General features: G+C 43.2%; 1 protein-coding gene across 2 annotated transcripts; it reads right to left on the reverse strand.

The window, feature by feature from the left end:
* Positions 1-27,880: 27,880 nt before the first annotated feature.
* On the reverse strand, positions 27,881-56,475 carry serinc3 (serine incorporator 3). 2 transcript variants are annotated; one of them, XM_083938479.1, is made up of 10 exons: positions 56,292-56,475; positions 49,790-49,951; positions 48,256-48,449; positions 45,915-45,994; positions 43,992-44,129; positions 43,560-43,729; positions 41,526-41,616; positions 40,905-41,106; positions 35,140-35,367; positions 27,881-29,295 (listed from the first exon to the last, which is right to left on the reverse strand). In XM_083938479.1, exons 1-10 carry the CDS (start codon positions 56,328-56,330, stop codon positions 29,160-29,162), a joined length of 1,440 nt encoding a protein of 479 aa, XP_083794605.1. In that variant the 5' UTR covers positions 56,331-56,475; the 3' UTR covers positions 27,881-29,159. The 2 variants fall into 2 exon arrangements, with proteins under 2 accessions (XP_083794605.1, XP_083794606.1); XM_083938480.1 differs by lacking the exon at positions 27,881-29,295 and adding an exon at positions 30,477-30,559.
* Positions 56,476-72,089: the final 15,614 nt, after the last annotated feature.

Genomic DNA, 72,089 nt, shown 5'->3' on the forward strand with positions numbered 1-72,089 from the left:
ATAACTAATATTAAAGTCTCATAAAATATATTAAACTACTAATTAAGGGTTAAACACCAATAAATATAATAGTTTAACTAGTTGAAGGATTTAAAAGTTCTTTTCTTAGTACAAGCTGGCTCATTCATCTTTGTGTTATATTAAATAATCAGACATATGGTAAACACAAACATTTATTAACAAATAATAAATGCAACAAACAAGACACAATAAACTAACTAAACCTAACAGCAAACGTATGTTTGTGTGTATGTGTGTGTGTGTGTGTGTGTGTGAGAGAGAGAGACAAAGAGAAGAGGTTGTTTCTAGCCGTTCATACAGTCCTATAACATGTAGTAATGCCCAGTTGGTGATTAGTTACCAGTCCATGAGATGGGAGATGTTGCGCATTGCTTGATGCCAGCAGCTGGGTTGAAGAAAGAAAGCTCCGTGGTAGTTCTTGTCTGATTGTGGCTCTTAGGCAAAAGAGGATTCGGATCGCTCTGTGCTGGGCTCAGTTGAGGATACCCGGTTGGTTAACCTTTGTGGTGATCCCACGCCATAGGCCAGGTCCAGGGCCGAGGGGACAGCTGGAAGCTGGTCTCCTGGAGTTGAGTGATCGCGTAGAGATGGAGAAGAGTAGGAGGATGATCCGGTAGAAAAAAGAGAGAGTGCAAGTTGTGTGCTTCACTTTATATAGGCCCAGGTGATGTCATAGTCCGGGGGTCAATTCAGCCAATGAACAGTTTGGGTGCCTTGGAGAATTCACACCTGGGTGTGACCTGTTGTGGGGGGGAAGGCATAGCAGATAGGCTTTCGGCCTAGCCTTTTGAGGTCTTTGTTCCAGCAGGCTGTGGGTTCTACTTTTAATCAAACTGACAGTTCGAGTTAATCCAGAAAATGAACAATCATCTTTGGGCGCCGGTTGCACCTACAATGCCTTCAGTGTGAATCTACAATGTCAATAGTCATGAAAAGAAAGGAAACTCATTGAATGAGAAGGTGTGTCCAAACTTTTGGTCTGTACTGTATGTCATATTCACATAACTATAGATATTATGATAGTTACTGGAAGTGTGTCTGTCTTTGTCTTTGTGTCTGTCTTTGTCTCTCTCTGTCCATCTGTCCGTCTTTTCTCTCTTTCTCTCTCCTTTTCTTCCTCCCCAACCGGTCAAGACAGATGGCCGTCCTCCACAGAGCTGGGTCTGTCTGACTTTCCTCCCTGTAATAGGGAAGGTTTTTCGTTGCCCCCGTACTCTACAGGGGAATTGTTGGGTCTATGTAAATCATAAATAAGTCATAGAGTGTGGTCTTTACCTAGTTTGTAAAGTGTCCTGAGATAACTTTTGTTATGATTTGGCACTATAAATAAAACTGAATTGCATTTAATTGAATTGAATTTAATTGAATTGACGGGACTGCTCTAGTACTCAGCTGTGGAGCTCACTGCGCTTCCAACTGCTCGAGCCTCCGCCGACTCCACTACACCTCCAACCGGAAATCGCTTTCCTGCCCCGTCAGAGATACATCCACTGGGGGTCCCCCTGGAGCTTCCGAGAAGACTTTTCAAAAACAATCAAGGAGGAGGTCTCACGATAATTTACCGGAATAGGTGGAAAGTCTCGCTGCTGTCTGTCCTCACGTTCAGCTCATTAGAATCCACTGTCTGCCAACTGCCTGGACCTACTCCTACAACTATTACAACTGTGTACCGCCCCCCAAAACCAAAGAGAGTTTTTTAATGAATTAATGACTGCTACTTTTCTCACACGCCTTTCCACTCTCTCACGAACACAATATTGCTGGGAGATTTTAACATACACATGGACAATATAAATCATTTTCTTACTGGGGACTTTACATCCTGCTTTAAGAGCTCCAGATTAACATGCTGCTCTGGTGTCACCCCTATTGACTGTGCAGCAGCTGAACTCCCCATCACCGACCATTTCCTCCTCATTCAAAGCCGATCTCACTCTTTCCATCACTAAGTCCCCTCGTCTCATCTTCTTTCTTAATATTAAGGACTTAAACACGGACTCTCTCTCCTCTAGTATTGACAATTTCATCGACATTGAAGACTTATCAACCGCTGAACAGCTGGTTTCATACTATAACGCAGGACTTCATGATATCCTCAACTCATTTGCTCCAATAAAGACCAGATCTGTCTCTTTCTCCCTCTCTACTCCCTGGTTTACACCTGAACTCCGGCTTATGAAAGCCAAAGGCAGGCAGCTTGAACGGCTTCACCGTAAAAATGGATTGACTGTTCACAAAGAAAAGTACAAAAATCATTCTCGGCCCTACCAGGACTGTATTACTAAATCCAAGTCAAACAATTACTCTAGCATAATCTGTTCAAATGTAGGTAACACCAAGTCACTCTTTTCACTGTTCAACAATATCACATGATCCTCAGTTTCTATACCAACCAACTTGTACTCATCTGCCTTTTGTAACGCTCTTATGTCTTTCTTCAACACCAAAATCCAGACAATCCATCAGGATCTCGATTCAAGCTCCTCCAGTGTCCTTTCTGACCTCTGTGAGAAATAACCAAAGATTGACCTAACTTTTCTTTGTTACTCTTTATTTATCTATGATGTAAATCCCTGTATGTTGATTAACAGTTACGCTGTGAATGACTGCTGGGGGTAATTGTGGATAGGAGTCACAGGGGGTTTGCAAATGGTGACAAAAGGGGGGTCGTAAACACTGATAACATCCACTGGGGTCATAATCATTGGGTAGTGTGTTTTGGTTACTTTGACGTGTCTGTAAGGAGCTTTGATGTAACTGTATAAATGTTGAAGTGACTTGGAGACAGGCAGAGATTGTTGAGACCTGGCTGTTGGTAGACCTCTCTCCTGTTATGCATGCAGTATTTAGTAAAGACATGATTTGAGAAACACTGAGGACTGCAGAGAATTTCTTTCACACCTCCACCCACCCGCCCACCCCTTTTCCTCCTTCGAGCTCCCCACCCTCTTAGAGATCTCTGACCTCATCCATAAGTCTAAGCTCACCGCATGTCAGATGGACCCCCTTCCCACAGTTCTGGTTAAATCCTGCCTCCCCTCTCTGGTCCCCCAAATTTCTGCCATCATCCACTCCTTTCTCACCACTGGAACTGTTCATACATCATTCAAAACCGCTGCAATAACCCCAATCCTGAAAAAACCTGGTGCAGATCCTACCAACTACAATTATTTCCGTCCTATTTCAAATCTGCCCTTCATTTCCAAAATCCTCGAGAAAATAGTCACTACTCAACTCCACTCTCACTTATCACTTAAGAACCTGTATGAACAGTTCCAGTCTGGTTTCCTCTCCCTCCACAGAACCGAAACTGTACTAAAATCACCAGTGACCTCCTAATGGCAGCTGATTCTGGTCCACTCACTACCCTCATCCTCCTCGACCTGAGTGTGGCCTTTGATACCATTAGCCACCCCACCCTCTTCAATAGATTACAGTCCATCGGCATCACCCACACTCCACTAAACTGGTTGCGATCCTACCTGTCAGGCCGCACTCAGTTCATCCAACTCAAATCCTTCACATCCCAGCATTCCCCCGTCACTTCAGGACAGAGCCCTGGGGCCCCTGCTTTTCATCATTTACCGTCTTCCCCTCTGCAATATCTTCCGTAAGTACAACATCAGTTTTCACTGTTATGCGGATGACACCCAGCTCTACCTCTCCAGTCACTTGCTGACTGCCTAACTGCCATAACATCCTGGTTCTCCTCCAATTTTCTCAAACTAAACAGTGACAAAACCGAGATTCTCCTTATTGGTTCCAAATCAACACTATCCAAAACCAACAGTTTCTCAATGGCCATTGACAACTCCACTGTCTCCCCCTAACCACCGCCTCCGCCCCTCCCTCACACCCCATACCACTTCTTTTCTTGTTCATAGCCCCGTCACTTCTTGCCTCGATTACTGCAATTCTCTCCTCTCCGGTGTCACTCACTAATCCCTCTATAAACTACAGTTAGTCCAGAACTCAGCTGCTCGCATCATCGAGCCATCTTTCCTCCGGATTTCCAGCATCCCCCAGATCCCCAAGGTGGAGAGGCTGCAGGTTCTCTGCTGTTGGGTGGAGAACTTCTACCCCCAAGAACTGACCTGGAGTGGTCTAGGAATGACAGGGAGAAGGTTTGCACAGTCACACACTTTTGACCGTTTTCTGACCACAGTCGCCTCTACAGCGTGTGGAGTAAGATTCAGATGGTCATGGCCAGAGAGGACGAGAGGGCCATCTACACCTGCCGCGTTTACCACTCCAGCTTCTCTGCTCCGAGTAACAAAGATGTCCTGTACCACATCAACACTCAAGGTCTTATCTGTGATTTAAGTGTTCTCTTAATTTTTAAGCAGTTTACACTGGGGGTCAAAATTAGAGAACAAATTATATATACTTGATTTATTGTGAAATATTGTAATTACAACCACTGCTGTCCTCGCATGTTTTTTAAATAACCAAGATACTTCAACAAAAACCTTTATTTTGTGTCAAAAACATGATCAAAATTAGAGAACAGTAACCATTGTGTCAGAAGAGAAGATTTCAACAATGCTTTCTTCTATAGGATTCAAAAATGAATAGGAAGTGTAGAGGCCACAGCTTGAATGACTTCAGCACATTTGCGCCCACAGGACATCACTAGTTTCTCACACTGCTCTGGTTTGATCTTGGTCCATTCAATGCTTCAAGCATTTTCAATAATGTTATTCGAATCATTATTATTATTTTAATAAAGATAATATTATACAGTATATCCTACTTTTGTCTTCTTCCGTACGCTTTTTGGTTTCCTACTACTGCTGCATACTTTCACCTACAAAAACGATTCAACTATCAAACTATTCAGCAATTGAGGACATTATGGCTAATCTTTTACTTTTTTTTTGCTATTTATACTTTTTTAAATCAATTTTTTAAACATGTTTTTTAACATGCCAACAACATGAAAATTGCCAAAAATGGCGCCAAATTTCCACATACCATACCGTAACGATACGTTATTTTTTAACGCAGAAAACTGATTAAAAGTATAAATGGGTTAGGAGATTTGCAACTTCTTTGGGCTGAATGGGCATTTTGATAGCAAGTACGATGTTCACAAAATGTCCTTGTCCAAAGCTTTGATTTTTTTAAATTTTCAGGACGTTTAAGATTTTATAATGGTTGTGTATGTGGTGGAATGTTCAGACCTAGAGTTTCATCACATGTGACCCCAAAAACATCAAAACGATATCAACATGTTCAGCAGAGTCTCTTCTCTCTGTTGATTGACATATTTTGGGCATTGGACGTTGGGCATGTTTTTTTGTTTGTTTCTTTTTTTTTTTTTAAAGTATGACATTTTGCAGACAATTGCACAGGAAAAATCCAAACAGTTGTACAGTGTGTCTGCCTTTAAGTGAAAAGGGGACAGAGACAAAAAAAAGTGGGTCCCAGGTTTGGTGGAATGGTGTCAAAGATCCCCTCTGTGAAAACCTTAACTTCTCTAACCTCAGACATTGTAAAATTTCACGTATCCAACTGTTGTGAGTCAGCGGAGAAACATGTTTCCATTTAAGGAGAATGTTAACTTTGGCAAACAGGGTGGTCAAGGCCACGACACGTTGTGTAGTAATGGGCCAAATTTATGATAAGAGCCTTTTTGAAATATATCAGGCCAAAATTCAGCAAGTTTCGGGCATGTCCAGAAAATGTTTGCGTGGTCGGCTGGGGACTGCTTACAAGCGTTACATCACTGTGACTAGGCTATATCTTAGCCAATTTAGCGTTGGTGAAATTCAAGATTCAAGATTCAAGAAGCTTTATTTATCCCGAGGGAAATTATTTTGAAACAGTTTCAATACAAAGGTGGAAAAGGGTCAGAGGAACAATAAGCATAAACATAAATCAAATCAAAACAAAGCTAACATCAGATAAATCAAGCAATGAACTAAGTGTGACAGAGTGCAAAAGACATCGTGGTTAAGCGTAGGTATATACAATATACAACAAAACGCACTGTTCAGTTTAGCAGCAGATTGAAATGAAATAAGTACAAACTAGATAAGTGAGAAGGAGCGATAAGTTATAAGTGTTAAAAATGTTAAAAATGTAGCAGCATTTCCTACAGAACTAAGTGACAGTATGGCACAGTGGAGTGTAGCAGCATTTCGTACTTAAGTAAGCTACAGTAAACCACAGTGAAATGTAGCAGCATGTCCTAAAGCACAGTAAGTGTATCAGCAGATAGTTACAGTACCATTAATAAATAAAGAAGTGATGTAGTGGTGATATAAAGAGACAGTGTAAAGTGTAGCAGCAGTAAGTTACAGTACCACAAATAAGTGATGTAGTGGTGGTATAAAGTGACAGTGTAGTATAGCAGCATTACTTACTGAAGTAAGTGACAGTACAACTGAATAAAGTACAACTGAATAAAGTGGTGCAGTGATGGTATAAAGTGACAAAGTGACATTTTCAGGATACAGTGTCTCCACTGTTCCTTACCTGACCAGGGGGAGATGAATTATAAAGTTTGATGGCCGCCGGAAGAAAAGACTTCCTCCGGCGTTCAGTATTACACCGGGGGAGAATGAGTCTGTGGCTGAATGTGCTTCTGCTGGAGGTCAGCAGCTGGTGGAGAGGGTGAGAGTTGTTGTCCAGGATGCTGTGCAGTTTAGACAGCATCCGCCTCTCAGACACCGCCTCCAAAGAGTCCAGTTTGACCCCCAGGACGGAGCCAGCCTTCCTGATGATCTTACTGATCCTCTTTGCGTCTGCTGCCCTCAGTCTGCTGCCCCAGCACACAACAGCAAAGAAGATGGCACTGGTTACCACTGACTGATAGAACATCCTCAGCATGGTGTTACAAACATTGAATGACCGGAGCCTCCTCAGGAAATAGAGACGACTCTGGCCCTTCTTGTAAACAGCCTCAGTGTTCTTGGAAAAGTCCAGTTTGTTGTCCAGGTATACTCCAAGATATTTGTAATCCTGGACAACATCCACAGTCACGCCGTAGATGGAGATGGGTGTGGGGGCAGATTTACCCCTGCGGAAATCCACCACTAGCTCCTTAGTCTTGGTGGCGTTTAGAATCAGGTGATTAGCTGCACACCAGTCGACAAAGGAGTCCACAACGCCCCTGTACTCCTCCTCCTTCCCCTCACTGACACAGCCAACAATTGCAGAATCGTCAGCAAACTTCTGCAGGTGGCAGGACTCAGAGAGGAACTGAAAGTCTGAGGTGTACAGGGTGAACAGAAATGGGGAAAGAACAGTACCCTGTGGAGCTCCAGTGCTGCTGACCACAGTGTCAGACACTCCGTCCTGCAGTCTGACATACTGTGGTCGACCCGTCAAGTAATCCGTAATCCAGGAAACCAGGGGAGGGTCCACCTGCATCGCCGTCAGCTTCCGTCCCAGCAGAGCAGGCCGGATGGTGTTGAACACACTGGAGAAGTCCATGAACAAGATTCTCACTGTGGTCCCTGCTCTGTCCAGGTGGGCGCAGGCACGGTTGAGCAGGAAGATGATAGCGTCCTCCACACCTAGTCTCGGCTGGTAGGCAAACTGTAGAGGGTCCAGTGATGAGCTGACCAGGGGCCGAAGAAGTGAAAGGACCAGCCTCTCCAGGGACTTCATCAGGTGCGACGTCAGCACCACCGGTCTGTAGTCTTCGGAGGTGCTGGGACGCACCTTCTTTGGTACTGGTACCTGGCAGGATGTCTTCCACAGCACAGGGACCTTCTCGAGACTCAGGCTGAGGTTATAGATGTACTGCAGGACTCCACACAGCTGGATCGCACATGTTTTGAGGACCCTCGGGCTGACACCGTCGGGACCTGCTGCCTTGCCTGGGCGGAGTCTGCACAGCTCCTTCCTCACCTGCTCTGCAGTGAAGGTCTGTCTGCTGTGTGTGTTGGTGGGGGTGGAGAGAGGTGATGGCGGGGGGGAGGGGACAGGTAGGGCAAAATCAGGAAGGAATTGAGGGGGAGGTGTCAGCAGGGTTGGAGGTTTGGAGGTGGGTGGTTGTGGAGGAGCCGTGGGGGGGTGGTCCAGAGCCCTTTCATCAAATCTGTTGAAGAACAGATTTAGCTCATTGGCACGTTCAGTACCACCTCCTACTGTCTGGCTACCAGATGGTTTGTAGCCAGTGATGCTCCTCATGCCGCTCCACACGTCCTTTAAGTTGTTCTGCTGGAGTTTGTGCTCCAGCTTCCTCCTGTAGCTTTCTTTGCCCTGTTGGATCCTCTCCTTCAGCTCCCTCTGGACCATCTGCTCTCTGTCCCCTTCTCTGAAGGCCCTCTTCTTCTCATTCAGCAGGACCTTGATGTCTCTGGTGACCCACGGCTTGTTATTTGGGAAACAGCGTACAGTCACTGTAGGAACAACGCTGTCCACACATAAATTGATGTATCCTGTTATGCAGTCCGTGAGATCATCAAGGTCCTCCCCATGTGAATTACAGAGCAAATCCCAGTCTGTGAGTTCAAAGCAGCCCTGTAGAGCTTCATCAGTCTCCTGTGAACATCTCCTCACAGTCCTGGTGGTCACAGGAAGCCGCTGGACTTGGGGCTTATACAGGGGCTGCAGGTGGATGAGGTTGTGGTCTGATCTTCCAAGAGGAGGAAGGGCAGTGGAGCTGTAAGCCTCCTTAACATTAGCATGGGCTCTATGAAGCACCTTCCACTGAAATAGGCCGTGCCCGGCACACATCGAAGATGGGTGGAACAGTTTCACAATGTCCCTCCACTGGACATCAGTCGTGTCTACCCCAAATCCTTAACCATGCCTTTTTTGACAGTGGGGACTGGGCTCAGAAGAGCAATTTTATTATAAATGACAGATATCAGTCGTTTGTGTTGTTCACTGAGAGACAATAATTGGTCCATCTCAGCTTCGGGGAGGACTTTTTAATTAAAAGATGTTGTTTGAGAGGTGTAATCTCCATCAAATGAACTTTCTGACCTGTCTACATAAATTGCTGTCTACCTGGCACCATGGAAACCAGGGCTGTGAAAGGTGAATTTGATTGATGGAGACAGTGACCCAATGACTTAACAGTTGTTGGGAAAACAGACGACAGGATGAATCTAATTTGACATTTCCAATAGATCTCTGATTGGCCCTTCGCTTGGACTTTATATTGTATCAGGCTGATGTAAACATTAAAGTCAGTGTAGCACTTTCTTTAGCACACTATAGAATATATATGTACAAGTGCTTAATCAAGGATTCTTTTCAAGGAGGAAGTAGGGGAACAAAATTACTATTACACCTGTTGAAGATTATTTAGAACATTGCCAGCATTTAGTTAACATCAACAATACACATAACAGTTGTAGTTCCCATGTAATCCAACATTTACATTTAAGTCGGGTAAGTTTAGTTTGTTAAGTCAGTTCAACCTTATGTTTTCCCCATATTTGTCCTTTAAGTTAAGAAAGTAAATGTCTTTTCTTTAACCATCAACAATCATCATTCAACAATCAAGCCAAAAAAAGAATCAAAACGTTCAGAGCTCTGAGAAAATAACAAACCACATCAAATAAAACAGTGTTCATCTACCAGGGTAGTGTGTTTTTTCCTTTAAAGAAGTGTGGGGAGATCTCAGTGCTTATCTGTACGATGTGATGAAGAGTTGTATGGAGTACATCGACCCTCTTGGCAAATAGAAGCTCCACACTTGCCACGTGTCTTTTGCTCTTTCGCTGGTCCTCTGCTCTCGTTGTCCCTGGGAGGTCGGTCTGACGAACAATCCTTCCCTCTCACTAATCACGGGGTGCAAAAAAAACAACCTGCATAAGCAGGGCAACATTCAGTTATTCCTGTTTTAACTAAGAGTATTACAAGATCTGAACACTCAAAATGTCTGAATAATGAATTTACAGTACTCCTAATATGGCTAAATATACTCAATATCATTATCTTTAACACGTGTTAAATTAGCACTAGCATATTACAGAAACATGACCAGCATTTTCTCAAGACATAAATATTACCCTTAATTCAATTTCTACTCCGATTGTCTTTTCTCTGTCAAATTCCTATCAAGATATAGCAACATTGTGAAACACAAAACACAAAAAATAGCGAGGCTACGTGAATTAGCTTAGCTGCATTTACAAGCACGGACCGGTGATACTAAACAAAACACTCACCGGAGATATGAAAGGAACCACATTTATCCTTGGCAGAACTTCAACCAGGTATTTCCTGTAGCTTTTTACGCTCACAGGATTCTTTAAACTAACGCTGCTTGTATCTGTCTTTATACTTTCTTTTCTGCGTCATTAGTTTCCCTTCTTTCCCTTCGCTCTGTATAACAGAAGTCTTTCTGCCTTAACAATGGCTATTACTTCACTGATGACTGGATCTTGTCTCTGTTCACGTAGCCAATCTTCAAGCGACATTTGTGGTACATGACCCTAGCACATAATTTTGACAGAATTCCGCAGGTATGGCAGAAACCTCAATGGACAGACACTCAATAGGCACAGGTAACTGAATGACTTCTGGTTCTGCACCTGCTGCTGGAATATGTAGGTGCCTCTAGCATACTGCCTTCACAGCTTCAGTTGGAAAAGCAGGCTCTATGTCATCTTGCAAGAACAGAGCAATGAACCTCTCTATGTGATTATCCTCATATTTAGAACTGAAATCCAGTGCGTCTTGGTCTTGCTGATGTGTACGCCTCGAGAGACCATCTGCATCCTAGTTCTTTTTCCCGGCTCTATATTGGATATTAAAGTCAAAGCTGGACAGAGCCCTGCTGCATCAAGTTTGGCCGACATCAATACATATGTAAGGGGATTGTTATTGTCAGGATTCCTGTTTTTTGTTAGTCTTTTCCTTTCCTTTTGTGCTTGTGTTTGTCTCCCTCTGTCTGTTGTTCCCTGTATGTGTCTCCCCTCTTGGTGTGTGTCTGTCTGGAGCTGGTAGGCGTGGTTCCACCCAGCTGTATCCAGTTCCACTGATGACCCTCTGCTGCTTAAAAGGCCGGATGTGGGACGCATTCTGCGCCAGACCATTTTCCTCATTTACGTGGTAACTTCTAATCTGTTGGCTCCCATACTCTGTTGGTTCATATCTTCGCGCTTGTTTTCCCTGTTTTTGGATTCCCTTGTTTTTGTACAATTAAATATTCGTTTAAGCCGTTATTTGTGTCCTTGTCTGCATTTGGGTCTGATTTATCGTGTTCTTCCCCGTTCATGACAGAACGGTCTTGCCATAACATGGAACCCGCTACCACTGTGAGTACCCTTCTGCCCTATGAGCCTTATGTCCCTGCACCTGAGCATTATAATGGGAAGTTAGGGGAGTGTAAAATTTTCTTATTTCAATGCTCGCTCGTGTTCGGTCAGCAGCCCCTCACCTACACTAGCAATAGCTCCAAAATAGCATATGTGCTAGGGTTGCTCACCGGTAGGGCCCGAGTCTGGGGAGCAACATTTTGGAACAACCATCTCACACAACATGCCCCTTTTCTGCAATTCTCTAATGAAATCCTCTCCTTGTTTGACCACCCGATCTCTAACTGTGATACTAGTAACCGGTTACTCGACCTGTGTCAGGGCTCTGCCTGTGCGGCTGAATATTCTGTTGAGTTCTGAACCTTAGCAGCTGAGTTAAGGTGGGATGATAGGACTCTACAGAGCATATTTTTCAAGGGATTGAACAAGGAGGTAAAGGACGTCTTAGTGGGGAGATCTGAGACCAGTAACATACAGGAGCTCATCGGCCTAGCTATCAAGATTGACAACCCTCTCCGTGAGAGGCGCAGTGTTAGGCGGTCATCACTCTCTGTAACACCAGGTCCACTCACTGTTCCAATCGACCCAGTTACTAGCTTTCCTGCTTACAACCGGGTAAACCAGTCTTCCGTCCCTGTCCAGGAAGAACCCATGCAGTCGGATCACAGCCGCCTGACTCCCACCGAACGACAACGGCGTTTTCGAGAGACTTTGTATTTACTCTGGAGCTCCTAATCACCAGCTGGCTACCTGCCCGCGTCGGTTAAACTCCCAGGCTCACCAGTGAGTCGATTCGTTGTTCCTGCTGCCTTGAGGGGCGGCAGTAGCTCAGTCCATAGGTGACTTGGCTGGGAACCAGAGGGTCGCCGGTTCGGGTCCCTGTGTGGACCATGGACTGGTGGCTGGAGAGGTGCCAGTTCATCTCCTGGGCACTGCCGAGGTGCTGTTGAGCAAGGCACTGAACTCCCAACTACTCGGGGCGCTGGTCACTGGCAGCCCCCTCACTCTAAAATCTCTCCATTAATTGCATGTATATAGGTCCTGTGCATGTGTGTGTATTTCAGCCCTTTGTGTGTGTGTAACATGATTAAAAATAATGGAGTGAAAAAATCTAATTCTTCTTCTTCTGCTATTCCCCGTAAGCGCATACATTTGGACATTGTCTTGAGCTGTGAAGGCAGAGAATTCCCCCTTCAAGCTTTAATCTATTCAGGGGCAGATAGTAACATTATCGATTCCAAATTGGTTCGTACTAGTCAGTTCCCGACTGTTCCTCTTGTTACTCCGTTGGTGGTTAATGGTCTCAGTGGTGAGGAGCTAGTTCAGATCCCTGCCGAGATGATTCCTATTCCTATTCCTAGCGGGTAATCATACTGAGACCATAGCCTTCCACAATATGCCGTCTGCTAATGCTCCCGTTGTTCTTGGTCTCCCAATCACTCACAACCCTGTTATTGACTGGGTAACAGGCAGGGTTGTGAGTTGGAGTGGCAATTGTCACTCTTCCTGCCTTCGCTCCACCCCTTCTAGGTGTCCCAGTGACCGCAGACCTTCGTTGCCTGAACCTTCAGACTTGTCCTCAGTGTCACCAGTATATCGTGACCTCGCCGAGGTGTTTAGAAAGGCCAAGGTGTTATCCCTGCCACGTCAAGTCCTTATGATTGCCCCATTGAGTTGTTACCCGGGTCAATTTCCCCTACCAGTCATCTGTATAACCTGTCAGGACCCGAACGTGAGTCCATGGAGGCATAAATTAACGACTCCTTTAAATCCGGAATCATTCGTCCTTCTTCCTCCCCCCTTGGAGCTGGGTTTTTCTTTGTGGCCAAGAAAGATGAGTAATTACAACCCTGTATTGATTACCGGGCCTTAACAATATTACTGTAAAAAATAAGTACCCTCTACCATTGCTTAATTCCGCATTTGAACCGCTGCATGGTGCCACTGTCTTCTCCAAAATAGATCACCGCAACGCTTACCACCTGGTCAGAATTAAGGAGGGAGACAAGTGGAAGACCGCTTTTAATACCTTTGGCCACTTCGAGTATCTGGTAATGCCCTTTGGCTTAACTAATGCCCCAGCTGTCTTTCAGGCATTAGTGAATGACATTGTCAGAGCACATGGATCATGTCCGCCAGGTTCTCCAGCGCCTAAAGGAGAATCGGTTGTTCGTCAAGGCAGGGAAATGCGGATTCCGCGTTTCATTGGTGACTTTTCAGGGGTACATTGTGGAGAGCAGGCAGGTAAAGGTGGATCCAGCTAAGGATAAAGCTGTGACGGAGTGGCCGACGCCATCTTCCAGGTAGCAACTAAAGCGATTTCTGGGTTTTGCTAACTTCTACGTCAGTTCATCCGCAACTACAGTCAAGTGGTTTCCCCTATGACTAAGCTTACCTCTCCCACTACTCCCTTTATGTGGTCCTCTTCTGCTGAAAGTGCTTTCCAGACCCTGAAGAAGCGTTTCTCATCCGCCCCTGTGTTGGTTCAGCCCGATCATTCCTGCCAGTTCATTGTGGAGGTAGACGCCTTGGATCTGGGAGTGGGTGCAATCCTGTCACAACGTATGGCTACAGACAACAAGACAACTGTGTCTGTGCCCGCAATCCCTCGTCATGGTCGTCCCAGCTGTCCTGGGTTGAATACTCCCACAACTCCCTCTCCTGCTCTGCGACAGGTATGTCTCCCTTCGAGGCTTCATTGGGTTACTTACCTCCTCTCTTTCCGGCCCAGGAGTCCGAGATTGCAGTGCCCTCTGTTCAACATCTCCGGAGGGTTCGTTGGATCTGGAGAGAGGTTCGAGGGGCATTGCCTCGGACTGCTGCGCAGAATCGCAGGATGGCTGATCGCTTTCGCATCCCGGCTCCCGAGTACATACCGGGCTAGAGGGTCTGGTTAAGTTCTCATGCCATCCCCCTGAATGTCGCCTCCAAGAAGCTCGCTCCCCATTTCATTGGTCCCTTCGAGGTCGAGGCTGTCATCAATCCCAGTGCCGTCTGTCTTAAGCTCCCTGCTTCTCTCCGGATCCATCCCACATTCCACGTCATGTTATTCCCTACACCATTCATGACAGTTATCACTCATAACTTTGAACTTTGCCCCGTAAAGATAGTCGAAGAATTTTTCTGTAACAGCCCACTTAAGCGAGAGAAACTCAAGCTTATGTGCAGGGTATCTTTGCTCACAGCAAGAGAGTCCTCTGCTCTCATAGGCAGTTACTCTCAGGTTGCCTTCTTGGTCTTGACACAAGGCTGCACCAAGGCCATGCATGCTCGGGTCTGTGTGCACAACATATGTTTCTTCGAATCCGCAAAGCCAAGAATAGGAGCTGTTGTGAGCTTGTGAATGAGAGTCTTGAATGCATCTTCACAGGCTGATGTCCATTTGTCATTAAATGGCTTTCTGTAATCCGCATTTGAATGATAATTTGAGTTGATGCATGGGGTGGCTGACTTTCTCTTTGGTGGCAAGTACCCAGCTGTTAAATCATTGAAAGGTTTTGCGATTTTGGAGTAGTCCTTTATAAACCTCCTGTAATACCCGGCAAAACAAAGGAAAGACTTTAGCTCTCTGATGTTATTTGGCCTGGGCCAGGTAGTAAGAGCAGCTTTCTTGGCTTGGTCTGTCTCCACCCCATTAGTCTACACGACATGGCCGAGATACCTCACTGTCTTGAAAAATTGACATTTCTCAGGAGAAAGCTTTAAGCCAAACTCCTTCAGCCTGTGGAGTACTCTCAGCAGTCGGTCCTCATGTTCCTCGCGTGTAGCAGAAAAAACAATGAGGTCGTCAAGAAAAAAAAAAACTTCACGCAAATTCATGCTGCCCATACATTTCTCCATTACTCTTTCAAAAGTACTGTGAGCGTTTGTAACTCCCTGTGGCATTCGGTTAAACTCCCAGAATCCCATTGGTGTCACAAAAGCCGTTTTACACTTGTCTTCCTCCTCCACCTCTACCTGATAATAGCCAGACTTAAGATCCATAAACGAGAACCACTTTGATCCTGTCAAGGCTGAGAAAGCTTCCTCTATGTTGGGAGGTTCAGTTTATGGTAATCCACACACAACCTGATGTCACCATTCTTTTTTCTTTACAACAACAATGGGAGAAGCAAATGGGCTTTCTGATTCACGTATGATGTTAGCGTTTTGAAGCTCCTTTAAATGTCTGACAGCCTTGTAGTCAGAAGGATGGATGGGTCTGGGTCTATGTTTAAAGGGAGATGGGTCTAATAGGCAGATTCTGTGTTTGACTTCAGTGGTATGACCATAATCAAGGTCACTGAGTGATTCTATCCTTCCTTCGTCAGCAAAATCGAAAGTAAGTTTGCCAGAATCAGACAGATGCATGGAGCTGCATGCTGCAGAAGCTGATGCAAGGTGAGATGGTTTGCTTGATGTAGTTTTGGCATCCTGTGCTGGCAACGATGAAACAGCTTTAGGAAGAGAAAGCTGGGCAATGATGTGACCCGCAGGTACTTTGATGTCATGTTCAGTTTCATTTTTGACTAGAACAAGCACCTTGAAAGATGGACATGATGGGCCAGTCGTGATGTAACTACAAAACAAGAGGCCACCAGGTAAGTTTGACTGAGGAGGCTCTACTACAACAGTCATATCTGCTGCTACTATATCCTGTTAAAGCCGCACTTTCTCCTGCAGGAATGGTGATGCATTTTTTGCTCTGTAAATTTACAGTCCCAACTCTGCCATTTTGTTGGTGAATTTTAAACCTATGATATCAATTTTTCACAAATGCAGAACAATGGCCGCCTTTGGTCTTTTGCTCTAAGCTCTTCCAGTCCTGGGCAAGTGCATACTTTTAATATAGAGGGTCCAGTGTGTTAGTGCCTATCAACAAGGGGACTTCCATGTTTGTTCTGTGATCAGGCACAACAAGTTCAAGAGTATCCACTTTTTCAGGTTTCCCCGTGATATCCTCAGGGAAATGGATGTCAACTTGGACATAACTCAGGTAAGGAACTTCTTGACCTCCAGCACCTTCTATGTCTAATAGGTCTTTAATGGAGAAGATTGGTTGGGGAGAAAGGTGACTCACATGAAAAGATTTTAAAATTGTGGTCACCTGGGAGCCCGAATCAAGAAGGCTATCACACTGGACTCCTTCAATAAAGACGGAAGCTTTACCCTTTGGCCCTATCAATCCCCATGGGAGAACACTATCAAGCGACTGATCTGGAGACTCACAGGTGACAGTTGGTTTACTTTGTATGGGACATACTTGTTCATTTTTGGGTGCAGTTAGTCCCTCCACTGCGACCCTGTCCAGTTTAAATGGCCATATTTGGTCTGCCATTCATCTTGTCTTGCTTTGAGTTCCTTTTATTTCTGATCCACTAAGGGCTTATTTGGAGGATTTTCACACTGCCTGGCCATCATCGCCACATTGAAACAGAACCAAGCTTTCGGCCTGAGTTTTGGTGCTGTTTGCTGGGCTTGAATTTCTGCTGCAGCCCTAGCCGGGAGGTTTTCCTGAACTGCATTTGCTTTATTAATGTGGTTCTGTCTCATTTTTTCCTTCTTTTTGCTTAGTTCACTTTTTAGTTCAGAAACCTGCTTCCTTAAATCCTCAGTTTTGGTAATGTACGTCTGGAACACATTGGCATTTACATCACAAGAAGAAGGTATTCAGGCACAAGCTGCATATTTACAGAGGATTTGCTCTTTGTGCTCCCAAAATGACGATGCATACGATCAAGCTTAGCAGTTCTCCTGTCTTCCTCTGTCCGCAGCTATCGTAAGAAGTCTGAGAAACAAGGGGGCGTCTCTGATTTAAGCTCTAACTGCAAGGCCAGAATAAGAGACTGATCCCAGCGTCCACGACGAAACTGTCTGAGTAAGTGCTTGTTAGTGTCTCTGTATAGCTGTGGTAAATGTGTCCTATGATCGTCAGAATCTGCTTCACTGTCAGAGCTTGGGCTCTCATTTTGGTCAAAGGGGTCTGCTAGTGGGTGAGTTATTCTTAGGGGTCTCGGCTATTTTGTAAGCCCCATCTACACGCCACACAACATTAGGGGTTCCAACACTTGGAAAATACCATGGGAGGCTAGGTGCTTGCTTTGTGACAGATTCTTCACATTCAAACATAATTTAGTTATCTGCTCATCGGTAACTCTTGCTGTAATGCCCTCAATATACAGAGACTTCTTAATATCTGTACCGTACACAGTTTCCATAGTTGGATAGAGTAAAACACTGTTGTTACACAATTTACATACTAACATAAAGACTAAGAAAGTCTATGAACAGAAAAATTATACTGTGGATTAACCGGCAATATTAAAATTTAGCATTAAATTGTTGTTGTTCCACCTATTCCTCCAGGCTAGTTCGCCAAAAATTATGTAGCACTTTCTTTAGCACACTATGGAATATATATGTACAATTGCTTAATCAGGGTACTTTTCAAGGAGGAAGTAGGGGAACAAAATTACTATGACACATGTTTAAGATTATTTAGAACATTGCCGGCATTTAGTTAACATCAACAATACACATAACAGTCTTAAATCCTATGTAATCTACTATTTACATTTAAATCAGGTAAGTTTAGATTGTTAGTCAGTTCAACCTTACGTTTTCCCCATATTTGTCCTTTAAGTTGAGAAAGTAAATGTCATTTCTTTAACCATCAACCAACTCAGCTTGAGGAGAAGGCAAAAAAAGAAACAAAACTTTCAGAGCTCTGAAAAAAGTCGCATCTCATCTCATCTTCATCCGCTTATCCGGGTCGGGTCGCGGATGCAGCAGCTTTAGCAGGGGACCCCAAACTTCCCTTTCCCGGGCCACATTAACCAGCTCTAACTGAGGGATCCTGAGGCGTTCCCAGGTCAGTGTGGAGATATAATCTCTCCACCTAGTCCTGGGTCTTCCCAGAGGCCTCCTCCCAGCTGGACGTGCCTGGAACACCTCCCTAGGGAGGCGCCCAGGGGGCATCCTTACTAGATGCCCGAACCACCTCAACTGGCTCCTTTCAACGCGAAGGAGCAGCGGCTCTGCTCCGAGTTCTTCACGGATGGCTGAACTTCTCACCCTATCTCTAAGGGAGACTCCAGCACCCTCCTGAGAAAACCTATTTTGGCCGCTTGTACTCGCGACCTCGTTCTTTCGGTCATGACCCATCTTTCATGACCATAGGTGAGGGTAGGAACGAAGATTGACCGGTAGATTGAGAGCTTTGTCTTCCGGCTCAGCTCTCTTTTCGTCACAACGGTGCGGTAGAGCGACTGCAACACCGCCCCCGCTGCTCCAATTCTCCGTCCAAACTCACGCTCCATCGTCCCCTCACTCGTGAACAAGATCCCAAGGTAATTGAACTCCATCACTTGGGGTAAGGACTCATTCCCTAACTGGATTAAGCAATCCACTGGTTTTCTGCTGAGGACCATGGCCTCAGATTTAGAGGTGCTGATCCTCAGCCCAGCTGTTTCATACACGGCTGCAAACCGATCCAGTGAGTGCTGAAGGTCCCTGACCGATGATGCCAGTAGGACCACATCATCTGCGAAAAGCAGAGACGAGATCCTCAGCCCACCGAACTGCAACCCCTCCCCACCACGACTATGCCTTGATTGGTGACAAAGCGCACCCCTGGCGGAGGCCAACCCCCACCGGAAACGAATCCGACTTACTGCCGAGGATCCGGACACAGCTCCCACTTTGGGTGTACAGAGATGGGATGGCCCACAGAAGTGACCCCCTCACCCCATACTCCCGCAGCACCTCCCACAGTATCTCCCGAGGAACCCAGTCATATGCCTTCTCCAGATCCACAAAACACATGTAGACTGGATGAGCATACTCCCAGGCCCCCTCCAGGATCCTTGCGAGAATGAAGAGCTGGTCCGTTGTTCCACGTCCAGGACGGAATCCACATTGTTACTCTTCAATCTGAAGTTCGACTATAGGACGAACCCTCCTTTCCAGCACCTTGGAGTATACTTTACCAGGGAGGCTGAGTAGTGTGATACCCCTGTAATTGGTACACACCCTCTGGTCCCCCTTTTTAAAAAGAGGGACCACCACCCCGGTCTGCCACTCCCTTGGCACTGTCCCAGACTTCCACGCAATGTTGAAGAGGCGTGTCAACCAAGACAGCCTCTCCAAACCCAAAGCTTTCAGCATTTCTGGACGAATCTCATCAACCCCTGGGGCTTTGCCACTGTGGAGTTGTTTGACTACCTCAGTGACTTCCGCCAGGGATATTGACAATGATTCCCCATCAGCCTCCAGCTCTGCCTCTACAAAAGAGGGCGTGTTAGTCGGATTAAGGAGTTCCTCAAAGTGCTCCTTCCACTGCCCGATTACCTCATCGGCTGAGGTCACCAGCGTCCCGTCCTTACTGTAAACAGCTTGGACGGTTCCCAGTTTCCCCCTCCTGAGATAGCAAATGGTTTTCCAGAAGCACCTTGGTGCCGCCTGAAAGTCCTTCTCCATGGCTTCTCCGAACTCCTCCCACACCCACTGCTTTGCCTCTGACACAGCAGAGGCTGCAGCCCCTCTGGCCTGTCGGTACCTTGCAACTGCCTCCGGAGTCTTCTGGGATAGCATATCCCGGAAGGCCTCCTTCTTCAGTCGGACAGCTTCCCTGACCACCGGTGTCCACCACAGTGTTCGAGGGTTACCGCCCCTTGAGGCACCTAAGACCTTGAGGCCACAGTTCACCGCTGAATCTTCAGCAATGGAAGCTATGAACATTGCCCACTCCGGTTCAATGCCCCCAACCTCCACGGGGATGCCAGAAAAGCTCCGCCGGAGGTGTGAGTTGAAGATCTTTCGGACAGGGGCCTCCTCCAGATGTTCCCAGTTCACCCGCACTACTCGTTAGGGTTTACCTGGTCCGTCCAGAATCTTCCCCCATCCTCTGATCCAACTCATCACCAGATGGTGATCAGTTGACAGCTCTGCCCCTCTCTTCACCCGAGTGTCCAAAACATACGGCCTCAGATCAGATGATACGATCACAAAATCGATCATCGACCTTTGGCCTAGGGTGCTCTGGTACCACGTACACTAATGAGCATCCTTATGTTCAAACATGGTGTTAGTTATAGATAATCCGTGACTAGCACAGAAGTCTAATAACTGACGACCACTCGGATTTAGATCAGGGAGGCCGTTCCTCCCAATCACGCCTCTCTAGGTGTCTCCATCATTGCCCACGTGGGCGTTGGAGTCTCCCAGCAGAACTATTGAGTCCCCTGCCGGAGCTCCATGCAGGACTCCATTCAGGGTCTCCAAGAAGGCCGAATCCTCTGAACTGCTGTTTGGTTCATATGCACAAACAACAGTCAGAGTTTTCCCCCCTACCACCCGCAGGCGTAAGGAGGTGATCCTCTCGTCCACCGGGGTGAACTCCAACACCACGGCGCTCAGCCTGGGGTTTGTGAGTATCCCCACACCCGCCCGGCACCGCACACCCTGGGCAACTCCAGAGAAGAATAGTGTCCAACCCCTATCCAGGAGTATGGTTCCAGATCCGAGACTGTGTGTGGAGGTAAGCCCCACCAGATCTAACTGGTAGCGCTCCACCTCCCGCACAAGCTCCGGCTCCTTCCCCGACAGAGAGGTGACATTCCACGTCCCAAGAGCCAGCTTCTGCTGCCCGTGTCTGGTCCGTCGAGGCTCCTCTCCTTCACTGCCACCCGTGCAGCAGCGCACCCGACCCAAGTGGTTCCTCCTGCGAGTGGTGGGCCCACAGGATGGAGAGGAGGGAGGTGCCACGTCACTTTTTTGGGCTGTGCCTGGCCGGGCTCCGTGGCAAACCCGGCCACCAGGCGCTCGCCGGTGAGCCCTCCGTCTGGGCCTGGCTCCAGACGGGGGTCCCAGGCTTCCTCTGGACAGGGTCTCTCTTCCTCTTCGTTGTTTGTCCATTGAGTCTTTGTGAACCATTCTTAGTCCGGCCCCTCGCCTGAGACCACTTTGCCATGGGAGACCCTACCAGGAGCACTAGGCTCCAGACAACACAGCCCTCAGGTTCACAGGGACACACAAACCTCTCCACCACGATAAGGTGATGGTTCCCGGAGAGGTCTGAGAAAATAACAAACCAAATCAAATAAAACAGTGTTCATCTACCCGGGTAGTGTGTTTTTTCCTTTAAAGAGGTGTGGGGAGATCTCAGTGCTTATCTGTACGATGTGATGAAGAGTTGTATGGAGTACATCGACCCTCTTGGCAAATAGAAGCTCCACACTCGCCACGTGTCTTCTGCTCTTTCGCTGGTCCTCTGCTCTCGTTGTCCCTGGGAGGTTGGTCTGACGAACAATCCTTCCCTCTCACTAATCACGGGGTGCAAAAAAAAACAACCTGCATAAGCAGGGCAACATTCAGTTATTCCTCTTTTAACTAAGAGTATTACAAGATCTGGAACACTCAAAATTTCTGAATAATGAATTTACAGTACTTCTAATATGGCTAAATACACTCAATATCATTATCTTTTACACGTGTTAAACTGGCACTAGCATATTACAGAAACATGACCAGCATTTTCTCAAGATAATCGTATTACCATTAATTCAATTTCTACTCCGATTGTCTTTTTTCTGTCAAATTCCTATCAGGATATAGCAACATTGTGAAACACAAAAAACAAAAAATAGCGAGGCTACGTGACATAAATTAGCTTAGCTGCATTTATAAGCACGGACCGGTGATACTAAACAAAACACTCACCGGAGATATGAAAGGAACCACATTTATCCTTTGCAGAACTTCAACCAGGTATTTCCTGTAGCTTTTTACGCTCACAGGGTTCTTTAAACTAATGCTGCTTGTATCTGTATTTATACTTTCTTTTCTGCGTCATTAGTTTCCCTTCTTTAGCTTTCTACCATTCGGCTCTTGCTCTCTTCTGCTCGTTTCTGTCTCTCTATCAACATAGCGCTGTTGTTTATTTGTCTCTGCTGCGCCATTACTGCCCCCTACTGGACTTAAAATGGCTACTGCGGATTTGGATGAAAACTGGGATTAGGTCACCCTGATAAATGTGAATTTTGTAAGGGCTACATCTGCATCTTCAGTAAAGCCTCCTGTTGTTCACAGTAAAATAGGTTTTTTGATACAACTTTTGGATTTTGAGTATTGTTGATGATGCCTAAGTGCCACTAAGTTTTACTGTCATCTCGGGAGGGACGGACCTGGTATCTTTTCCGTTTCTTTACCTGTTTCCACTGGATCCATTGCAGATTGGTTGGATGACCTGACCTTGACCTTTTCAATGACAGATGCAACAGCTGGGTATCGAACTGGCCTGGCTTGCCTCTGCTTCTTGGGAGTGACAAGTGCTTTGCCCAGTTCTTCCAGGAAAATCCGACGTCAGTACATTTTGCCAGCATGCCATTGCTGATTGATTTCAGTGTACAGGACATAGACATTGTAAGCAGACACATCTACAATGTTGTAGAAAATCATCAAGAGCCAACATGAAGTCTTACGCTGGCAGCTTTATGTTGCTGTGACTTTGTCCAGATTGTCAACTCCTCCTTTGGTGTTGTCTGAGTTGTAGTCCAGGATCATTTGTGGCTTCATGTCTTCTCTTGTGCTCAGAGATGCATCTGTGTGCATTGTGCATTGTGCTCATTACAAGAACATTCATTCAAGGAACAATGCAGATTCCGTCCTGGACGTGGAACAACGGACCAGCTCTTCACTCTCGCAAGGATCCTGGAGGGGGCCTGGGAGTATGCCCATCCAGTCTACATGTGCTTTGTGGATCTGGAGAAGGCATATGACTGGGTCCCCCGGGAGATACTGTGGGAGGTGCTGCGGGAGTATGGGGTGAGGGGGTCACTTCTGTGGGCCATCCCATCTCTGTACACTCAAAGTGAGAGCTGTGTCCGGATCCTCGGCAGTAAGTTGGATTTGTTCCTGGTGGGGGTTGGCCTCCGCCAGGGGTGCACTTTGTCACCTATCCTGTTCGGGATTTTCATGGACAGGATATCGAGGCGTAGTCCTGGTGGGGAAGGGTTGCAGTTCGGTGGGCTAAGGATCTCGTCTCTGCTTTTTGCAGATGATGTGGTCCTGATGGCATCGTCGGTCAGTGACCTTCAGCACTCACTGGATCGGTTTGCAGCCGTGTATGAAACGGCTGGGCTGAGGATCAGCACATCTAAATCTGAGGCCATGGCCCTCAGCAGAAAACCAGTGGATTGCTTAATCCAGGTAGGGAATGAGTCCTTACCCCAAGTGATGGAGTTCAATTACCTTGGGATCTTGTTCACGAGTGAGGGGACGATGGATCGGAGTTTGGCCTGAGAATCGGAGCAGCGGGGGCGGTACTGCAGTCGCTATACTGCACCGTAGTGACGAAAAGAGAGCTGAGCCGGAAGGCAAAGCTCTCGACCTACCGATCAATCTTCGTTCATATCCTCACCTATGGTCATGAAAGCTGGGTCATGACCGAAAGAACGAGGTTGCGGGGTACAAGCGGCCGAAATGGGTTTTCTCAGGAGGGTGGCTGCAGTCTCCCTTAGAGATAGGGTGAGAAGTTCAGCCATCCGTGAGGATTCGGAGTAGAGCCGCTGCTCCTTTGCGTTGAAAGGAGCCAGTTGAGGTGGTTCGAGCATCTAGTAAGGATGCCCCCGGGGCGGTGGTGTTCCAGGCACATCCAGCTGGGAGGAGGCCCCAGGGAAGACCCAGGAGTAGGTGGAGAGATTAAATCTCCACACTGGTCTGGGAACGCCTCGGGATCCCCCAGTTAGAGCTGGTTAATGTGGAAAAGGGAAGTTTGAGGTCCCCTGCTAAAGATGCTGCCCCCGCGACCCGACCCCGGATAAGCTGTTGAAGATGAGATGAGATGAGACAAGAACATTCTTGTTTCTCTTTGGGCAGTATGAAACAACTGCTGCTAAGTGAAAACAAATATTGAGGAATGCAGAGGTTTGCCCAGCATCTTCAGAATTTTACTGGGAAGTTCTGGCTTATTTCTTCTGACTGTTCCCAACATAGTCAGCTTTCTCTTCTGAAGTTCATCTCCAAGGCGGTAGGATGTAAAGAAGTTGTCACATGTGATGTTATGACCTTGCAACCCTTCAATCATCTCCAGCACCACACGCATCCCCTGATTCTTCTCAGATGTTCCTCCATATTGCCTCACGGGCTACCCAAATTTTGATGCCATACTTGGCAGGCTTGTTGGGCATGTACTGTCTGAAAGGACAGTGCCCCCCGAATGGTACAAGGCACTCATCTACAGTAACATGGGGACCAGACTTGTACAACAAAGATAGAATTTCAACCCATTTATCCCATACATCTCTAAATGCAGCTAGTTTGTCCCTTTCACATCCACCAGCTCAGGTGTCACGGTTGTCAAATAGAATCACACAAGATATCATGTGAAATGTCTTCAGAGACATTGTTGCTCGAAAGATTGGCCTTCCATACTCTTCATCCCATAGACTTGCAGTTGCTTCTCCCTTTGAACTGTACACTCCAGCTAATACCAGAATTACAATGTAAGCATGTAAGTCAGTCTGATCAAGTGGTTTCCATTTCTCTTGAGATGCACGCTCCCCTCCAACTTGGTCATTTCCAGCATAATTTTCGCTATTGGTGGGGATATGAAGAACTGAAATGCTACTTAAAAATCATCAGTCCTAGATCTTGTAGGACCGGGAGTCATTTTGATGACATTGGAAGATGACATTCTACCCCGGCTTTGGTGTTGTGGTGTTGACCATTTTATATTATCGTCTTTAGATGCCCATGTCACCTCTGTGGCTGATGATTGCTGCATTCCTTGGCTTTGATCCGATGGAGACACAGCGGCAGGGTCGTCCTCTGAATCCTCCTCATCGTCGGAAAATTGACAATCTGGATCATCAATTACATTGTCCTCGGTCTCTAAAATCTCTTCCTCTGCATCACTATTCCAGTTCAAAATCTGTGATAAAGCTTCTTCAGCTGTAAACCTTCTGGAGCTCATTTTTGGTGTGTTTGTCAAAGAGATTGCATGAGAAAAGTGACAAGGGCAAGGGAGAGAAGGTCCCTCCTCGACATACACCTGGGTCTCTGGCAGTGAAAATACAATTAACTGGGCAGTCAAAATAAAGTAGATCAAAGAGACATGTTTATTTTGGATCTGTACAGCTACTTACCCACATAAAAGTATCCGGGTCAAAATGACCCGCAACATCATCTTTGTATACAAACTCTGCACATACATTCCACTACACATCAAAGTGTCCAGATTTTACACACCAGTTCATGGGCATGTATGAATTTTTTTTTACCAATTTTGAGTTTTAAATTATTAGGTCACAAATGTCCGTCTACCACTAAGAATGATAAAGGTGTACTTTGCCCCGTCTTAAAAGGTGAAACAAAGCTAACAGGAGACTCAGGAAGATGTCAATCAATCACAGTAGACACACCCACACAGTCCTGAGAAGAGGTCTAATCAACAGATTAACTGAAAACACCTGTGTGGTTGTTCAGGGGCTTTAAAGCCTCAACCTGCCATGGCAGGTGAATACAGACAACAAGGGATAAGACCAAAACACATACATACGCGGGCAGACAGGATCAGTTCAGTGTTTTAATGAATTTATATCTATCTTACTAGTAGGTACAGGGACCATGAGGCAGGCAAGAATGAAACCGGGGAAAGCAGTTAAAACAGGCAAACAAGTTCTAAAAGGGTCAGGCACAGAATGTCAGTCAGATGCAGGTCCAAGTTAGTAAGTAAGTAGAAACAGAAGGCTTGAAAGCAACAAATATTGGTAAGTGGCAAGGAGTGTTTTGAAAAGGGTCAGTTAACTGCATGGCTGATTAGGAAAGTGGGCATGGGTGGTAAGGGATGTCAGGTGATCTGGACTGGCAAGACAGTCTGAGGGCATCAAGTGAAAGATTAAATGGCAGGTCTGGGGAGTGAGAGTAAAGGACATGGCCTGGGGGAAGTGAGCAAGGGCTGGAGACAGGGACAGAAAGCCAGGCCCGGCAAAATTACCATAAGTCCTCATTATGTGTGTGCGTTATAATATGTATCTGTTGTCTTAACAGGAACTCCTCCTAATGTGATGTTCATTGACTGTGAACCGCTGTCTCCTCTGTTGAATGAAGATTGTACTGTGCATCAAAGACTTCTGTCCTGAGGATGTGTCAGTGACTTGGACTAAAGATAGAGAGATGGTTCCCTCCGGCGTCTTCAACACTCCCCCAAGCCTAAACACCGTCGGCCTCTACTCCATGTTCAGTTTTTTTTGGACCAGGGCTCCAAGTTCAGGTGCCTGGTGGTCCACAGTGCCCTGAGAGGCTCTTCACTCTGCCTGTAACCCACTGACAGAAAGCTGCTGATGTCCCCCCCTCTCTAGTAGTTTGAACTGTGGAAGGTGGGATACAGATCAGTAGAAATAAACTAGGGTTTTGTATAAATCCCCAAAAAGGTTGTTTCATTTTATTTCACGACTCTCTCTCCCACAGAAAGTGAGAATGGAGGACACATTGTTGTCCTTAGGATTACTTCCAGCACAGATTCATAGTGAATGTATCAATAGTTTACATGCAGCAGTTTTAAAAGGCGGATAAAGTCAACTTCTTTGTTTGTCTGAATACATATTTACTGTATAATTTAGCACTGCACTGTTGTTTCCCTTTGACCAAACATATTGCATACAGTAAACCTTCCCACCTTCCCCTCTGTTGTCTCATTCCTATTTCATATCCAGTAGCTGTGGTATCTACGTAAACCACAGTCTCTCATAGTTAAAATCATGACCAATGCGCAAATGGTACTTCCACATTAATGTGAAATATTAACCCAGTAACAGAACTCACAAGGGCCATTTTCCTGCATCATAGAGTATTTTTTACATTTTTCAAATAAGTAAGTTCTTTGACTTAGAACTCCACTGATTTATCAAGTAATACACGTTTTCTACTCATTCATTTCATTATCATAACCTGATGTCTAGATTGCCTGCAATGCAACTCACCCAGTGACCGACCAGTTGGAGACTGTGTGGTATGTTAGTAGCAGCTGATGTATCCTGCTGCAAAGATGAGCAGCAGGCTGCAGAGGTCTGGTAAAGTTATCTACTCAATAAAAGTTATATTAAGCTAACTAAAAATCGCAACACTAAAAACCTAAATAAATAATTACTGACAGAATTAAATGACTTTGAAAAAGAGCACCTACATTTAAGACACATGACACAAGTGCACATCAGCATTCTGTAAGCGCTGCTTTTACTAATGACTGTTTATGTGAACTCTATAATGTGATATGTCAGACACAAGATAGAACTTGGATTACTATCTGGAACATTAAATATGTATTACATATTGCACAAATGTAAGTTTAAGTTCAATCAATTGATTAACTGATTGGAATTAACTACTGAAAAACTATATTTCTGCTTGTGACACAGGATCAGGATATTTTAATAAAAACACAGTTGACTGAATGACAACAAAAGCTCAGTTGTAAATCTGCCTTTATTCTTTGACAGTATTTGCACAATTCATGTAAGACAGAGTTTCAATGTAAAGACCAAACTGCCTTGGTATATTCTAACATTTACAGGCAACTCAGAAAAAGGGTAAAACCAAATATAAAAGAAACATCTCATATTAGCAGTATATGCAAAGACTTTTTCCTTTTTTTTTGTTTATTGTAAAGTGTGTTTCATCAAAAATCCTTTATTGTACTGTTCCTAATGATAAAATTACTTTGTTACTTTTTTGTTTAAGTTTAAAATATGTTGAATCTGAATTTGAGGAAAATACCATCCGTTTTAATGAGAATTAGTTATTGTTTGAAAGGATAGATAAGGATTGTTTTAATGTGAAACAATGATTACATTAATCGTTTTGCAAATTGAATCTGTTGTGAAAGTTGAATCTGGGTAAACATAACTCAGTCTGAAGACAACTCACAGCTCACTCACATGTTAACTACAATAAATCACTTTGGTTTGAAAGGCATTTAGTCAGAGTTTGTGTCATATATCTCTGCTTTGATTCATATTCTTAAACATATCCAACCATTAATTTACCATTCCCTGGAATTTTTGGGATAAAAATACAAACAAACGAAACTTTCTTCACGTAAAGTAAAATCATAATAAAACATTAAAGCTCCTCCATACTATTCTGGGTCATACAATGATGCAAGGAAAATTAAAAAAAACATCATATCAGCTTGAAACAAATCCTTTGATTGTATATATATATACTGTGTTCAGTGCAGTTGTGTCACTGTATTTATTTATTTCACAACATAAAAGTATCTAAATATAAATATTTGGCAAAACTTAACTTCACTTTGAGTCATATTGCAGAAACATGTCATATTTATCAACAATATTTTACTACACTCATGTACTTCATATTACTCTTGATATATTCAATATGTTCACATATCTGAAACATAAGGCATTGGAAGGCATAGCAGTAAACTATGTGTGTGCAGTTCACAGACCAACAATCATTGTTAATACATTCATATTTTTAAGCAGTGTAAAAAAGATTTGTATTTCATTAAATATGATTATGTGTTATACAGTGGAGATGCATTTAAATTTGTTAAGAGCACGTAATATCAACATGTGACAGCGGTTTAATTTTGGACCAAAGCTTACAAACAAATGGAATGTTTTTCTTTGTGTGTTTTTGACTTTCAGTAGAAAATGTGTGATTGTTCTCCCGCATGTCCAATGAATGAGCTGCTGCTACTGACTGCTATGAGATGGCTACAGTAAACACCTGTACCTGGAGCAGCTGTTATGGTACCTCTGAACCAGACCCAGTCGTTAGTCTAATTAAATCATGAAACCAAACTCTAGTTTAAAGTAGAAAATGTGAGTTCATCTAGAAAGTAAGGTGTAGGCAATATGGTCTGAGCATTTGTGGAGGACGGAGCAGAGCTAGAAATGGAGTTGCTGATCAGCTGAAGTCTCGGTTGGTGAGGATCATGGGGGCCACCAGGGTCCACATGTACAGGGCTAAACACACCCAGCTGGAGGTGATCTTCACCCACACAGCAGGCCACTTGCTGGTTATGGTGTAGTCTGCATCAGGGCTGAACAGAACAGAACAGAAGGTCTTTCAGTCATCCACATTCATCTGCTCATAAGGCTTCAATGTCATCCTCTTTAAAGGTAAAATATGTAAACTAAATGTTTTATTCTATAAAAACAACAATGTATAAACTAATAAAAAACTTAATCCCTCTCGATCATCACTTATAATCCACTTGAAGAGTGTGGTGGTGTGTGCATCTGCAGAGACCCTGCCCTCTGCATGGATTTTATTTGCAGTCTGTGGTCTTTAGTGGCTTATTCTAATGTCAAGAGTACACAGAATATAAAAACATGTTGTTGTGGTGGTGTGATTTGGAAATGTACAATTATTAGTGATACATTTCTTATGTGTCACAAATTGCTGTGTTCAACATGATTTTCTCTGTGGAGAATGAGTGTTGGGTTATTAATTGTTGTGTTAAAAGTTATAACTGTGTCCTGACTGTAGCATTTGGGTGACTGGTATGGCCGTATATTGAAAATGTGCATCAGCCAGCTCAACGTCTCCTTCTCATTTTGCGAGAGCAGACTGACTCATTCCACCTCACAAGGTCCTAGTAGTTTTACACTACACCACACTTACTTCTTCATATTCTGTTGATAATGTTCTTTTTAACATTTTATACTAAAAATCCATATATTTCACATTGTACCTTTGACTAAGTGCACCCTAAACTCTGGTTATATGTTAACGCCCCGCATTAGTGTTGCATTCAAGTCACAGAGGTGACAAAAGAATGAAAACAGCGGTTAATAAATCCAGGGGGCTGTTGACTCTTCTAACCCTCTGGTTGAAATACATATTCCATCCATTGCTCAAAATATCTATTTTTTAATGTTTTTCTCAAGTTTTGACGATATTACCTTATCCAGCTGCAAGCAGCATTGAACGGGCCCTCGCAGCCCCGTCGGGTGGGGGCAGGTGGGACGCTGGCAGACCCAACCATACATTCCCGCAACCATGACACACTGCATGCATGACCCAAGACATTATTTTCTGCATTGGCCATTGGGCACTGCAAATTATGGATTTAAATTTTTGTATTTCTTCTGATTTCCACTATGTGGCACTAGAGAACACACACACCATGCAACACCATGTTGCTGTATATCAGATGTAGGCCACATCACATAAATTTCATGTAAATCAGACAATGTCTGTCACATAAGCTTTACTTGCAGTCAGTAGATGGCGCTATGACTCTGACTCAATATGGGTGTGTAGATGTCTTCAGGTCTGGATTCTCATACAGAATGTGAAATCTGGGGTAGAATGGACAATGTAAAGTCATGTTACAACAGAGCAGTGTGTCATGGCAAAACAGTAAAACACAAATGTTTTATAATTTGGCATCGTGAAGATCTCGTGATTCTGCTGACCACATTTGAGATTGATCTGTAGAGTTCTCTAGAAGTTATGACCATACCTTACACCATACCTGCCTAAAATGGTGGGTAATCACATGAATGATGACATCATCGTCCAAGTTATTGATTATTCCTTCACAATTTAGCGTCACATTAGTGGGAGGATTATATTAAATTAATCCGATAATCTCTCTAGGAGGAGTTTGCATAGAATACATGAAAACTGCACAAAACTTAAGATGGCCTACTTCCTGTTGGGTGGAGAAAATATAAGCTGATGGGAAATATGTCTGAAATGATTAAAGTTATGCGGGTACCAACCTTCATGAATATCAGAACAACTTTGTTTCAACTAAGGCCTTCCAGGCGTTAGGGGGCGCTAGGAAGCTAGCTAAACACACATGGTCGCTGTATATTTTCACAATGTTTAAGGGTTCTCATGTGTCTGCCAAGTTTTGTGCACTTCCGAGTATAACAAGTGAGCTAAAAATATGTTGAAGTGCTCAAAGTAATTAGGGGGTGCTATTTACCGGACGTGTCACACCCAAGTCAAATTATAACATCTAATCTAAAACTTTATTGGTTTGAACATGCGTCCACAGTTTTATGCATTTTTGTGCATCCTACACTCCTCAAACGAAAATTATTGCACATAATCCAAGATGGCCAACTTTCTGTTGGGTGAAAGAAAATTCAAAAAAATGTCAATATGTTTATCAAGATGAGAGCAATGATCTCACCCAATTTCGTGATCATCAAAATAACTTTTTCCCAACCATAGCGCGTGTTTGGGGGCGCTATGGTTGGGAAAACTGCAAAACTTTGCCACTTCTGACCTATGTGCCAGTTTTAGTGAGATTTTGAGGATCCCAAACCCCTAGAAATGTGATGAAGTTTGACACATAAAGCTGACTTCCTGTTGTCAGTAGGTGGCGCTACGACTTTGACTCAATTTCAGCATGTAGATCACCGCCACGCCACATCGAGGGCATTCCATGAATCCTCAAAAGCTTCGCGATTTAGCGAAAAAAGGTCTTTAGAGGCAACCAACAGATTTGAAGTCACTTGGGTTAATTCTCCAGGAGGAGTGTCACTATCACCAGCGAGTCCAGTTTCATGCCGACCACAGAGCCGGCCCATCTGATCAGTTTATCCAGTCTGGAGGTGCCTTCTTGGATATGCTGCCCCCCAGCACACCACAGTGTAGAAGAGGACACTGGTAACCACAGACTGGTAAAACATCCACAGCAGTTTGCTGCAGGTGTTGAAGGGCCGCGGTCTCCTCAGGATGTACAACCTGCTTTGTGTCTTCCTGTACAGGTGGCTGGTGTGTGTTGTCCAGTCCAGTTTATTGTCCAGCCACAGCGGGGTATTTGTATGAGTCCAAAGCCTCCACCTCAGCTCCCTCTAGCAGGACTGGAATCTTGATCTGGACCTCCCAAAATCAATGGCTAGCTCCTTTGTCTTGGAGGTGTTGAGGTCCTCCAGTGGTGTCCTTCAGTCTGACATACTGTGGCTTGTCAGTTAGGTAGTCTCAGAAGCAGTCCACCAGATAGGGGTCCACTCCTATCCTGTTCAGTTTGTCCTGAAGTATAGGGGTCTGGATGGTATTAAAGGCACTGGAGAAGTCCAAAAAGAGAATCCTCGCTGTGCCGCTTCCCTTATCCAGATGGGAGTGGTGCAGCATGTAGAGGATGGTATCCTCCACACCAACATCTGGCTGGTACGCAAACTGCAGGCGGCCCAGGGCGTGTTGTACCTGGGGTCTGAGGAGGCTGAGGAAGAGCCGCTCCAGCGTCTTCATCAGGTGTGAAGTGAGTGCCACCGGTCAGAAGTCATTCAGCTCGCCTGGCGTATGGCAGCGCAGGTCTTCAGTAGTCTCGGACACACTTTATCCAGACCTGCTGCTTTCCTGGGCTGGAGCTTCCTCAGCTGTCCTCTGACCTGGTCTGTGGTGATGTGAGGCGGGGATTATGTTGAGGTGGAAGAGGAGGAGGGGGCTGTTGTGGTGTCAGGGGGTAGGTGTGTAGAGGGAAGAAGGGGAGATGGCTGCAGTGAGGGTGGGGGGAACAAGGGCTGGTTAAACCTGTTGAAGAAGTCATTCAGCTCGTTCGCCCTCTCCATTGTCCCCTTTGTAGCTCTGGTCTTTGTGTTGTGACCTGTGATGGTCCTCACACCTTCCCAGACCTCCCTCAGTTTCTGCTCCACCTTTCTCCTGTAGCTGTCCTTAGCTTCCCTCAAACAGTGTTTCACCTCCTGCTGTGCTGCCTTCATGGCCTGCCTGTCCCTACTCCTGAAGGCAGCCTTCTTCTTGTTGAGGACAGCCTTAACTTCCTGCGTTACCCATAGTTATTAGGGTAACAGCAGACAGTCTTGACAGGGGAGACCACGTCTGCACAGAAGTTCAGGTGCTCTGTCAGACAATGTGTCATCCCCTCTATGTCCTCACCGAGCGGGTTGATCAGCACATTTCAGATGGTGTTGTAACAGTCTCTCAGGGCACTTTCCATCTCAGGGGACCACCTCCTGATGGTGCGAGTTGTCACCGGCTGTTTTTGGACCAGGGGGGTATACAGTGGCTGTAGGTGAACCAGGTTGTTATCAGACTTCCCCAGTTGTGGGAGAGGGGTCACCCTGTATGCATCTCTTACATTAGCATACAGGAGATATATTGTCCAGTTGTTTCTGGTGGGACAGTCTACAACCTGGTGAAAAACAGCCAAGGTAGAATCCAAAGTTGAATGATTAAAGTCCCCAGAGATGATCATAAATGCCTCAGGGTGCTGTGTCTGCAGCCTTGCAGTGACTGAGTGGATCTTGTCACAGGCAGCGGTTGCTAAGACGCTATCAAATAAACTTTGATTCAACTTCAAATATTTCATGCCCTGTAAGTAGAACCCAGCAACCAATGTAGAGGGATGCTTTCTGTGTTTACGTTTGGTTGGACTTGAGGACATGGTTTAGAAATGGTTTTATAGAATCCAATTTTATTTGGAACTTTTCATTCATTGCGCTTTGTCACCAATCCTGATGACATCATCAGCCAGTGACCTGCAGCGCTGGCTGAAACGGCTTGGATGAGGATTGGCAGCTCTAGGAAGAGTTCAAGTACCCCAGGATCTTGTTCACGGGTGAGGGGATGATGGAGTGCGAGTTTGGCTAGAGAATTGGAGCAGCGGGAGCCCTATTGCATTCCCTTTACCGCAGCGTTGTGACGTGTGAAGCTCTTGATCTACTGGTCAATCTTTGTTCCTACCCTCACCTATGTTCATGAAAGCAGCCAAAATGGGTTTGTGTGGCTGGAGTCTCCCTTAGAGATAGGATGAGAAGTTCAGCCATCCCAGAGGAACTCGGAGTAGAGCCGCTGCTCCTTCGCGTTGAAAGGAGCCAGTTGAGATGTTCCAGGTCCACGTCCACCTGAGAGAAGGCCTCAGGGAAGACCCAGGGTCAGAGCTGGTCAATGTGGCCTGGTAAAGGGTAGTTTGGAGCACCGTGACCCAACCTCGAATACGTGGTGGCAGATGAAGAAGAGGAAGAGTAACTGCTTTGCTGTTGTTGAGAGGTGAGATACAAATAAACCTGTCTTACCATAAACTGGCGTCAATCCTGCACGAGAGCATCGAATGTGGATTAATCCGCAGCTGAAAATAGTCCTTAACCTTTACTAAAAACTACAGTGTCCAGGTGATTAACGAAATTACCACTATAATCTATTAACTTATATATTTGTCAGTGAGTCTGGGGCTAAGAGCCAGAATGTATGTAGAGATGATCTTGTCACAGTCTGCCCTCTCTTCATCATCATCTCAGAGGCAGGACTTAATTCTAACTGGAAAATGACGGAACAACAGTGCAACGGAGCGGCAACAATTAGATTCACTTTAAAAAGAGGATCACAGGGATTTTTGGCGGTGTATCAGTACACTCACTGCAGTGCGCAAATTGAGACAAAGCTACTGTCCATAGCAAAAATGCGGGCTCATATTTCTCATTTCAAATGTTTTAAATATTTAAAGCCCCTGAACACCTACACAGGTGTTTTCAGTTAACCTGGTTGATTAGACCTCTAATCAGGACTGTGTGGGTATGTCTACCATGATTGATTGGCATCTTCCAGAGTCTCCTGTTAGCTTTGTTTCACCTGTTAAGGTGGGACAAAGTTAACCTTTATCATTCTTATTGTTAGCCGGACATTTATGACAGTCATAAAATTCCCATCAGACTCTCATCAAAGCCCCACCCACTTCCACCCAAGCAGAGGTCTAACCAACTAGAGTAACTGAAAACTCCTGTGTGGGTGTTTAATGGTGTGACAGTTTACAAAAATGGAAGAATTTTAAAAAGGGCATTTTCAGATTGAAAGTCAGTCTGCAGGGTGTTGTGCCTGTTGCAGTTTCATATTTGTATTTTTTTTTTTTTTTTGCAATAGTTTTATCTATCTTATTGGAAATGTAAGCTGTGTTGGGAGGACTCACCTGTACCAGTTGGTGAGGGTCATCATAATGTAGAGTGAGGCCAGGAAGAGCATGAAGTGGAAGAAGGAGTAGCTGTACTGGACCATGTCCCGCTCATTGTCCTCCACCCGCCTCGGTCCTGTCACCTCCTCTGTGAGGTCCGGGTTGCTGGCGCTCTCAGCCAGGATGGCTGAGTCTCTGGAGGCCATGGTCAGCTTGTTCACCTGGCTGGTGCTGGATGAACGGATGCTGAAGGCAGAAAACTGTCAATTTAGAAATACAAAATTTAACCCCTTAACTTTATTTGTGTGGCTGACAGTTTCACCTCAAGTTCCTTCTAGTAGCTGCTTTGGAGCTTTTGGTCAAATCACATAATCTTCCCCAGCACACTGGCTTTTCTCAGTTGACATGAAATATAAAATTTTACTTTAAAGGTTGAATAGGGAGAAAGATCAGAACACCACCATCTAGTGTCTTAAGATCATTGTCACAACAAAAAAATAATAATTCCAGCACTCGAGTTACAAGGTTGGTCAGACTTGGCCCAGTAGCCTACAGGAGACTAGAGTCTGTTTGAGCCTGTTTGAACCCATTCCCTCCAGCCAATCGCATGAAAGTGATCTTACCGATCAAGGAGAAATGTAGCCATTTGGGCGTGTGTTTTAATGCCGTTGAACTCCTTTATCTCAATCCATGGAGTGAAAGCTTGGCCTATATTGACTCTGGTTTTTGCCCGTCTACGCTCACTCAGCTGCTAGGACAAATAACGGCCCCTTCACTGAGGCTCTGAAGCAGCTGCAAGATTGGCAACCTCCATTTCACCCAGTGCCAGCCTACAGTAGCTGCACCCAACAACAGACAACCCTGGCAACCAGCAACTCCAAACGCTATTGGCTGGTACAATGGAAACAGAACGCGACAATAAGTCATTGTCGAACCCATCAAATAAATATATATTTTTATGGAAAAGCAATACTTTCATTCTGTACCCCTAAAAACAGAAAAATATATATTTTAAAAAATAGCTTTGAATAAAGATTCTACATATTCAACTTCTAAATATATTTTTCTCCTTGTACACATTGTTGGCTTAAAGTGGAATTTCAAAAACTCTTTAAACAGCAGCTAGCAGACAAAGATCACGTGGTATGAGTGAAAGCTCCAGAACAAAAACTAAAAGGACATCGAGGTGAGACTAAACTTTGAAACTCAGTTTACTTCTTTAGTTTTGACATAAAGAAGATTAGAAATGCACTTATTCGACCATGGCATTAAATTAGTGTTTTTTTAATTTAATTTAATTTTTTTATACCAGCCGTGACATCGACACTGGCATTGTTTTCACCTTGTGAGTATGTGTGTGTGTGTGTGTGTGTGTGTCTGTGTGCGTGCATCATTACAGCAAAATGTGGTCCCCGAGGACACCTATATAGCAGGTATTTGAGTATTTTTATATGTCTGACTGTGGAAAGATTTTGTCACCACCAAGCGTCCCAATCGTCAAACCATCACAATATGACTTCCGGTTTGGCTGAGACGGAATAGAGGTGTGTTGAGTCTCGCTCCCGCAACTTTTGATGATTTAATGTTACAGGACACTGAAAGTCACAAAAAATGGTAATATTCATCTCGTTTGACGGAGCAGGGGGCGACGGTTAGCCCCGCAGATGAGGCAGGTGACAAATTCAGCATGGGGGCTATCGTTAGCCTTCTGGAAGATCACCGCAAAGCCGTATCTGCTGATTTCAAAGCCTCTATTTAATGCCAGGAGTGGCAAGCTACAGTACAGGGGCTTGTCCATCTCATCTACAAGGACTACGCGCCGGAGGTGGTGGAACAACGCCAGAAATACAGAGAGATGATGTCGGAGCTTGACAACCTGGGCTTCAAACCTGCATTGCTGTTCCCTGCCATGCTTGTCATCATGATGGAGGACTGAGGGAAAAGAGGCTCTCTCTCCATCCGCACGGAAGAGACCAGATAACTGCGGAGGGCTGTTTATCTCACCGCGGACGAGCCACTGTCACGCTTTCTGGATAACCGCGAGTTGATGTAAGGCCAACTGTATAGCTGTGCTTTAAACAGCCCTGGACGGGCCAGAGTTTATTTTCGGACTGCGGCATTAGTAGTTACGGACTGCTGATATTCTGACTGGCAAGAGTTTGGAACAGAAATCGCTAAGCGGATATTTTAACACACTACGGCAATGTTGACTTGAGATCAGGTGTTTTTTGATGTTCTTGAATTCTCGCTTTTTCATCTTTTTGTGCCTGTTTATGCTGTTTAAAACAGGCACAAGTAGATACTGTACTTCTATTTTATTGTTGTTCATATTTTGTATTTTATATTTTATCTTATTTTTAGTACTTCTGATTGCTCTGTACCGCTGCTACGATGACCTAATTTCCCCTCAGGGATAAATAAAGTTATCTTATCTTATCTTTATACTGTGAATTCAGATTATCTTCAATCAGCTCTCATGCCATGTACTGGAAGCTCGTGGATTTCAGTTCATTATTATATAGTTTCTTCACAGCTTTATTTTAATTAAAATTTTTTATCACCCAACGCCACAGAGTAATCTGAAGAACTCTTGTTTTATGTTAGTCATTTAGTCAAAGGGTTCTACTGAAGCTTGACACAAACTGACGTATAGTGGGGATCTACATCAATACAGCCCATACATATGGTTTCATATAGGCAGACATTCTATTAATCTTATTTGATGTAGAGGATTGCTATCATTGCCTGTCTGCCTTAAGACGTCTTGGTGTCCTCTGCTGGCTAATTTACTTTAGATAGTTTTTGCTGGGTTTTTTTGTTGTTTTTTTTCCCATGTACACCACACATTCTCACAAATTGATTTCTTTTTACTCGATAATCTCCTTGACTGTGTGAATGCATGTCGATATCACCCAATAGTCACTTCCGACCATGCTCCTTCCACAGTTGACATCAGTTTTCCACAAGATACAATTCCATGTTCACCATGGAGGTTCAGCACACACTTACTGTCGGATAATATGTTTAAAGATTTTGTTGCGACTCAAATCCGCTCTTACATAGAGTTTAACGACACCCCTGACATGTCAGCAGTGGCATTTTGTCAGAAGCGCTTAAAGCTACTATTCAGGGACAAGTGATAACCTTTATTTCTAAAATGAGAAGGGCTGAATGGGCTAGGCTGGTGGAAATTGCAGAGGAACTGTTAAAAATCGATGGAACTTACTCCACCTCTCCATCCCCCTCCCTCTATCAGAAATGGCTACTACTACATTCAGAACACGGCCTCTTAATGACGCGTAGCGGAGAGACAGCTGCGAGAGTCCAAACAAAGCTTTTTTGAGCAGTGAGATAAGGCAGGGAGAATCTTGGCACAGCAGGCCTCCATCCTCATTGAGAATGTTCAATGACTCCTTTACTGAAGGCAGATTGCGAGTGACCTTCTATGAGGCATCTATTTCATTGCTCCTGAAGAAAGACATGGATCCTACCTCATATGGAAGCTACAGACCGGTCTCAATTTTAAACGTAGATTGTAAGATCCTTGCTAAGGTCCTCACCCTCCGCCTCCAAAGTGTGATGTCATCAATAATTTCACAAGACCAGACTGGCATCACATTAGGGAGACATCCATTCTTCAACACCAGAAGGATGCTCAATATCATATTCTCATCTGGGTCGGACACTCCTGAGGTCGTAATGACACAAGATGCAGAGAAAGCTTTTGACCAGGTGGAGTGGGGCTTTCTATTTTTCATTTTGGAGAAATTTGGCTTTGATTACGATTTTATTTCTTGTGTTAAACTTCTGTATGTAACCCCTTCTGCATCTGTATACTATACACTAACGGTGTCCGTTCAGCATATTTCTCTCTCAAACGTGTGACCCGGCAGGGCTGTCCGCTCTCACCTTGGTTGTTTAACATAGCCATCGAGCCATTAGCCATCTGGCTTAGAAACCAGACTGAATTTTAAGGCATCACTCATTTTGGTCTAGTCCACAAACTCTCCTTATATGCGCTCTTATTTATTTCAAACCCCACATCCTCCCTCCCTCCAGTTTTATCATATCTGGATCAGTTTGGGAATTTATCGGGGTATAAATTACATATTCAGAAAAGTGAGGGTTTTCTTGTCAAACACTTGGTGAGATCACACCCACAATCCATATTTCCCTTTAAAACAGCTGACAAGGGGTTCAAGTATTTGGGGGTGTTTATCACCAGCCCCTTTAGGGACCTTTTTCAAAAGAACTTTTAGCCGCTATTAGATTAAGTGCAAGTTAGACTTGTCTACATGGGCAGCCCTCCCCCGGGTTAATCTTATTAAGATGGTCATTTTACCAGAGTTTCTGTATCATCTTCCCAATTTGTCTTAATAAATCTTTTTTTTTTTGCTAATCGACAACAACTTCACACTTTTATTTGGCAGAATAAAACAGCCCGTGTCAAAAGACATATTCTTCAACTCCCTAAACCTGAAGAGAGACTAGCACTCCCTAATTTCCACCACTACTTCTGGGCCTGCAACATTAATAAACTTTTATATTTGCTCCGCTGTGAAGTTGCAGATGTCATACTCAGATAACAACTTCCTTCTCTTTGCATTCTACAATTTACTCACAGCTCCCCATAATTGCCCATAAAGTCTCACCTCTGGTCATCACCAATACCATTAAAATCTGGATCCAGTTCAGGAAGCAGCACAACTTAAAAGTGTTTCGATCCTTGTCCCAGTTTTGAATAATCATGCATTTCTCCCTTCCTCCAACATTCCGCATATGGTCAGATAGGGCCTATTACAGTGGAAGGTGCTTTATAGAGCCCATTTCACCAACGCTAAATTGGCTAAGATATACCCTAGTCACAGTGTTGCTTGTAACTACTGTAAGCAGTCCCCAGCCGACCGCGCACACATGTTCTGGACGTGCCGGAAGCTTGCTGAATTTTGGTCTGATATATTTCAAACCCCCAAACAGGCTCTCCACACAAATTTGGAACCAAAACCCCTGACTGCTCTTTTTGGGCTCCCTCCATCTGAAAATCTGCCCATTACTACACAACGCGTCTTGGCGTTTACCACCCTGCCCGCCAGACGTAACATTCTCCTTAAATGGAAACATGTTTCTCCACCGACTCACAAGAGGTGTGTTTGAAGTTAGAAAGGGCCTCCTACCCCCCAATACAAAGCACAAGTTATTTCATGCATTTATTTATGACAGTGAAGAGGACTTGCATGTGATGTAATGTGACAATGCAGTGTCTACATCTACAGTGTATTCTTACATTTACCTCATATATATTTGACTAAGAGTTTATTGTTCACTGTTCACACACACACACACACACACACACACACACACACACACACACACACACACACACACACACACACACACACACACACACACACACACACACACACACACACACACACACACACACACACACACACACACACACACACACACACACACACACACACACACACACACACACACACACACACACACACACACACACACACACACACACACACACACACACACACACACACACACACACACACACACACACACACACACTTCACGATTTCCGATTACAAGTGTAAGCATTAACGTTGGTGACGATCTGGGCCGACAGACCAACTGCATGATATCATACCACGCTCACATTGACATCTTAACCAGAACTGACACCACATTATTCTCATGTGAAGGTTTCTATACTTAGCAGGAAGGTAGTATATGAATGAAGACAGTTTGCAAGTAGTGGTCGCAGCTACCTTGAGTAGATAATGCACAGGACAAATATAGTGAGGCCCACAATGCTCTGGGCATCCCACCATTGCAGGTACGGGGATGTCAGGACAGGTTCATCTGGGCCGATGATCACCACAGCTGTCTGGTTCTCCACTTCCAGAGGAGCCAGTGTGGGGGCTGCTATCCGATGGAAGATACTCAGTAGGCGGGGGTTACATTCTTGGTCTGTGAAGAGAAGCAAAAACTGTTTGAATTTACAGCTCAGTGTGTAGAGATTGATTCATTGAGCCCTTTTCTTTAAAGCAAGAGCTCCATCTAGTGGACTCAACAATTACAACTAATGCTTCCTGATGCTTCATTTGGACATCACTACCTTAAATACACATTCTTGTGGAAGGAAATTATCTTTTAGCACAAGACATGAGCTTGAAAATGACCATTCCAAATCAATGCTAGTGTGGATGCTTTTGAACATTATGTTGAGGAACCAATTAACTACAGGATGCTGCACGACCCAAGTACAACATAGATCATGCATTCTAAACAAAAATATCCTGGAGCAAGGGGATGGCTGTTCTTTCTGCTAATTCATAAATGCATCATTGTTAACAGCAATATTTCAGGAAACCAGTAAACATTCTCACCAGGCTCATTGGTCATGGCAGACCAGGTAAGAAACATGGTGTACAGGGTGATCATGGAGGACTGTAGAAGACCTGAACGTGTCTGAGACTCCTGTGGATACACAGAGAAAACTACCTATAAATCCATATTTATGACATGAATGAAGGTAGTGCGCCAGCTAGTTATATGGTAATAACAGAAAGTTCCATGTAATTTATATATGAGGGAGTATGGAGGATGAGTCAAAGAGAAAACAAACTGTTTTTTAGTGTGGAGGTACTGCAGTAGATACTTCTGTATCTCTTGCCAGAAGGGTGAAATATGAAACTGGGAAAAGAGTTTCCTTTATTAGCCCATATCATTGCTGCTCTGTAGATGGTTACCGATGATGTTTTTCCAGTCAAAATGCTTTCTAATAGCCTTGCAAGACCATCCTGATCTTGCAAGCTCCGTTGTATTTTGCTTGCAGAACAGTCTGGTAACGTGCGGCAGACAAACTTTTGAGAAGTTTGCCAAGTGACCGTCCAATCAGCATTGGTTTTGAGGCAGGTCGAAGTGCGTGGGAACGAGAAGAAACTGTTCAGTGTAAACAAAACAGCAGCTTTCGCTGATGAGATAAGAGCAGCTGTGGAGCAAGCCGCTCACTTACTCTTTTTTCTCTGTGATCCATCTATTGAATATGGACCGGGCCCCTGAAATTGTGCCGTTTATATATAAATTCACGTTACACAAACATCAAATATCCGTTACCCACATGTTTACTTTCTGAGCTTTGCCTCAACGCTGTTAGTACATCATGCGCATGGTTGATCTGATTGCTTGATTTGGCACGTATGTTGATGATAGACAGATGGTTTATCCAATCAGCATTTTTTTTTTTATAGTTTCCTTTAAGAAATACATCCTTTTCTAACCAGGGTGGAGATGTGAAAGGAATGTGAAACACCTCTCTATTGACAAACTTTGATAAATACAAGTCACTATAGTTAGTGTCAGACATTTTAGGAGATTTAAACAAAACAAAACTTTTTGAGAGGAGGAGGAATGTGTTGGGTTGTTTTCCACAAAAGCACATCCAGTGTGTGGTGTTTCTCCACTGTGAGTTGGTCCTTGATGACACCTCATCGGAGGTTGGGATTACTTTGAAATTAACATAACATAATAATAGGACTCCTGTAAGCCCAAAACACAGGTAAAGCACAAAATAAAAAATAGTTATGGCAGAAATGCAAATGGTTGGTTAGTGAGATGTGATTGGGGCCACTACAGAGCTCCGGTCAGAGAGTCATTAGTGGATTTAAGTATTTTACTCCCAGAGTAAAATAAATACAAGCATCACAAAGTATAAGTTTGTCAGTGCACGTACTTTTCTGAAATAAAACACAAACAAATGCAAAGGAATATCTGAATTACTAATATCCAGCATAATTTAGAATTTAAGGACAGTAAATTATTATTTGCATCTTCTCTGCATCGGTATTAAACCATAGACTATATAAAAAAATGGATGTAGCCTCTATGTCGAGATCCGTTCTCTCAACTTGATCCAGTCGTCCTCACCCACGGGAGTCACCATCTTGTCAGACTGCCTCATTTCCTCTGACCAAAAAAGGGCATGTATGTGACATTGGGGGGAGGGAGATAGAAGTGATGTGTCACTCAAAAGGCTGCCCCCCTAATTATTCATAAACTTTAACGTCCAATCAAATAAAAACTAGCTTGTTAAAAAAAATTCACCCCCCTCAGTGTTGTCATGGAGATATGACCTAAACGTACAGACTAGAATGTTTTTTGTAAACAAGTCCTAAATAGGTTTAATTATGCTGTGAAAAATGTGGGTCAATGAGAAACTCCTCTATTATGAAACCTGCCCTTAGTAGATACTTGGCAAACTGAAATGTTTTGCACTTCCTTATTGAATCAACCTGGAAATTGCTGGGGCTTGCAATAAATGCAAAAAAGTAACAGTATCCCCTCTTGTAATGTTATAAAATCACTTATTGCAACTAGTTTTGGATCAGTCTGAACCTGAGGTGTGACTTTGTGTCTTCTACCTGTACTTTATGCAGCACAGAGACAACAGAGGCCACGATGCAGAACAAAGTGTTGAAGCTGATGAAGAACTTGTTGATGGAGCATACATCAGGCTTGGTGTAGAAGAGGAAAAACAGGACAACAGCAACAAATGACAGGATGTAGTTGAAGATGGTGACCACCAGCAAAGCTAAAAACAAAAAAGGAGAAAAGGTCAATTTCTAAATAAAATAGGCAAACATTCATAAAGTAGAAATCAGTACATTTCTAATTAAGGTGCTCAGTCCATGTACCCACAGATTTGAAATCTTTTTAGCTGTGAGCAATTTTCCTTTGGTGGTGTTGATGGACACTTTCACAATGCAATACAAAATGTGTTTCATTTCTAAATTCTAAATCTAAAATGTGAACACAGTACACATGCAGCATGTTATAGTGCCACAGTCACTGACCTGCATACCAGCACCTTGAGTTGCCCGTCTCCATCTTGTCCACCCAGGACTCGTTCCAAGAGTGGGCGAAGTCCACCAGCAGCACCAGCTGGATCAGAATGAAAAAGAACGCTCCACCAGAGCCCACGACAAACCACACTGCGACAACAGACGCACAGATCATTCACTGACTCATCTTTAATATAAAGTTGAAACCAGAAGTTTTCATACACTGTACAAATAATGCTTTTTTTCTCACCGGCTGAAGTTAAGCCAGACTAAACCTCTCCGGTTTCAGGTCAGTTAAGATTATCAAAATCATTTCATTTTTCTAAATGCCACAATAATGAGAGATAGTATATTTTAGATCATTTTTTATTACCTTCTTGAAGGTCAAAAGTTTACATAAATTTCCTTAGTATTTAGTAGCATTGCCCTTGAACTGCATAACTTGGGTCAAACGTTTTGGGAAACCTTCCACAAGCTTCTGACAGTACTCCGCTGGAATTCTGGCCCATTCCTCCTGACAGAACTGGTGTAACTGAGCCAGGTTTGTCGGTTTCCTTGCTCGCACACGCCTCTTCAAATCTGCCCACAAATTTTCGATGGTATTCAGATCAGGGCTTAGTGATTGCCACTCCAAGACACTGATTTTGTTGTCCTCAAGCCACTTTTTAACTATTTTGGCAGTGTGCTTAGGGTCATTGTCCATTTGGAAGACCCATTTGCGCCCGAGTTTTAACTTCCTGGCTGATGTTTTAAAATGTTGCCTTAATATTGCCACATAATGTTCTTACTTCATGATGTCTATTTTATGAAGAGCTCCAGTTCCTGCTGCAGCAAAACAGCCCCACAACATGATGCTACCACCTCCATGCTTCACAGTTGGTATGGTGTTCTCAGGTCGACAAGTCTCCCCCTTTTTCCTCCAAATGTAACGGTGGTCCTTATGGCCAAACAGCTACACTTTAGTTTCATCAGACCATAGGACATGTCTCCAGAAGTTGAGATCTTTGCCTTGGTGTCTTTTAGCAATCTGTAATCTGGCTTTTTTGTGTTTCTTCAGGAGTAATGGCTTCTTTCTTGCTGAGTAGCCTTTCAGCCCATGTCGGTGCAGGACTCCTTTCACTGTGGATAATGACACTTTCTTACCAGCTTCAGCCAGCATCTTAACAAGCTCTTTAGCTTTTGTTCTGGGGTTGATCCGCAGCTTTCGGACCAAAACACGTTCATCTCTGGGACACAGAGCCCGTCTCCTTCCTGAGCAGTGTGATGGCTGGACATTCCCATGATGTTTATATTTGCATATATTTGTTTGAACAGATGAACGTGTCACCTCCAAGCATCTGGAAATTGTCTTGTGGAGTTCCACAATTCTCTCCCTGATTTCTTGGCTGATTTCTTTTGATTTGCCCATGATTTCAAACAAGAAAGCAGAGTGATTGAGGTGTGGCCTAAAAATACATCCCCAGGTGTGCCTTCAATTAACTCACATGTTGTCAGTTAACCTATCAGAAGCTTCTAAAGGCATGACATCATCATCTGGGCTTCCCCATATTGCTTAAAGACATAGTACTTTTTGTTTATGTAAACTTTTGACCTCAAAGAAAGTAACATACAAATCTTTGAGAAAATCTCACACTCATTATTGTTGCATTAACCAAAATGAAATAGTTTTGGTAATTCTAAATGAACTGAAACAGGAGAGGTTTAGTCTGATTTAACTTCAGATGGTGAGAAAAAATGTGTTATGTGTTGTTTTGCATAGTGTATGTAAACATACTGTAACTAACTACTGTATATTTAAAAGAACACATTTGGAACCTGATGGGTGGTGTTGAGGGTACTTGAATACATCTGAAAGGGGTGGGGGGGTACATCTTAAAGAAAAGGTTCGGAACCACTGATCTGAGATACCAAACATCTAGAATATAAAGTTCTTACTGTAGGTAAAAGGCCCATCTGTTATGCAAAAGGCACCGACTGTGACCGCCACCAATACAGCAAACTTAGAGAACCAAAACCTGAAAACAACAAATTGTGAATGGCTGATTATACAGTAGAATAGGAATGAACATACATTTTTAGAGTTGAGTCAGAGAATATCTATCCAGTGAGCCTCAAAATCAAACACTAAAAGGGTCCTTTGAACAGTAGAATAACACACTGCATTGTTTAATGTGTGGCAGACACCTCACATTTTAGACTGGTTGACACAAATAACGAGAGAGAGGGACGAGCGAGCAATAAGGAGAGCAGCACAGTAATCCAAAGCAGTGAATCGGGGACATAAAGGGTATTTTCTCTGTTTCATCTCTATAGAAATGCAGCTGTAGCGAGTTTCTCACTGTCTCTGTCCTCATTGATATTTTATAATGCTACAAATTACATCCAGCTACAAAAAAAGGCTTGAAAAGTCAGAGGTCAGAACGGAAGTACAGAGAGCCGTTGCTATAGAGATGATACACCGCTTTGTCGCATTGGTTGGGCAGGTCTCAGAACGTTGCAGACCTGCACGTTGCATGAAGGTGCAAGTTTCAACTTGTTGCGTTGCAAATCTTTGGTCTGAAGTGGACTTTACTGTAACAGTAACGGTTAACGGTAAAATTACTTGTTTTTATGGTGTGACCATAACTTATTCAGTAAAAAATATATACAATCTCAAGTGCATTTTCAGAAAATGTTAATTTTTGGGGTTTTTGGAGAGAAGAGAGAGAGAGATAGAGAGAGGGATACAGTGGAGATCAAAATTAGAGAACAAAGTATTAATTCTTGATTTATTATGAAAAACTGTTCATAATTTGACAGAATATCCACTGTGGCTGAGGGACTTAAATTAATCTGCGTCCTTCAATCTCAATCTTCAATCATTCAATCTTCTTGAAATCCTAGACTGTGAAGGCCCAACCTCTCTCTGAGAGGGTCATCCCTTTGGCCTTCATCTGGACAACCTGCTGTCTCAGGGATTCAGTCTCCTTAGAGCAGCTGACATCTTACAAAGTAACCAGGAGAGCTGCAGATAAGTAGGGTGTGTCCAACAATAGTCACCAGGTGCCAGATTAACTTGGAGGGATCTGAAAGTGTAATTTTGATCAATGTTTTTTTTTCACAAAATAAAGGTTTTTTTCAAAGTGTCTTGGTTATTTAAAAAAATAACATGCTAGTACAGCAATGGTATAGACACAGAGGATATTCTATCAAATTATGAACAAAACATTTCAGAAAAAACATTTTTATACTCAGAAACACACACACACACACACACACACACACACACACACACACACACACACACACACACACACACACACACACACACACACACACACACACACACACACACACACACACACACACACACACACACACACACACACACACACACACACACACACACACACACACACACACACACACACACACACACACACACACACACACACACACACACACACACACACACACACACACACACACACACACACACACACACACACACACACACACACACACACACACACTTTGCTCATGGAGGAATTGTTGGGTGTCTGTAAATCATGACTAAGTCATAGAGTGTGGCCTACTTTATGTAAAGTGTCTTGAGATAACTTACGTTATATTTTTGGCACTTTAAATAAAATTGAATTGATCTCTACTGTACATCTTTACAGCCCAATCTCTGCATTTCCTCATTTTAGGCACTGATGCTGTAAAACCCCAACAGTGGTAAGAGTTAGTTACCCTGTTGGTAGTTGTATGTAGCCTGCTCTAAGGATGAGCAAATGCAGACTCAGGGATTTTAATTTATTGATAAAGTTTTTTGTTTCTGGTCAGACCAAGTGAGAAGCTTTAGGTCTTTGGCTTTTTTGTTGTTATATTTTCCATTAGCTACATGAACTAACTGTCCTGCACACACATTTGAACTCTTGAGATTCTACAGCACATTTGAACAAAGGCCATCTTCTGAAAGACATGTTGTATAACTTAGAAAACCTCTGAACTAGTGTTAGAGTGCTCATTTGGAGAAGACAGATGAAGCCAAAGTTCTTTTTGTCTCGATCAACAGAAAAAAACAAACTGTAAATGCACTTGATGTAGGCCTGCTCTGTTTCTGCTCCTTCCATACATATAACATCTCCAATGTGAAACTTGAAGTCAATAGTTTGCAAAACAGAAGCAGGCTCAAGCTCCCCAGATAACTGCAGGTTAGAAAGACACACATCCACTGCAGTGTGTTGGTAATTAAATCAAGTGCATGGTCTGCTGGTGTTATTGCGGTGCTTACCCATTGTGGATGGCAGCACGCGGGTCTCGGCTGTTCTTGATGTTAATCATCAGAATAGAAAAGCCCAGGAACCACACACTCATGCCAAAGCAGACGCGGTACACTGCTTTGTAGCCCACAAACATTTCACAGTTGACATTAGCCTGCAGGCCAGGGATAGAAGAGCCAGCCCCGTCTACACAGAAACCTGGGATCTACAGCAAATCACAGGAAGCCATATTTTAACTTAACACAGCATTTATAAACGGAGCAGGAGCTGAACTCCATAAGATGTTGAGCAATTAAATAAATATAAAAAAATCAACAAGACAGTGAACCTTTAACTGACTTCATTTAAGTCATGTCTGTAATGTACCTAAAATTATAACTACATCTTCCTAGAAGTAACAACCAAACATCCGTGTGTCTGCATCCTTTGTGTGACCTAGTTCTGGTCTGTATCATTTTTACTGAAGCCAAAGTGTGACCACACCACCAAAGTTGCATATATTTTCCGTACCAGAATCTGCACCTGTGCCTTCAATTGATTCTCTGAATTGAGTCAAGTTTAGATATAGATTTAGCACATATAGTTAATCATATATTTTTTTTTTTATTATTTATAGTTTAAGGTTGAATATGTAGAATCTTTATGAAAAGCTATATTTAAAAAAAATAAAAAATAAAATACACCCACGGAGCGTTTTGAGGGATACACAAAGACAACAGTTTGGCCGTTTTGCATTGTGCGACTGGATTGTTGAGACGACGATCTGGACACACTAGATAGAGCTGTTCTGCTCATTCTCCATATTCAACCTTTAATGTGACTGGACTAAAGCGCAGTACACACCCAGAATGATAACTATAAATATATAGTTTTAAAAATCTTTCTAACTCAAGAGTCCACAATGAAACGACTATTTCACTGGGATAACTTTGAGAGTGATTTGATACAGTAAATGAAACACTGACAGACAATCAAAATTTGTCAGAATTTACAGGGCATCATGTTCAAACTCTGTACAATAAGTGTAATAAAGTGTACAGTACCAGACAAAAGTCTGAACACACTTTCCCATTTAAATGAATAAGAAAATGTGTCCAAACTTTTGAGTGGTACTATAGGTAGTGTAGTGTTAAGTGTCTTTTTTATAATCTTTTCAATAAGAATAATGACAAATAAAAGTTAATCAAATGTTTTACAAATGTTGTTATCTACCCTTTTTGATGTAAGCTAAGTGATGCATTTAGGGAAACAAGATGAGGGCTCTGACACAACTGGAGCGTGCAGTGCATGCTTGACAACACTGTTTACAGAATACAAAATGTAATCATTCATCAGTGTGGATGCTCACATGATTATCGTTATATTATTGGCTGCGGACAGCCCTTTTAACCTGTGTATATAACGTTAGCTGAAAATTAGCTTCTAAAGCATCTGTGTAATGTCAGTGAACTTCATCACACATATGATTACTTCCCATGCTGTGGGCATTATGGTGAACAGAAATGTCTGTTCTTTGTTAACTTTATTCCTGTGGTCCACTCGTACCCTTTTTAGCTGCTGATCCACACCCGGCGACAGCATGATGCAGGCGACGATGGTCCCCAGCAGCAAGATGAAGGCGTAGATGATCCTGGTCACCGTGGAGTTCCTGGTGCTCGGACAGCAACTGCACATCAGACAAGTCGCACTGCTGCACAGGCATGGCACCTGGGGACATTAGCAGTAGGTTTAAAGGATGTGATACATTGCAGTGGTTAATTGTTGGACAATATTCTGTGTGTATGCATCTATCCCTCTCAAATGAACACAAAATGAAAATGAAATGGACAAACAAAATCATCTTCGTTCAAGTAAACACCTAAAAAAAAGTGTTAACAAATGTTGACACTGCCATACAGGTAGACTGGATGATTATGTTACTCCTCAACTGACATTTCAACTCCATTCAATGGGGACACTTTGAGAGACACTGTTAAGCCTTCAGGGTTTTCATATCCTACTTTTTACAATTACACGGGTACTGTATTAAGATGTTTGTGTTTGTCATAATCCGTAAGAATTGAGTTATCCTTTTTCTAGTGGCCTCTTTGGTGTTAAGATGTAACTGCAGATGAGTCTGTTCTTTCAGAGCCTTCATCTTGTCACGTTCATGGTCGCTATGTGTGTTAACAATGAAACCCAGCATAACGTTAGTGACGAGCTGATGACCTGGCAGACCAACCACTGTCAGCAGCATCACTAACATTGTGGTGTATTTACATTTAGAGAGGGAATGTCTCCACAGACACTGATATTGGAATACTCAGCAAAAAGGCCACAATTTCTTTCATTAGTGGGTCATATGATCAATCACCCATTTTTTAACTCACTCTGATAGAGAGGAACTTAACAGACAATTAAATAAATGAAAACCTTACAGATTAAATCTTTAAAGTGAGAGTTATTGATTTAACTTGATTAACATTAAGTCTAAAGTGAAAGTTATTGATTTAATTTGATTAACATGTTATTAAGTGAAAGTTATTGATTTATCTTGATTTCAAATGTATTTATTTAAACAGTCCAGGTATAAGGGATGTTTTGTTTAGAGTAGAAGAAATAATTTGAAGGGGAGCAGGGAAATGAAAAGTTAAATTATTCTTATTTATTTCAGGACAGTACTGCTGTAGGAGTTGATGTTGACTTTGGTTTCTTATTGTGGAAAAGAGATCGTAGTGTCACTTGCTGATTGTGCCGCAGAAACAATAAATTACATAGAAACTGCTGAAAGTTCAACTGCTACACCCTTCTCCACTTCAAAGTTCTCATTGGAATATTTGCTACTATCACCATTTTGCATGAGAAAGCACAATGACGTCTATGCCTGCCTACAAAGTTATTTTGTCTGCTTTTACATTAAAATTGCTCCCATGTCGTTCGTTAATTAGCAGGAGGCTGAGGCTATTGGCTTCCCTCGGCTTGTAAATATGGCATTAGATTCAACATGAGAGAAAAGACATTGTTAAACCATCACCTGAAAGTCATCTGTCAAGCTATTAACTGATGATCACTGGCTTTGGGTGTGTGAGAACTAAAGGCTTGAATTAATCTATTTCTCCCATTCAACTCCTGAACTAAGCTGCCAGAAGTACATGGTTAGTCTGCAGTCTGGACCGTGGAAAACAAGAGTTTTTCAGTGATAGAGGGAGACTCCCATAGGATGCAGAGAAGAGCATCTCAATCTCTTGTGTAAGACTTCCGTTGCATGGTTACAGAATGAAATGATGATCAGACTGGAGATGGGGAGGAAGATCTGTATTCATGGACACGATGTTCTTTTGTCAGTTTACAGTTTTGCTGACATTAAATCTTGAAACTACACAAAAAAAAAAAACAGCCCTGCAAATGCACAGACGAGAAACCCGATAATAATCCGGGTAAAGCATTTACATGCCAGAGAACCCCCATTATTAAAGGAGTTATCTTGGTGAGAACAGAAGATGTAGATTTTTGAAATCACATGAACATAAAGTTTATTTTTTAAAAGGCTATTCTTAATTTAGCTGCTTGCACCAGGCTGATAGTATTCTCTGTCTTCACAATGCTGGTGGTAAATACAATAATATGCCGATCTATAGTGGCCAAAAATGATACGTCGATCTTTTAAACTTCATAAACTACTGATGCTGATCCTGGGAAATGGTCCTTGGAAATAAATGATTGCAAAACGGAAGGGTATATCTAAATCAGACCTTCAGAAAAGACTATAAATGGCCTTTTTCCAGCAGTTTCACTTAACTGAAGAACAGGCACAGCTCAGAGACCCGCTCAAACAGCCAATGTATTCATTTAAAGCAGAGTGTCAAACTGATCCAGTAAAGGGCCGTGTGGCTGCAGGTTTTCATTCCAACCAATCAAAAACACACCTGGTCCACCAAATCAACTGTGTGAAGACAGTTCAGGTGATTGAGTAAGTCGAGTCAGGTGTGTTCTTGCTTGGTTGGAATGAAAACCTGCAGCCACAGCGGCCCTTTACTGGATCAGTTTGACACCCCTGATTTAAAGTGAAGCACTATCTACAGAGCTGTAGATGTCTCTCTACACCATGGGTGTCAAACTCTGGCCCGCGGGCCAAATTTGGCCCGCCATGTAATTTCATTTGGCCTTTGAGGCAATATCAAATTAACATTAGAGCTGGTGCCGCTGTAACACCTCATTCACCGCTAATACTACAAATCCCATAATGCTCTGCTGTTGTTTTGGCGCGCCAGCCATGCTCTCTCCTCTGTGTCAGTATCGGCCTCATACTACAACTGTCAGTGTCACTGTGTTACCCCTACCAAAAATGGCGAAAAGGAAGGGAGAAAACAGAAATTTTATGGACAGGTGGGAGACAGAATATCGGTTTATATATGTAAAAGACAGACCTGTTTGTCTCGTCTGTGGAGCCAACGTGTCGGTAACTAAGGAGTACAACATTAGGCGACACTATGAAACGAAACACCAGGACAAGTACAAGGACCTCGACACGACTCAAAGGAGCCAGCAAGTAGAGGAGATGAAAAGAGGTTTGGTTTCACAACAGAATATGTTCAAAAAAGCCACAGCACAAAATGAGGCTGCTGTAAAGGCAAGTTATATCGTGGCAGAAGAAATCGCCAAATCAACCCGACCCTTTAATGAGGGAGAGTTTGTTAAAAAGTGCATGCTGAAAGTTTGTGACCAGGTGTGCCCAGAGAAAAAGCAGGCCTTTTCAAACGTAAGCCTGAGCAGGAACACAATAGCTGAGCGCACATGTGATCTTGCCACCAATCTGCATGACCAGCTGATGGAAAAGGGAAAATATTTTGTTTCTTTTTCCCTTGCTGTGGACGAGAGCACTGACGCGTTTGATACTGCGCAGCTGTCAGTCTTCATCCGCGGTGTCGACTCAAATCTGTGTGTTACGGAGGAGTTGTTGGGATTTAAATCCATGCATGGCACAACCACAGGGAAGGAAATATTTGAGGAGGTCTGCAAATGTGTAACTGAAATAAACCTGCCGTGGGATAAACTCTTTGGATTTACCACTGATAGTGCGCCAGCGAAGAGTGGAAAAAAAAAATGGACTGGTGGGCAGGATTCGTGAAAAGATGCGGGAAGAGAACTGTGCAGGTGAGCTATCTGTTTATCACTGCATCATACATTAAGAGTCACTGTGTGCTAAAGCCCTAAAGTTGGAACATGTTATGACCACAGTAACACAAGTTGTTAACTTTATAAGAGCCAAAGGTCTGAATCACCGCCAGTTTAAGTCTTTTCTGAGTTGGTTCGGAACACAAAGACGTGCCGTATCACACAGAGGTGAGATGGTTATGCCGCGGGAAAGTACTGAACAGATTTTTCGAGCTGCATGAAGAAATATGTCAGTTTCTGCAACGCAAAGGGAAGGACACAGCAGAGCTCCGGGAGCTAAAGTTTGTCTGAGCTGGCCTTTCTGTGTGACATCTCAAGCCATCTTGATGCGCTGAACCTGCAGCTACAGGGGAGGGGCCGCATCATCACAGATATGTACTCGTCAGTGAGAGCTTTCAAAACTAAACTCTGCCTGTGGGAGAATCAGCTGCTGCAAGGAAACCTTGGCCATTTCCCCTGCTGCCAAACCATAAAAAAAGCAGATCTCTACCGCCGTGTGCGCACAGTTTGCTGAAAAACTCAGTGTACTCGGCGCTGAGTTTAGCCGGCGATTTGGCGACTTTGATGGTCAGAAATGTAGATTCGACCTGCTTAGTAATCCCTTCGCAGTTGATGTGGAAAAAGCACCAACTAACCTCTAAATGGAGCTGATTGAACTCCAGTGTGATGACACGCTGAAGTCAAAGCATGATGCTGTTGGCGCCGCACAGTTTCCTCAATTCATCCCTGACACAATGCCTCAGCTCCGCACCCAAGCTGCTCAATTGCCTTCCATGTTCGGCAGCACTTATCTATGTGAGCAACTTTTCTCCTCAATGAAGATGACGAAAATGTCTCACAGGATACGTCTGACTGATGAACACCTTCGTTCTATAATGAAGGTTGCCTCAGCTCAAAGCCTGAACCCCGACATTAATGAACTAGCATCCAAGAAAAGATGCCAGGTATCTGGCTTGGGCACATCAGATTAGATCACTGTGTTGCAAACGGAGCAGTAAAAAGGCCTGAATGGTTGATTTATTCATTGTTTTATTTTCAAATTTATTATTAGCCTGTGTAAAAAGTTAATGTTGATATTTACCTCAGAAGGCTGCAAATAGAAAAGAGGCATTCAATTTTTATTTAAATTATTTGATATGCCATTGATATTTTTTTATTATTTGAAACTCGATTTTGCATGTCACTATAAAGTTATATAAGCCTTGCTTGTTCAATATTCAATGCAAAACTTGTTTGGGTCCCTATTAAAAGGTTAATTTGTTCAACCTTGGCCCGCTTTGTTCAGTTTTAATTTTGGCCCACTCTGTATTTGAGTTTGACACCCCTGCTCCACACCAACAACTGAGTGAAGTCAAGAGATAAGGAGGCCCGGAAGACAGCAACAAGTTAATACCCCAGCCAGCCAGGCAAGGTCAGCTTAGTACACCACAGGCTAGGCCATGCTAATGTGTGCCAGATAACATGCGCATGACCAACCAGGCCACGCTTCCTCCTGACCTCAACCAAAATAAACCTGCATGGGAAATGAGTTTAGTAGAGTATAATCCACAGAGACATGGGCTTCATTGTGCTTGAGCTTCACAGGAGCTTTGACAGTCCTCGACTGAAAAGGATCATTTATGGATTTGTGATAATGATTGTTAGACAACTTGTGATGTGTGTCATTATTTGTTGTTTATTTTTTGTATAAGTTATGGCGTTGTTAAATGAATAGATTAATAGATACACTAAGTGAGTGAAGCATGGGTGCTGTGTGGCACATTAAGTTGTTCTTCTTGTTCAACCATAAGTGTGATGCATCTTCTCCATACTAATAAAGCTCTTTCTTGTCATTTTACCTTACATAATGTATGCATCGTCTCCATTCACCGTTTAAAAAAAAGGTACAGGGCAATGATTTTCAAAAAGTATAAGGACGACGAAGAGCTTTAAAAAACAAACAAACAAACAAAATGCTTAGTGAATAAATATGGGCTATATATGTATATTTACGGTTATATATATGAATGTGTGTGTGTGTGTGTGTGTGTGTGTGTGTGTGTGTGTGTGTGTATGTTTCTGAACATGACGCTGGCTGTCTTACAACAAGGCAGAGGTAATCTAATTAATCACGTGTAAGCAGATGACCAGTGTTATCATTAACTCGTTGTTTTGCTGTAGGCTTCAAGTTGTGTCCACTGTCTCCCATGTTAGAAAGCAGGTTATACAGCTGATGCAGTTTACCCTTCGTTGTATTCAAATATAAACGCATTTAATGTGTGCACAAACATGTGTGGAAGGCGGTCACATCTTCACTCTGAAATGACTTCATGAAGTGTCAACTGAGATTTCAGCACAGCCTATGCATGTTCTTCAATATGATTTCAGACATTACCATAACATATTCTTTCACAGTGGTGGTCGAAAGTAACAACCTTTAATAAGTTTAAATATAATTTAAAACAGGATTGCTAAGTAAATCAAGTGGGCGCATAAATAACCAATAACCGAAAATATTTCATAAATAAATATTAAGTAATAAGTCATTCTATAACTAATGTGAGGAAAAGAGAAAAGCGCATAAAATGCAGATATTTGAATGGAGTTGGACTTTCTGTTTCCCCTATAAGCTGTCGGACAGATGAGAACGGGCAGAAACGATTCAATAACTGCATCATTTAGCAGGAGAAGGAAGTGGTCATCAGTGAACCCCAGCTGCTGCTCTGAATCCCAGTAAAGTGAGGAGCGAAAGCAGCAGTGTGTGAGCGTTGTTGGCGGTATGTTTGCTGTAGGCTACAGCAGATTGATATTACCTATTGCCTACTCTATATGTCACCGTAGCCTACGTTTCACATTGACGTAAACACTGTGGTTTGTAAACAACCTAATTCATGTTGGCATTGAGAGAACTTACCCATCCTGCGAGGGAAAAGGTCCCCAGAACAGCTCCCATGTCTAAACAGATACAGCCTGGATCCAGGAGCGGACAGTCCGTGAAGCCGTGCTCTTCTACCGATACTTTTGCTCTGTCCCCCCGGGTGGATTCAACACATAATAAGGCAGGCTACTGTTAAAGCAGCTCTATGTGCAGTGTCAGTGCTGAACACTGCTGCTCTGCTCATACGCTTGGCTTGTGGGGTGCAGTTATGATTTTATATCCGCTCAGTACGTCTGTGACGACATCATGCTGGCTTACGTCACGGCGTTGACCTGATGGGAAGAACTGTACACCGACCAGGGCCATGTGCGTAGTGTTGTATATTGTACCGACGTTTAACCACAATGTCCGTTGCACTCTGTCTCATTAGTTATTGTTTGATTTATTTTATGTAAGCTTTCTTTTGATTTGATTTACGTTAGCTTATTGTTACTCTGACCCTTTCCCATCTTTGTATTGAAACTGTTGCACAATAATTTCCCTCTGGATAAATAAAGCTTCTTGAATCTTGAATCTTGAAACTGATCACTTCTCATCAACAGACACGGAGAGGCTGGTTAAGCACCTCAACATAAGACAAAATAGAGTAAAAAAAAACTGTAAATAATAGTAAAAGTAAATAAAGTAATTCAAGAAGAAAAAAAATGAGGGGGGGGGGGGGGGGTTCTCTCCTTTCAGGCACTATGAAGTATCCTCAGCATCATCAGCAGTAACAGTAAGACTGTTACTAATATGAGCCAGCAGTGGGTCCCAAGTTTCGTGGAATGCTGTCAAAGGTCCCCTCTGTGAAAACCTTAACTTCTCTAACCTTAGACGTTGATGTGATATGAATTGTGATTTTAAATAGCAACTGATACCAACATATTAACGCACCCTCTGATATTATTATGTTAAGATTAGGGCTGGGACTTTAACTCGTTAATTGCGAGAAATTAATAACAGAAAAAATAACGCAACAAAAAAAAATGAACGCAATTAATCGCAATTTATTTTTGCCTACTTGGTAGATTGCCAGATCATTTTCTTGAAAAGGAACGAAGGGTAGAATTTACATATAATTAAACAAACACATTTATGATGTAGGCCGAAAAAATTAACTTCCCCTCCTAGAAAGACCAGCAGCCGCCACTGGTGGGCGGACATTTGAGTTCTAAAAAACGACCAAGTAAAAACATGGATAAAAGCACGGTTCTGTGCAAATTGTACAAGAGAGAATTATCCCACTTCAATGCTGAACATGCTGCAGCTAACACTAGCACAGACAACGCTCCTGAGGGACTGTCATTAGTTGATGGATTGTTTTTGTTTCTGTGTTTTTTAAACCATGGGAGAAAAAGCACTCTATGTTAAACTGTTTATTTTATGCCAAGGATATTAGTCTAAATATTTTTGCATTATCTTTTCTTGAACCGTACTAAGCACTGTTTTATTTTTTTGTCTAAAACAAATGTGTTTAAGACGTAAAAGTTTACAAAAAGTTTGTGCTCACTGATATAAAATAAACACATTTTGTTGTTTAAATTCATTGTTGTTTGTATTCATTTATTAAGTCATACACCAAAATCCAATTAAATTGAAAAAAGTTTGCTCCATGTGTCAAATATTGATTTGTGATTAATCACATCAATCAATTAATTACAAAGCTTCTAACTAATTTGATTTTTTTAATCATGCCCCACCACTAGTTAAGATATTCCATCACTTTCATCTTATTGTCTTGACTCTAGTAGTAACTGGTAAGCAGATTAGCATCATCTCCTAGCTAGCTAATGTAAGTTGTACTCGATTACACTGTTGAATCAAGGCAATAAAACACTAAACTGTCACCACACCGAGATTGGCGGTTATCATACTCGACCTTTCTGGTTATGATGGTAAAAGCAAGTTATCCACAAGTTATCAACCGTCACCAAAACACACGTTGTTAGAGTGACAGTTGTTGGTGGGAAGTTGGTTTTGACTTTGTTAGTGCTCTATTGAGTCTTAAAGACCGTTGTTGGAGTCACAGGAGGCCATTTGTGAACAGTTGGTCTTTGAGGTTAGATTGTTGAATCTTCTGGGAAAGGGATGAAAGGGCAGAATTGTAAATTGGAGATAAGTGGTGTCTCAGACCTCCCCCTCTGTTTATGTACCAGTTTCTGTGTGTTACTGGGTTTTAAATACACAGGGATGCAGTGTTTGTTTAAGATCCTCCTGAGTTTCTCTGATACCCCAGCCACATACAGAATTACTGTGTAGTTTCTCTTGTTTTCTTTTACCTTTTCAACCACTTTGGTTTTCTTTCTGGAAGCAGCTGCTATTTCACAAAGCCCAGCTGGGGTAGCCACAAGTTGTGAAGGCACCTCTCAGTTGCTTGCGTTCTTCCCCTTGGGCCTGTGAGCTGGTGGGTACGTTATCAGCTCGGTGTTGCAGTGTTCTGATAACTCCAAGCTTGTGTTCCAGGGGGCGGCACGAGTCAAACAATATGTATTGATCTGTTTGAGTGGGTTTTCTGTATACCCCAATGTGGAGGCTCCTGTCATTCTCCATTTGGTCATCACAGTTTAAGAAAGGCAGTCCTTGACTTCTTCTTCGATGAACTTGATGTTTCTGTCCACAGAGTTCGGTAAAAGTTTGCACCTCTTTGGATTTGATTTTAACCCATGTGTCGTCCACTGAACCAATGGCTCTGTGTTATTCCTTTGAAGTAGTTCAAAGCCTTGTCCTCTACCTCCTCCATGTGTAGATTTGCCCCAATAGGGTATACTGGTCAACCCATGGCACAGCCGTGTTTTTGTCTGTAAAAAGTGCCATTGAACTGGAAATATGTGGTGATCAGGCACAAATTCAGAAGTCGGCAAATGTTTTCTGGTTTGAGATTTGTTCGGTTATGTAAGGAGTTGTCCTGTGTGAGCTGCTCTCTTACTGTTGCCAAAGCCTCCATGGTTGGAATACAGGTGAACAAGGATGTCACGTCTTAGGATACCATGGTTTCATCTGGATCCATTTTTAAGTCTCGGACTTTGTTCACAAAGTCTATGGAGTTTTGGATGTGGTGTGGGGTGTTGCCCACCAGTGGTGCCAAGATATTGGCAACCTGCTTGGCAATGTTGTAAGTGACCGAGTTTATGCTGCTGACAATGGGCCTAAGCGGGGCCCCTTCTTTATGGATTTTTGGGAGTCCATAGAAACAGAGAGTTGAGTCTTGGGGATAGAGCCTGTAATATTGTGATTTGTCAATGACCCCTTCTTTTTGTAGTCGTTGTAAACACTCTATAACCTTTTTTTGTAACCGCTGGTAGGGTCTCGTTTCAGAGTTTCATAAGAGTTAGAGTCACTGAGTAGTGCAGAGATCTGTGCCTGGTAATCAGTTGTTTTGAGAACAACTGTGCATCTACCCTTGTCTGCTGGAAGGATTGTGATATTGTGGTCTTTGCTCAGTGCATTTAATGCTTTTCTCTCCTCAATGGTGAGGTTGGATGGGGGGACGCATGGTCCAACACAGAAGAGCTGACTTCTCAGGCCTGGAATCCGCTGTCCAGTTGCATATCAAGGAGAAAGCCCACTCCTTTAATGACAACAATGTCGGCATCCTGGACAGAGAGGACAGATGGTTTGAAAGAGGAGTAAAAGAAGCCATCCATGCGAAAGTAGAGAAACCATCACTGAACAGAGGAGGAGGTCTGAGACACCACTTATCTCCAATTTATAATGCTGCCTTTTTTATCCCTTCCCAGGAGATTCAACAATCTAACCTTGAAGAACCTCTGTTCACAAATGGCCTCCTGTGACTCCAACGACCGTCGTTTTGACTCAATAGAGCACTAACACAGTCGAAACCTACTTCCTACCAACGACTGTCACTCTAATGATGGTCGTTGGCACTTGGAGCACAGAGGGTTCCAGTGACATCATCAGCCTTGTCAGAGGTTAAATACTTGGATCTCCACACCAGTTAGTTGGACCAGTCCCAGCCTGGTTAGTTGCGTACATGAACTGATGAAGCCTCTTGGTTGTTTGTCTAGAAAGACGTTTCACCTCTCATCAAAGTCCATCTGATTTTGACTGAAATTGCTTTGCAGATAACAATGACCTGGACAAATGAGAACATTCACAGGCTTAGAAGCTAAACAAATATAGTAAATGGTAAATGGACTTGTACTTATATAGCGCCTTTCTAGTCTTCTGACTACTCAAGGCGCTTTCACACTAATTGTCACATTCACCCATTCACACAGATATTCACACTGATGACAGTGGACATCTACATACCATCTAATCTAATCTAACCATTCACACCACAATTTGGGATGGTTCAACATGTTTTTCGGGACGATTTTGAGATGGTGGTGAAACTCCTGCAAAGGATGCAAAAAGACCTTCGTCATACATGTCATTAAGCGATTTAAGGCCCTTATCTGATCATGTGTGAAACATAGGATAGGTGCAGGAAGGGCGAAATGCATAGTTATTCAAAACTGGGGCAAGGATTGAATCACTTTGCAAGCCGTGCTGCTTCCTGAACTGGATCCAGATTTTAATGTAGCTTAGTGAAAGCTCAGACAGGAAGACTGTCCCCTGTCATTTCATCTCAAATTTCTCCCTCACTCTATACTCTCCTTCTAGGTGCATATCTGTCAGCTAATTGGGGGCCGTCCACCACTTCTTTCTAGCCTATCAAGCATCTCCTCGATGTACTCAGCCAAACAGGCCGTAGCTGTCAAAAGTTTAAATATCGACCCAGGCTAAGTTCGTTGCCCATCTTAGGGCTTCCGGCGCGGGTGACCAGACCACGACGGCTGCCGACAACACCATTCTGCCGTGGACTGGCTCCATCATCACCGGATCTCCAGCACCCGCACTTACCGAGTCCCGCTGGCACCACCACTGGGGCACTGGGGCTCGGCCATCTCTCCCTCCTCCACCACCGGATCTACCACTGGATAACAGGTATGACATCCTAAGCCTGCAGGATTTCCCTCCGCTGGGTGTGTGCTCCAGCTTGTCCCCTGGATCTGTCCAATTAGCCAGTTGTGGCTCTCGCCAACCAAGAAGCCGGGGTCCGCTCGCTCAATCTGATCCCTCCCCTCCATTTCAGTTAGGAGCAGCCGCAGGCCGGCGCACCTCCAGGCAGCCCGTGGGTCAGTGCATTCCCTCCATGCTGGTTGTCGGGACCTCGATGGTCAGGCACGTGATGGTACGCAGCAGCCAGACCTTCTGCCGCCCTGGAGCCCGCGTCATGGAGGTTGAGTCCTCCACCCTCCGGCTGTGTTCACAGCACAACTCGGCCTCCATGCTGGTCCTGCAGGCCGGTACCAGAGATTTACAGAACCGTCAGTCCGAGGTCCTCAAGCAGGACTTCAGGTCCATGGTGAAAAGCCTGCTAGACACGAGGAAGCGACTCATTATTTCCGGCTTGCTTCCCTTGCCGCATTTTGGTGACGTCATGACCAGTCGCCTCCGTCAGTTGCATATGTGGCTTAAAGCATACTGCCTGGGAAAAGTATTCCATTTGTGGACAACTTTACGGCTTTTTTAACAGACCCAGGCTTTTTAAACACGATGGCCTGCACCCTTACCAGGAGGGGTTGACATTAACCTGACTAGTGCTTTACCACCACCACCTCCTGACAACAACCCAGTATTGGGATCAGGATGCTGATGTAGGAGAGTAAGCATACTTTTATTATGGCTAGAATATTTTAGTCACTGAATTAATTATGAATTAACTTGACTCGTTAAAATTTAGGATTTATTTTACCTCGAAGTAGGGCACCACACCAAAAAAAGACAGGATGTTTATTAAACTTTGGTTCAAGACAAAACTTTCAGTCTCGTCTTGAACATGTTAATTTGTACCACAGCCTTATCAGGGACCAACACTTTCTGTACAGAACGGAAGACCCTCACAATGACGTAAAGTTATAAACATTTATTTGACTACCTAACAAGGAGAATACAGGATAGTGCAACACTGAATAGACAAGTGAAAAGGGTTAAATGTGGTTATAAAAAGCTTAAGACCAGAGTGATTCAGACCTACGGGGCTGGTTTATAACATTTCTGGCGGACTGAAACTGGCTCTAATGAGCCGGCCAACAGAACTCGGATCAGAATTTAACTGTCACCAACGTTTGAACCAAGAGTTGCATTAAAAGGCCAACCTTACTTTGCCGTTGATATTACAGTCGCCCTGGCGTCTTACAGTACCGATGCAGGTTCATAGGTCCGCGTCCCGGTGTTTGGCGGACCTTAGTTCTGGTTCTGTAGACTGGGTCAGCTGCGCAGTTGGATCGGTGGGGCTCGTCTGCTCCCGTCCCGGCTTGGATTCGACTCTTCAGGTGGCTTGTTTCTGTAGGTTGTTTGTGGGTTGACAAAAATCCGTATCTAACCTGCACTAACACACTAACATCCTGACACTGATTCTTCTTTTACACTTTATTCTTGTTGTTAGGTTAAAATGTTTTTGTATAGTTGCACTGTCGTTATTTGCTGCTCTGTGTGCCCTGAATTGCCCCCTGGGGACAAATACATTTTTTTAAATTGAATTGAATTGAATTTACCTGGTCTGACGGAAACCTGGCTATGTCATGAAGAATATGTTAGCCTATGTAGCAGCCCCTTGGATTAATTAATTAAGATGCAGAGAGTTTTAAATGGGTGTTGATTTATTTCTTCAGTCTGCGGGCCTTTATTGTTATAAAAGGATAAAGACAAACAAATAGAATAATGACTTATTATACATTAAAATATAATCTCCTCTGATAGTAATACACCCTCCACATTTTCCTACCTCATTCCGCTTTCCAAGGTATCTAGCTCTCTAGTTTGATGCACATCTCAGTTTAAGAAATAAGAAAAATAATAGAAATCACAACATACTCATTCCTTGCAGAATTTAAACAGATAAAAAATGATAAATAACTCATGCGTAAGTTTTACCGTTCTGACGATCTGCAAGCACATTGTGAACAGGAAGTTGAGCATCACAAAAAAAACATTCGAAGAAGAAAAACGCTGCTCTTCAAAATAAAAGCAGAACTGACCACAATGTGACACTGACATTTACACTCCCATCAAATCCTAGCACAATGAATGAATTGTATAGGATTTTTTTTCTGACTCCATGAAATGAATAGCCACAAGTTAAGTTATCTGAGGTATAACTATATAGGTAAGCATCACACATAACCAAACAGTGTGTGCTGTGTTGTCTATTGCTTTGTTCTAATCATTTCTCAAGGAGGAGCACCAATTTTCTTATTGGTCTTTCAATAACTGAGGGCTAGGAAGGAGGATCTTGTTTTTTATAAGGTTTCCGCTCCCCAACTTGCACTTTAACTCGACAAACTAAGCCATCTCCACTTTGAACAGCCTCAATCACTCATCCAAGTTGCCACTGATTTCTTGGGAGGTTGTCATCTTTGATAATGATAATATCATTCTCTTTGAGGTTGCGCTGTGGTAAGTGCCCTTTCTGTCTTATGGATATGTTCATCAGGTACTCTTTTTTCAAGTGGCTCCAAAACTGTTCGATAAGATACTGAACTCTTCTCCACCGCTTTGTTGCGTACAGGTCCTCCTTGACAAATGCTCCAGGGGGAGGAAGAGCAACTTTAGTTTTCATCATAATGAGGTGATTCGGTGTTATAGGCTCCAGTGCCTGAGGATAATTGATTCCATCCATTGTCAATGAACGGCTGTTAACAATAGCCATGGCCTCATATAATAGTGTTCTGAGGGATGCGTCATCAAGTCGACCTGGGCACTGGGAAAAGGTAGTGTTCAGCACAGTGCTAATGGTTCTTATCAGTCGTTCCCAGACACCACCTGCGTGACTGTCAGAGGGAGCATTGAAGACAAATTCCCACTGACATGGAGGAGTTCTTCGGACCACATCGGGTCGAGACTGAAAAGAGAGCTTGAGTTTGGAAGGTCTTTTTCACCCTGAAGCATGTTTATTTCCTGTGAGAAGACCTAATAACTTCTTCGGCAGCCATCTCACGCTCCTTAACAGTCACATGCTCACTGTGTTGTTTCTGTTTAGACCCCTGCCACTTGATTCTTGCAACCATCTAAAGAATTGTTGTCCAGGAGGAAAACTGACTCAGATGCCTGAGGATGTCATTGCAGTTTTTGGCTTCGGTTGCAAGCACCTGAATTGTCTTCAGGATCACCACAGGTAATTCTGTTGGAGTGCTGGGTGTTAGAAGTAATTCACTTTCCCAGAGAAACTTAGGTCCTCGCAGCCAGTTTGTTGAATGAATGTCTGAAGCACGAAGGCCTCTGGATGCGTGATCCGCCGGGTTTTCTTTGGTGTCCACATAGTGCCACTGACTGGGATCACTGTTATCCCTTATCAGCTGAACCCGATTCGCTACAAATATGTTGAACCTACAAGCATCATTGTTAATGTACCCAAGCACAACTTGCGAATCTGTCCAGAAAACCTCTTCATCAATCTTTATGTCAAGTTCACCTTTTAACATGACACTGACTTTTGTAGAAACCACAGCTGCCGCGAGTTTTAGTCTCGGGATACTAGTGACTTTTGAGGATGCAACTCTTTCTTTCGCCAACATGAGATTGCAATTGACCTCATCTTTGTCATATTTGTACCTGATGTAAGAACAAGCACCATATCCCACGCAGCTGGCATCAGAAAAATGGTGCAACTCTACTCTGACAATGTTATGGAAGTCATTTGGGTGGTAACATCTCAGAATTGAAACCTCTCTCAACTTGTGAAGACCATTTATCCACTCCTCCCACCATGGTCTCTTATCTTCTGGGAGTAGATCATCCCATCAGATGCCTCTGTGACACAGCCCTTGAAGGATAAGCTCTCCAGTTAGGCTGAATGGAGCGATGAATCCCAGTCGGTCATAAAGAGAAGCAATGACAGACAGGCAACCGCACTGGATTGAAGGCTGATCTTTCAAATGTTAAAGCTGAAAGTGATAATTTTAATCGACCATTGAATGCAGAGTGCACGCTCTGATAGGGTTGGATCCAGTCCCAGAGGTTCAGTGGTTGCTGCTCTATCTGAGGGATCTAAGCAGGCGAGAGCACCTTCCTCCTTCGAGTTGAATTTATGAAGGCGTAGGCTTCCTCTCTTGCACAACTCCTGCGACTCAGAGATCAGTTTCAAGGCTTCCTCGACTGTTGGGACTCTGACTAGCCCGTCATCAACATAAAAGTGTTTCTCCACAAATGTTGATGCCAGTGCATAGGTAGCTTTGTGTTGTCATGCCAGATGCTTCAAACCAAAGTTGGCACATCCTGGAGACGAGGCGGCTCCGAAGAGATGAACTGCCATCCTGTATTCCTGAGGTTCCTTCTCCAAATCTCTACCTTTCCACCAGAGGAATTTCAGATAATTCCGGGATTTAGGGGTGATGGAAAACTGATAAAACATTCTTTCGATATCGCAGATAATTGTTACTGCCTCCTTCCTGAAGCGGCAAAGAACTCCTACCAGAGGATTGATAAGGTCAGGCCCAGTTAGTAGACTGTTGTTCAGAGAAACACCATGGAATTTGGCCGAATAGTTGAATACGACTCTCAGCTTGTTCAGGTTTCTGGGGTGATAGATGCTGTGATGCGGCAGGTACCACTCGGTGTCTCCCTCAGATCTGCCAAGTGCTGAGATGAGGCCAGAGTAATGCTGTTTCCTTCATTGGGACATAAGACTTGTCCACATAAGACAAGTCACGGCTGTAGGCCTGCTGTAGTTTGATGTGGTTCTTAGTCCTCGAACTTGTAGACCATGGACGTTCTTGCTAGCTATTATTGTGTCAATAGCCGTCATAGTACTAAGTTTCAGTTTTACTGGTTGGGCTTCAAAATTCAGTTTGTCAATTACATCTTCTAAGGCAAATGTTAAGTCACTCTGTGTCCAGTATTGCATATGTAAGTACTTCTCGGTGTCGCTCTTGTATTGAAGACACAAGGACTGGGACAATACTTGAGGTAGCAGAAACACGTTGGGCCTCATTTATCAATCTTGATTTGAGCGCAGAATTGGTCGTAGGAAAGGACCCATGTGTGATTCATGAAACATTCGTATCTGACCAATCTCAGCGTACGAATGAGCGGGCCTTGATAAATGCGGCGGCTGAATTTGATCGTCTTTAACATGTTACGCCCCTAAATATTCCTGTTTCGGAGGTCAAATACGGAGAAAAGGAACGCAGGTTAGAAAATAAACTTTTCCGACTTCCAGCGGTTCCATGGCTCGTGGGACATTTGTTCCAATCAGCAACTCAATTCCAGCCTCAATCTGTGGTAAGGAGATGTGTTTTAAATATGGCCACCTTGTCAGATCCTTATTTGTGGGTATGAGGGTTTTGTGGACTGGCATTGACAACTGAGTATACGCTTTTGGCAACTCAATGAAGCTGTCATCTTCAAGTGCCGCCACCTCCAGCTCTGGAATGATGTAACTACTGACCACCCTCTCCTGTCCCATGGTCCTGAGAAGAATGTTGGCTCTCTTTCCGGATAAATTGAGCTTCTGCTTCAGACTCTCAGTACACAACACTGCAGTACTTCCCTGGTCCAAAAAGGCATATGTGAGAATGATTTTATTGCCCTTCTTTGCCTTTACTTGGACCGGCACAATAGGAAGCTTGCAATCCATCTCACCAGCCCCTGTAGGCCCACTGGAAACCAAGGTGCCGTCCACTGTAGCCTGGACGCTTCTCCCAGCTGGTGCTGTAGTTGCCACACTGTCCTTATGAAGCACAGTCGGGTGTTTTTGGCCACACTTCGAGCAGAAAATCTTCCTTTGGCAATTTTTGCTGATGTGTCCTACACACAGGCAGCGAAAACAAGCACCATTTTCCTTCAGGAAGTCAATTTTCTCCTTGTGTGCCATTTTTTCCAACCGTGCACACACATCCAATGTGTGTCCTCCAGTGCAGCAGGGGTAGATCTTCTTGGCTGGTTGTTTTGTGTCCTTGTCTTTGTTCACAGATTGGGCTGTTCTCCCAACACGATTCACTGTGGTAGCGAAGCTGGTTCCTCTGATTCTGGAGCGAGGGTGAGGTTTGTGTTTCATTTGTTTGGTTGATATAGCAGTGTCCTGGATGTTTCCAAAAACAGGGTCTGTTAATATTTTCACCTGTTTTCCAACATAGTTGGCAATGTCCATAAATCTTGCTCTTCTGTTGTATCTTTCCTGCAGGTCACATGCGTGGCACCTCCAGCGGTCTCGGAGTTTGTAGGGCAGTTTTTTGATGATTTCCAACATGTTTGTGGGCGTGTCATTAGATAATGTTGGAGCGCGTAAGAAGGACCTGGGAGATGTTCTATGTCAGGCAAATGTGTGACTTTAGGCTTCACCGCTGTCTGTGTGGTTTCAGTTGCATTGAGTTGTAGTTTAACTGGCAGTGATGGGACAAATACAGTGGCATTGACATCAAGTTGTTGTTTTGAGCGTGTCCTTTCATAGTATGAGTACACCCGATCTGAAACCTTTGACCTTGATTTACTGCCAACACTGCTTTGTGATTTTATAACACTTAGTTTTGCCATTTCCTCAGTGATTTCATTCTCCAGTAAAAGCTGTTCTCTTTCCTGTGTAGCTTTAATTCTTCTTCTTCCCATGCAAACTGTTCTCTCTTCATCCAGTGCATGTTTTTCCATTAATGCTTTTTGTTTTGCTGCCTACAAGGTCTACAAGAAGGATTCAGCAGAGAGGTCTCACAGCAATCAAGGAGAATTTATTGAATCAAGGTTTGATACACTCATCACAGAGTTCCGAGATTCACCATACCAAAATTACAAGTGTCTCTTAACAGAACTTCCCGTCTTATAACAAAGCTGACAACACCTACACGCCCTGTCGGGTCTTCCCAATACACACTCAGTACATTTACAATCAGTGGCGCCTACTTGGTGTCCAGACGTCATCATGCCCAAATACAGTTCAATTGTTTTCTAAACAGAATGTGTGATTATCAGGCCTCTGTCCCCAGTACACGGCGACCTCGGCCTGTTATTCACTTTCTCAATCACGTTTTCTTCCACAACTACAGGGTTTATTTCCTTTGGCGGTTGCTCAGAAGTATTTGTCTGAAATGGTCATTTATTTGAGTTTTCATGTAGATTTTCCTGTATCCATTTTTCCACTTGTTCCTTGAATGCATCACTGTAATCCATAATGCTAGAAAGCCACTCGTTTTGGTTTTCACCTTCGTCATCAGGAAGTAGTGGCAGTAATTCATTGTGCAGGTCGTTGGCCTTTTTACACAGTGCATTCAAGTTGTTCAGTTGTAAGGGGATTTCGGTTACATTTTCTTTTGATCTCATGTGCGCTTTTATTTGAGGAATAAGCGCTTTCATTTTATTAACGGCACTTTTGCGCTCATGCTGGAGCCGTTCGATTTTATTTCCCACAGCTTTGGCCGTCAGTTTAATTTCCCTTTTTTCTTTTTTCATGTTTGAACATTCAGCAACAGCGTTTATTTGACTCATTTCTGTTAGATTGTATTTTGTATGAAGCAACACAATCACAGTTCATCAAGAGCGCGTTCAAAATCCATCCATAGACATTGCATTTAAATTCATTGACAGAGCAGATTTGATCCAAGCATTCCAACAAGCAATAGGCCTTTAGAAAACATCAGCCGCCACGTATTTATGCCACAAGGTCCCGACATCACAATCAAATAAAGCGCGGAGAAGTTGCGCCACCATCATTGCGCCAATGCAACCAGCGTAACATCCATTTAACACATTGTCCTCATTTGACACAATGCATTCCAATCGTAGCAGATTCCTTAATCCACATAGCAAACAGGTTCAGGCCTACCTGTTTCCAGGTGAATGGATGGTGTAGTGTGGCACTTAGCTGTGGCTCCTTTGTTCTCGGACTAGTCGAGGCGTGATGACTTGGTTCTTTGGCGTGGCTTTGTGATTTTCATTAAACGCCTTTTTTGTTGACAAGATGTTGCGGTTTCCTTGACAAAACCCTTTGGCCGCTGAGAGTATGAGGTAGGGTCCTCAGGTTCGCGGATTTGTGACACGCTAGGAGGCTATGATTACATATACGCTGAAATCCAAATATGCTTTTGTTGCATTTATTATGAAAGAACAGCACAGAGCTATTACAGCGCAATAAAGATGGATGAATGGAATAAGGAAAACCAGTGGATTAAACAGACAAAAGCATATTTGGATTTCAGCGTATATGTAATCATAGCCTCCTAGCGCGTCACAAATCCGCGAACCTGAGGACCCAACCTCGTACTCTCAGCGGCCAAAGGGTTTTGTCAAGGAAGCCGCAACAGTTATCCTTTACCACAGAGTAATATTCATGTCAAGCATTAAGAGGTTATGGACATCGAAAGGGATTTTTAGCATAAAACAGTAACAACAAAATAGAGAGAAGACGGCAATTAGTGCTGCAAGCATTAATAGCTTAAAGCACTTCACACTTCAGACTTTTTCCTAAATAGACATGCTATCAATTCTTATTATTATTCCACAAGCACATGAGTCAGTTTTCTCGAAATAGTCACCTATGTAAGAAGTGTTAGGAACTGAGAATTAGCTTGTAAAATAATTTTGACCTCACAATACCATGTTATTATTTAAGTCACATTAGTTTTGCCATCAGCTTGTGTTTAAAATTGTCTCCGTTTCAGTCTTTTTGCTTCTTGGAATCCAGTGTTTCCATTTTTAGTCTTGCCTTGACGTAGGAGTCGGAAGTAATCTGGCTGGTATCAGGATGGTAGTTGGACCTCGGATGTGATGGCATCAGCTTCCCACCAGGGATGGCAGGATTGGTGCAGCGTTGAGTTTTCACTGTAGCGGCCCCTCGGATTCATTAATTAAGGCGCAGAGAGTTTCAAACGGGTGTCAATTCATTTCTTCAGTCTGCGTGCACCATGCACGATAAGCATTGTGAAAACTACAGAATATAAAACAGAAAAACATAGAAATCTCTGTAGTTTCACAAGTATTTCATACATCAGTCATGTTCACATATTAATTTTGTTTACACCGAATACAACTCATTTAACCCAACTAAGTTCAATGTATTGTAATTTTTCCAAGAATATATATTGCCCTTATCCTTATAACTTGTGCAATAATTTCAAACAAATAGAATAATGACATTACTTATTATACATTAAATAAAATCTCCTCTGATAGTAATACACCCTCCACATTTTCCTACCTCATTCCGCTCTCCAAGTGCGCTAATTACAGGATTGCAGCCATCGGCTAGCTTGCTCTCTAACTCAGTGCACATCTCAGTTTGGAGTTTTAATAATGGGTGATAAAAAAAAAAAAAACCTTAGAAGAAGAAAAACGCTGCTCTTCAAAATTAAAGCAGAACTGACCACAATGTGACATTGACATTTACAGTCTAAATGAATCCACTCCTCCCAGTCATATTAGTACTCATATTGCCCGAGGCAGTGGCCGAGGAGGAAGCGTTGCAGCTATTTATGACTCAGGCCTATTAATAAACCCTAAACCTAAACTTAATTATAATTCATTTAAGAGTCTTGTTCTTAGTCTTTCACATTCAACCTGGGAAACTGTGCAGCCAATTATACTTGTTATAGTGTACCATGCTCCTGGCCAATACTCTGAATTTCTATCTGAATTCTCAGAGTTTCTGTCAAATTTAGTCCTTAAATCTGATAAAGTAATCATTGTAGGAGATTTTAATATTCACATGGACGTTGATAATATTAGCCTTAGTATTGCGTTTATCTCTCTATTAGATTCGACTGCTTTTAGTCAGGGTACATAAACCTTCTCACTGTTTTAATCACAACCTCGACCTTGTTTTGGCTTATGGTGTGGAAATCAATGACTTGATATAGTCTTTCCACAGAATCCTATTCAATCAGACCACTACTTAATAACTTTTGAATTCATATAACAAGACTACTCACCTCTGGGCAAAAGTTTCTATACTAGATGTTTATCTGATAGTGCTGTGACTAAATTTAAGGAAGCGATTCGATCTGCATTTAATATAATGCCTTATCCTAATATTCTAGATTTCTCTACTAACGTTTGTTTCTCTGAAACTGATCACTTTGTTGACAGTGCTGCAGGCTCACTACAAACAACACTTGACTCAGTTGCTCCTTTAAAAAAGAAGAAAATGAAACAGAGGAAGTTAGCTCCATGGTATAACTCACAAACCCGTGAAATAAAACAAGTATCTCGAAAATTGGAAAGTAAATGGCGTTCCACTAAATTGGAGGAATCTCGCTTAGTTTGTCAAGAAAGTATAAAAAATATAAAGATAGAAAGGCTCGCCGTAATGCCAGAGCAGCATGTTATTCATCTTTAATAGAGGAGAATGAGAACAATCCTAGATATTTATTTTAACACCGTAGCCAGGCTGAAAGAGGGCCACAGCTCTTGGCACCAATTTTTCTTCAAACCAATGAACAACTGTATGACCCGATATATTCTTGGACTGCTTTTCTACAGTTAACCTTAACAAATTAACCTCTGCTATTTTGGCATCAAAGCCTTCTACTTGTCTCCTTTACTCTATTCCAACTAAGTTACTTAAAGAAGTGTTACCTTTAGTTAGCACTCCTGTACTAGATATGATTAATATGTCTCTATCAGCAGGTTAGGAACAACAGTCTTTGAAAGAAGCTGTAATTAAACCTCTTCTTAAAAATCCCAGTCTTGATCCAGAGGTACTAGCCAACTATAGACCTAAATCTAACCTTCCTTTTCACTCTAAAATCCTCAAGAAATTAGTCACCAATCAGATGTGTGGCTTTGTACATAATAATGAGTTCTTTG

This window comes from Echiichthys vipera, assembly GCF_963691815.1.
Source record: "Echiichthys vipera genome assembly, chromosome: X".
Lineage (NCBI taxonomy): Eukaryota > Metazoa > Chordata > Actinopteri > Perciformes > Trachinidae > Echiichthys > Echiichthys vipera.

Coding starts and splice junctions, on each gene's coding strand:
- serinc3 (XM_083938479.1), bottom strand. CDS start 56,330: ATGGGAGCTGTTCTGGGGACCTTTTCCCTCGCAGGATGG. Junction 49,952..56,291: donor CCTTTTCCCTCGCAGGATGG/GTAAGTTCTCTC, acceptor TAATGTCCCCAG/GTGCCATGCCTGTGCAGCAG. Junction 41,107..41,525: donor TGCCATGACCAATGAGCCTG/GTGAGAATGTTT, acceptor TTCTCTTCACAG/ACCAAGAATGTAACCCCCGC.